General features: G+C 35.3%; 3 protein-coding genes and 1 pseudogene across 4 annotated transcripts; 1 reads left to right on the top strand and 3 right to left on the bottom strand.

The window, feature by feature from the left end:
* Window positions 1–12,520: 12,520 nt before the first annotated feature.
* On the bottom strand, window positions 12,521–14,932 carry LOC143627921 (putative F-box protein At2g36090). Its single transcript, XM_077097636.1, has 2 exons — window positions 14,577–14,932; window positions 12,521–13,248 (listed from the first exon to the last, which is right to left on the bottom strand). Exons 1-2 carry the CDS (start codon window positions 14,908–14,910, stop codon window positions 12,566–12,568), a joined length of 1,017 nt encoding a protein of 338 aa, XP_076953751.1. The 5' UTR covers window positions 14,911–14,932; the 3' UTR covers window positions 12,521–12,565.
* An 8,245-nt stretch (window positions 14,933–23,177) lies between these two features.
* LOC143627982 (uncharacterized) lies at window positions 23,178–33,419 on the top strand. Its single transcript, XM_077097683.1, has 14 exons — window positions 23,178–23,359; window positions 25,906–26,383; window positions 27,665–27,756; window positions 28,183–28,347; window positions 28,753–29,146; window positions 29,830–29,948; window positions 30,024–30,096; window positions 30,176–30,393; window positions 30,477–30,521; window positions 30,760–30,856; window positions 31,362–31,478; window positions 32,541–32,711; window positions 32,809–32,868; window positions 32,961–33,419. The coding sequence occupies exons 1-14, from the start codon at window positions 23,283–23,285 to the stop codon at window positions 33,066–33,068; spliced, it is 2,214 nt and encodes a 737-aa protein (XP_076953798.1). The 5' UTR covers window positions 23,178–23,282; the 3' UTR covers window positions 33,069–33,419.
* Window positions 33,420–40,141: 6,722 nt separating this feature from the next.
* LOC143627920 (B3 domain-containing protein At2g36080-like) lies at window positions 40,142–42,035 on the bottom strand. Its single transcript, XM_077097635.1, has 2 exons — window positions 41,256–42,035; window positions 40,142–40,404 (listed from the first exon to the last, which is right to left on the bottom strand). The coding sequence occupies exons 1-2, from the start codon at window positions 41,863–41,865 to the stop codon at window positions 40,178–40,180; spliced, it is 837 nt and encodes a 278-aa protein (XP_076953750.1). The 5' UTR covers window positions 41,866–42,035; the 3' UTR covers window positions 40,142–40,177.
* An 11,614-nt stretch (window positions 42,036–53,649) lies between these two features.
* Window positions 53,650–58,049, bottom strand: LOC143627950 (uncharacterized; annotated as a pseudogene). The gene is made up of 11 exons (XR_013152671.1): window positions 58,023–58,049; window positions 57,203–57,598; window positions 56,941–57,130; window positions 56,689–56,822; window positions 56,076–56,188; window positions 55,850–55,973; window positions 54,596–54,751; window positions 54,356–54,511; window positions 54,134–54,213; window positions 53,985–54,034; window positions 53,650–53,911 (listed from the first exon to the last, which is right to left on the bottom strand). The product of XR_013152671.1 is annotated as an uncharacterized LOC143627950 (transcript).
* Between the last annotated feature and the right edge of the window lie 14,040 nt (window positions 58,050–72,089).

Here is a 72,089-nt window from a genome sequence, read left to right as displayed (position 1 = left end):
AAAGCCACGCTAAATGATTCAGTGTGGAAGAATCAGTTCTTCTTCGTAAAATGTGATTCAATACCAGGGGGACTGATCTTCCTTCAACGTGGGTCATGAAGGGTAGGATCCCGGATCCTTAAGAAGTAGCAGGATCCATTATTCTTCAATCTTTACTCTTATGCTGTTTTTGTTGTCTGCGGTTGAGAACTTCGCCTCATTGAGCAAATTACCTGGAACAGAAGAGAAAGCAAAACGGTTCCTGGAGCTGGATACCGCGGTTAGAACTTTTCAAGCTTGATTTTTCGAAGGTTTTTGTGATATCTCCTCAAGTTCAAGCATGTCAAGTAAGTTAATAAATTTTAAAAGTATTTAGAATAAAGTAGAAGACTTATCTGTCAATTTTTCTTCCATAGGCACCAAGAAATCAGGAAAGTATGCTCTCAAGTTCTCCCTGGATGATATCGACTGTATGGTCACCTCTCCTGCTGTCAAGAAGGAAGCTTCCAAGGCTGAAACTAGCTCTGAACCCAAGACTGCCACGACCAGGGCCAAATCAGCAGCTTCCAAGAGGAAAAGATCCTCTGATCCTGAGACCCATTGTGACATTGCCTGCTCTGTAAGTATACTGTATTTTTCCAACATTTTAGGATCCAATATTGTTCCGATTCTGATATGAAACTTGATGATAGGCTGTGACCGCTATGAGATATTATTATGAAAAGATTATCCATCAGAGAGCGAGAAAATGTCAGGCTTAGGAAAAGCTATGGTTTCTAAGGATAAAGCTATGACCCAGCTTTCCAAGGAGAAGAAGCAATTGGAGGATCAGCTATCCTTAGCCGAAGCCCAACGTCAAGAGGCAGTGGAGCAGGCAACTGATGAAGCCAAGGTGTGGGCTGCTAGGTCGATATTCCAGGCACGGATCAAGATGGTGACTGAGGCCGGTGATCCTGCTTTTGACAAGTCGGCCTGGGATGTGGAGAAATGGAAGGCTGCTCTTGGTGACCTTGGTGGTGAGGATGACGAGGAAATGGTTGAGAACACCGAGGCTGGGACCAGTGGCGTTAAGGATGCGGTTGAAGCTGGCAAGGAAGGAGGTGATGCTGCGGTTGGAGATGCACCTTAAGTGGGCATTGAAGGATATTAAAGACAAGTTCCGAGCCCACTTTTTTATTTTGATTTCATGGTGTTTTTAGAGACAATTTCCATGGTTTGTAACAAAAAATAGTATCTAGGATAAAGGATCCATGATCCTTAAGACAATTAGCGGGGGTGACAAAGGTGGAAGGATCATCTGTTTGTGGGGATGAAGCCTTTGTTGCCCCTGTTTTTTAATTCCCCTGCACTTTATGAATAATTAGTAACTTTCACTTAACCCGGATGGATGGTCCATCTTTCCGTATGGTGAAGTCCGGGTTAGGAATTTTGAATAAGTCCTAGGGGCTTATTTTAATTAATATATAAATTTTTTGACTTTTTACTTGTTATTTATTTTCAAAATTTTTATTAGATATAATCTTAACATTGTTGATAGTTTTGCAAAATAATCTTAAGTAAAAGATTTTTAGGATAAAAGATCCTTATTACGATTGCTTAGGATAGAATATCCTTAAAAGTTGATAAAAGTTTTTAGGATAGAGTATCCTTAAAATAAGGTAAAAGTTTTTAGGATATAGTATCCTTAAAATAGGGTAAAATATCTTTAGTAGTAAAACAGGTTTAAGGGAATAACCTTCTTAATTGAAATATTCAAAATTATTGCAACAAATATGATACATAAATTAATAGAGATCATACCAGAGGGTCTAGATAGACCTAAGTTACCTGAAGATCCTTGAAGGAATAGCTTTAGGATCCGGGATCCTTAGATTCTTGATCTTCACAAAGAACTTAGTAAGTCTGTTGCAAATAATTCATAAGATTAACTGGGATCAAACCCATTAAGCTGGGGACAAGCCCAAATAATATACTGGGGACAAGCCCGTGCAACTGGGGACAAGCCCGTGTAATCTGGTGTTAAACTGGGGACAAGCCCAAATACTGGGGACAAGCCCAAACTGGGGACTGGCCCAAAGATACGGATGTTAACTGGCGACATGGCCCTTGAGAAGAGGTGAAAACCCCTTAAACCTTAGGAAATGGTACGTCTACCATTATTCGTAGGATCCTCCATATAGCCGGAGACAACGAAATTGTCAGCCACTAAGCGTGTACTGGTCCCGCTGCCCCGAACTATACGTTGGATAGCGTGCGCAACTGGTGATCGTGAGAAAGGTGAAAACCTTTAAACCTTAGGGGATATGACCATCGGGGGTCATACCGGCCAAAGGAAATAGTAAAGTACCTTATATGTAAAGGAGAGGTGGCCAACCTCTTAGACATTGAACATCTTATTGAAATCTGCATTGTTACTTAAAAACTTGGGAAAGATAAATGTTAAGAATATATTATCCTTAGAATAACAAGAATATAAAATGGATAAGTAATTAGATAGATATTACCGATTTTAGGATCCTTGATCCTTTAAGGATAATATATCCTCTCAGAATACTGGATCCTGATTAGAAAAAGTATTTCTTTAGGTGGATAGCATTCCATGCTCTTGGTAGTCTATTTCCTTCCATTGTGAGCAAATGATATGCCCCCCTCACCTGCTTCCGACTCAATCTGATAAGGTCCTTCCCATTTGGGCGCTAGCTTCCCATCAGCTGGATTTGTTGTGTTTTGGAAGGCTTTCCTTAACACCAAATCTCTTTCTTGAAATCTTCTGATTCTGATATTTTTGTTGTATGCCCTAGCTACCCTTTGTTGATAAGATGTCATTCTGATCTTTGCTAGGTCTCTGAGTTCTTCTATAGTATCCAAGTCTTCAAGAAGGATTTCCTCATTGGCTTGAGGATCACGGATGCTCGTTCTCGCAGTAGGAACCACCATTTCTGTGGGAATTACTGCTTCGGATCCAAACACCAATGAAAAGGGTGTTTGACCTGTTGCATTCTTTGGAGTTGTTATGTCTGCCCAAAAAACATAAGGAAGTTCTTCAGCCCATTGTCCCTTCTTGGATCTTAGCTTCTTCTTCAGATTGTTGATGATGATTTTATTGCTAGACTCTGCTTGACCATTGGCTTGAGGATGAACCAGAGTGGAAGTAATCATTTTGATGCCCCAACTGTCACAAAAGTTAGTGGTTCTATTCCCGATAAATTGGGAACCATTGTCACAAACAATTTCAGCAGGAATTCCAAATCTAGTTATAATATTTCGTTTAATAAAAGATATTACTTCCCTTTCTCGGACTTGTACAAATGCTTCTGCCTCAATCCATTTGGAGAAGTAGTCAGTCATAGAAAGCATAAAGACTTTTCCACCGGGTGCTTTTGGTAGCTTGCCTACAATATCCATACCCCATTTTATGAAAGGCCATGAGGAGGATATAAGATATAAAGGCTCCGCTGGCTGATGAAGGATGTTTGCATGTCTTTGACAAGCATCACATTTCCTTGAATACTCCACTGGATCCTTCTTCATTGTTGGCCAGAAGTATCCAGTTCTAAGTATCCTAGAAAATAGTGCTCTTCCACCTGTGTGGTTGCCGCAGTCTCCTTCATGAAAATCCTTGAGTACTTCTTTGATCTCAGGATCCTCGATGCACCTCAAGTATGGACCTGCAAGAGATTTTCTATATAGCATATCATCTAATAAAATGTACTGTGATACCTTGAGTTTGAAGGATCTGGGATTCTCTGTTGTTGGAATTTCTCCTGTTTGTATGTACTTTTTGATCGGGAAGATCCAGGATCCTTGATTGTCCAAGGATAATGGATCCCAAAGCACAATCTGCTTATCATTTGTTATTTCCCCAACTTCTTGCTCTCCTATTGCTGGCGAGAGTATGTGAATAATTGGGATCTTGGTATTTTCTGGTATTTTTAGGGATGAGGCTAAATTTGCCAAAGCGTCTGCCCCGGTATTTTTCTTCTCTTGGTACCTGTACTATACTAAACACTTCGAAGGATTTTGCTAATTCATTCACAATTTCTAAATATTTGATCATATTTTCACCTTTTACGGTATAAGAACCGTTAAAGTGGTTAGTAATGAGTAAAGAATCCATATAAACTTGAAGATACCTGATCCTCATATTTTTGGCTAAGAGTAAACCTGCTATAAGTGCTTCGTATTCTGCTTCATTGTTGGTAGCTTGGAATGCACATGCAATGGACTGGGGTATTATGTCCCCCTGTGGCAATTTCAGTAGTATGTCCAATCCCGTTCCTCTTACGTTGGATGCTCCATCTGTGAAGAGGATCCAAGGATCCTTGATCTTTTCCAGTTGTTGGACCTCTAAGTCAGCTTCTTTTTGTAGATCACTAGTGAAATCAGCCACAAAGTCCGCCAGTGCTTGAGACTTGATTGCTGTTCTCGGCTCGTACTGGATATCGTATGCACTTAACTTCACTGCCCATTTGGCCATTCTTCCTGATAACTCTGGTTTTCTAAGAACATTCTTCACAGGATAATTAGTTCTCAAAATAATATGATGAGTTTCAAAATAATGTCTCAATTTAGTAGAAGCCATAATTAAAACAAGAATTAATTTTTCAAGATGAGAGTACCTGGCTTCTGCATCTAACAGACTCTTACTTACATAATATACGAGGTGTTGTTCGCCTTCATGATCCTTAACGAGAACATCACTTACTGCATTACCTGAAACTGCTAAGTATAAATACAATGATTCTCCATCCACAGGTTTCATTAAGGATGGTGCTGAGGATAAGTAGTCCTTCAACGACTTGAGTGCTGCCTCATGTTTTTCTGTCCATTCAAACTTCTTATTCTTTCTAAGAATATCGTAGAAGTCTTTACATTTCTCGAAGGATCTTGAGATGAATCGGTTGAGAGCGGCTATTCTTCCTGTGAGCCTTTGGACATCCTTTGTATTTGTAGGAGATTTCAAATTGAGGATAGCTTCAATCTGCTCGGAGCTTGCTTCAATTCCTCTCTTAGTCACCATATATCCCAGAAACTTTCCAGCCTTAACACCAAAGTGGCATTTTGACGGATTCGGTTTCATGTTATATTGGTCGAGGATGTTGAATGCTTCCTCGAGATCTCTAAGGTGATCCTCAGCTTTCTTTGATTTTACCACCATATCATCTATGTAGACCTCCATAGTCTTACCCAACTGATCCTTGAACATCACGTTGACTAATCTTTGGTATGTTGCCCCTGCATTTCTTAGTCCAAACGGCATAGCAGTATAACAGTATATGCCAGTAGGAGTCATGAATGTTGTATCCTCTTAATCAGATGGTTCCATCTGAATTTGTTGAAATCCAGAGGAAGCATCCATAAAGGTAAGCATTTCATGTCCTGCCGTTGCATCCACCATGGAATCTATATGTGGTAATGGGAAAGGATCCTTGGGGCATACCTTGTTTAAATCAGTAAAATCGACACACACCCTCCACTTTCCATTCTTTTTTGAAACAACGACCACATTAGCTAGCCATCGAGGATACTGAACCTCTCTGATCATACCGGCCTTAAGAAGTTTTTCAACTTCTTCTTGTATGATCTTGTTCCTCTCAGGAGCGAATTTCCTTCGCTTCTGATGGACGGGTTTAACAGATAAATCAAGGCCGAGTTTATGAGTGATTACCTCTTTTGAAATACCTGTCATGTCCGAGTGCTTGAAGGCAAAGGTAGATCTTCTTCGCCCTAAGAAGGATATTATATCCTCCTCAATCTTACTTGGGATACTGGATTCTAGGAACACCTTTATATTCAGAATCCTCGGGGTCCAATGATACTTCTTTAAGGTCTTTCTCCTGAGCTTCCATCACGTCCCTAGGATGTTGCTGTAGTTGCTATGCTATGGTCGGCTTGGCTGTTGGCTTCATTGATGATGAATAATAATTCTTGGCCTGCGCTTGGTCACCTACTATCTTTACAACTCCCCAAGGAGTAGGTAACTTGATGCACTGGTGGTAAGTTGAGGCTACAGCCTTCATTCCATGGAGCCACGGCCTACCTAAAATAACATTGCAACAGGAAAGGTTATCTATAACACAAAATTTCTGGTATGAATTTAACCCTTCGATATAAATTGGGAGGTTGATGTCCCCTAGTGTCTTCTTGGTTTCGCCACTAAAACCAACTAGCATCGATGTTATAGGGATGATTTCTGAATCCGGGTTGTTCATTTTCTTACGGACATCATGTTGGATAATGTTGACCGAGCTGCCGTCGTCTACTAGGATCATGCGTACATAATGGTTAGAGATAAATAAAGTAATAATCAAACCGTCATGATGAGGATCTTGAATGTTCATTTTGTCTTCCTCATCGAAGAAGATTCTCTTGTCTGTTGTTAGGGTGGTTGACACCATTGGTTGATCTCCGTTATCCATCTTTATCTCTTTAGCGAGTCTTTTTGTTGCAGAGAAAGAAGTTCCACATATGTCTGAACCTCCTGAAATGAAATTGACCGTTCGCACATCCAGCTTGTCCTGGTGAGGATCCTGGATCCTTGAATTGAAGAAGATTCTCTGATCAGTCATTAGAGTAGTGGGGATTAACGGTCTTCTCTCGTCGTCCAGTTCGAATTCTACTACGTGATCTTCTATTATGGCACAAGAATCTTGAAATAATTCGTAGTCTCTGGAGACAAAGTTGATCACATGAGCATCTGTTAGTGGCGGTGTTGCTTTCTGTGGAAGGTCTTCAGGATCTTGGATCTTGGATTTCATCCTTCCCAAGAGTTCTTTAAAGTGACCCTTGCTCAGGAGGTAACCAATTTCCCTTCTTAAGCCGATGCATTCGTCTGTTGTGTGGCCAAAATCTTCGTGGAAAACGCACCACTTAGACTTGTCCTTGAAGCCGACAACCTTCACATTTTTTCTGGGCCACCTTGATTTTTCTCCCAGATCCTTCATGGCACAGATCAAGCCATGAGTATCCAGGATCCTTTTTCAACTGCCCGCACGTTGTGATTATTGGGCTTGGCGAACGGCTTTGAATTGTTGTTTCTATTCCAGGATCCTTTATTCTTCTCGGAAGTTTCTTGTTTCGTTTGTCCTCCAAGACGATCCTGGATCCTTTTGTCTTCTTCCAATCGGATGTATCTTAACGCCCTGTTTCTGACTTCGTCTAATGTCCTGCATGGAGTCATCACTAAATCATCATAAAATGGGGAGCTCTTTTGAATTCCCATCTTGAATGCTTCAACAGCAATAGTCATGTAAAGATTTGGGATTTCTAGAGCTTCCTTGCCAAATCTGGTGAAGAAGTCCCTAAGGGATTCATCACTAGGTTGGACAACACGATATAAATCACTGGTTAACCTCTCAAATTTCCGACTACAGGAAAATTGAGTGTTAAACAAGTTAACTAAGTGAGAGAAAGAACTAATTGAAAAGGGAGGAAGAATTAGCAGCCATTTTAGAGCGGCTCCCGTTAGTGTGGATCCAAAGCCCTTGCATAGGCAAGCTTCTTTGAGTCTCTCCGGAATAGGATTGATCTACATCCTTTCCCTATACTGTGCTACATGTTCTTCAGGATCAGTGGTCCTGTCGTAAGTCTTCATATTCGGAGTCTGGAACCGCTTCGGGATTTCAGCATCACAGATAGGCGGAGCGAATCTGGATACTCTGTGACTTCCCTCAGGTATCTCGGGAATTGGTCTTATGACCCCGGGAACACTGGATATCATATCTTTGAGCTTCTGCAGCTCCTTGGCCATAGCTTGGTTGATACCTGCATCCTGCATGGAACCACGGTTAGCATCTAAGGATAAAGGATCGTACAAGTTACCTCTTTGATGAGTGAAGGTTGGCATCTCGGATGAGTAGATGGGATAGGAGGAGTCTGCGATAAGAGTTGGTCCTCCAGAGGCTATAGTCTGCATGGGGATTATGTCTCCTTCATGGACTTCGGAGGATCGTTGATGTTGGACGCCTGAGGATCCTTGATTCGGAAAGAAGGATCCTTGATTCGGGATGAAGGATCATTGAGGTTGGGTACCATAGGATCCTTGTGGAAGGATGACTGATCCTTGCTGATAATATAAGGATCCTTGATTCTGCTGACCCATGGATCCCTGTTGAAGGATATATGATCCTGGCTGAAATAGCGAGGATACTTGAGTCTGTTGGCCCATGGACCCTTGTTGAAGGATAGATGATCCTGGCTGAATTAGCGAGGATCCTCGAGTCTGTTGACCCATGGACCCCTGTTGAAGGATGGATGATCCTGGCTGAAATAGCGAGGATCCTTGAGTCTGTTGACCCATGGACCCCTGTTGAAGGATGGATGATCCTTGAGAGAACTAAGCCATGGATTCTGGACTGGTGAAATCCAGCATCCTTGGCATCAGGGGGGTGAGATCCTCTGCTGGCCTCTTGTTCTTCTTGAGATCCTCTATCTCACGGAGGATCCTCTGATTAGTCTTGTTATGCTGCTCCATGTATGCTTTAACCTGCGAAAACATAGATGAAACATCACTGTTAGTATTAACCACCGGGGCAGCTGCAGCGGTCCTTGAGCTCTGGAAGACTGGTAGTTGCGTCTTGCTCCCAGCAGCAGGGCTTGCGTTCCCGTGATTGGCGGAGGAATTGTTGGAAAATTCCTCGATTAGAGAGGAGCCGTGGCCAGCTTGGTTGATAAAACAGAGGTTGATTGAGAGGTCATTGATAGTGATATGGGTATGAAAAAGTTGAGAATGATAAAAATAATATGGATTACAGCACCAATTGCCCCACGGTGGGCCAAATTGTTTTGGATAAAAATATGTTAAGGATCAAGTATCCAAATCTGTTAAGTGAGGTAAGGTGTTAACTTGATAATGACAAATGTGTAATCGGAATATTAGTGAACACAAAGGTTTGATCACGAGGGAAAAAGCCCTTAACCAAGATAGTCTTACTTCGGTCAAAACTTATCAAGGTAATCTTTGGTAAAATAACTCCAGTCAAGGATTAATAAGATAATCTTTGGTCGGAGTACTTTAGTCAATGATCAACAAGGTAACCTTTGGTCGACAAGTATATGATTATCGTGATCTCCGGCACAAAAAAACCCCGGATGGTGAGAACTATCACCGTCGATTATATTAATAAACAAAAGGTGGTTACAAATGTGGTGGAGTGTATGATTGAGATTACAAAGTATGCTAGTGTAGAGAGAATGCTTGTTTCAGCTATAGTGTGTGCAATATTACATGTGTTATTTCTACTCGATCATAGCTCGTTTAAATAAGAAAATAACATTAACAATATCTCCTAATTAACCGGAAGTCCTCCACTTAGCCGCTCCGCGATCTTTGACAATGTGCCAATAGTCATCCAGCGGCGATATAAGCGGTAGACCAAGTCTAAATATCGTTGTTGTTATTAAACTTCAATCTTTTAGAGAATTCGTCCATAATCAGCTGTGTTGAAGTAGTATCTTGGATCCATGCTCCAGCTAGAAGTTGCTATATGAAGATAGTTGATACAAACCTGTCTAACACATCACCACACTAAACACAATCATTAGTAAACAAATAATACCGAGGATCGTCAGTCATTTATATCCTTATACATATTTCAAGGATAACCTATCCATAAGACAGTTAAGGATAAGGGATCCTCAGTATAAAATTCATGACCTAACAGCTTGCATGTGAAGAGAGAAAGTCAACAAATGTGATATCTCTATTATGCCCTTACCCTTGTTTTACACTTGATGGTCTCTCTAATCTAATCTCAACCATTCAATTTTAAAATGAATGGACAAGATTATTTCATATCCTTCTTAGGAAAACTAATCTTCTTATTATAACTCAACCCTTAATCATATATATATATATATATATATATATATATAGGGGAAAGTTATTCTAAAAATAAGTAGTTTTCTAGGAAGACTAGGAATAAATCATAGTCATTGGATCATGTTAATTAATGATTGAGATTTAAATTATCAATAACCGACATAGTTTCCTAGAATTGTTCTTTCACCATTATTTGTAATGCCAAATGTCAAAAATTTGTTGGTTCTTACCATTCCTATAAAATTCTTTATTTTTGTTGAACTATTTTCTATATATATACTGAGTCTTCGAGATAAGGCAATAACCCATTGCAACAAGTTTTTATTGATTAGACCATACATCTGTCGCAACATCACACAAACTCATGCATGAGCAATTAATACACTGCAACCTCATGAGTCATGATCCCTGCAAATATTGTGCATGGGCTGTTTATTTTAATATTGCTTTTAACTGTCACCATTTAATAAGTAAGGTAATGTTTCAATTTATGACAAATATAATTAAAATAATAATTATAATTAATTTTAAAATAATAGTAATAGGTAGAAAGTCAGAACATATCGCTAATGGCAAGTCTTAACTATTGTGTATTTTCTTTTATTAACGTGATTAGGTTTTATCCTCCGTATTACGGGGGTTGTTTTATATTGTTTATTCTAATATTTATTTATTTTTTGAATTTATATTTTTTATTGTATGAAAGTTAATAATATACTTATGGTTTGATAATAAATTGTTTCACAAATAAATGAGATATTATAACCCGGTTTAAAAGCTATATGGTTTTGATGAGACCCAAGACCCGTTTATGTTTTTACTATAAAATTGGTTTTTTAATTATAAATAATATTTATGAAAGTTAATAATATACTTATGGTTTGATGAGACCCAAAACCCGTTTATTTTTTTTACTATCAAATTGGTTTTTTAATTTAAATAATATATATATCTTTTTTAAAATAAATAAGATATTAATTTTTATTATATCATATTTTATAAGATTTTTACATTAATAAATTGGTGAGAATAATTTTTAATTTAATGAGATGTTATAACCCGTTTAAAGAATATCTGGGTTTGGTAAGACCCATACCCATGAATTCGGATCAAATGCATGAGAAGCCTCCATTTAAAAATCAAGCAAATCTGGTGACTCCAAAAAAGGGGGAGCGACCACATCGCGACACATATGATTTTTGAATATTCGTTTATATATATTATATATAGATAGATATGGATATATAAGCTTCACGAATCACGATACGAGTTTTCTTTCTTGCATGATGCTATTTATCACTAAATTTAATATATTTTGTTTAAGTTTTGGGTCGACTCATATCACATTGATAAAAAATAATAATAATACTAAATTCATTAGAAAATATATAGTAGAAATTTATAAAATAGAAGATAGTACAATTCTCTACGGGCTTTCATTTATGCAAGCATCCGAAACAACTTTCTTCCGATGTAACAAAACCCCGTATGTATTAAAACTAAAGCTACATGTCCAAAGTGTAATATATGGTTCTTGTAGTCTCGGCATTATTCTGATCTTGAAAAAAAAATGTTTGCTCTATATATACATAATTAATTTTATCTAAAACACATGTAATTTCAGTAAGTATAGTAGAAACACCTTTGGTTTTAATTAACTTACCTATATTTATTTTACCTTTAAAATTAAAACACTCACATTAATTGTGTCGTTATCTTACGTGGATAAAGTTCGATACAACTTCATTTATTGCAAAATTACTTTACATTCTTAGAAAAAGGGATTCGGTATGTTTCCGTATATATAATGTGACGAGTAAATAATATAACTCTATAAAAACTTAAATTAATTTTCTTTCAAATGGCAGTCACATGAATTCAACTAGTTATGAAAAGCCTTACTCCTCTTAATCATATGTGATTTTAAGGTATTATTAGACTAAGTTTAACGGCTTTAACCGAAATACAAAACAATTTTAAGCATGTCTAGATTAGAATCGACGTCTTTAGCACAAAAAGTTCATGATTGATTGGTTTCTATTTGACTTATTTGTTCAATCCATCAACCCATAAACAAAAAAACCTTTTCATTGACGATATTTTTATAAGAGTGTAGGGTTGTCATCGTAAATAACTAATATACACACACACACATATATATGGTAGAGATACTGTATGCTAATGCTTAACGTACGAGAGGTACGCGAGACGCCTAAAGGCAAAAACTTAAAACGCTCAGAAAACGGTCTTTGTGAAAAAAGTAAAAAATTGATCGATTAACGATCCAAAACTGTTTTTTTCGGTTAACCAATGATTAATTGGATATGTATTGACGATTCCGAGATGTTGGGATGTGATTTCATGGATCGATTCGTGAAAAACGGGATTCGCGTACGTTAATGTACGACGTACGTTAAGGATTAGTGTATTGGATCTTTTTAATATATATATACACACACGCGCGTGTGTGTATTTTTTGAAATAAGTCATAACAAAAGTTTTAAAATAAGAAAATCGTTCTCAATATTAATTACATAAAAGTAGGAAATGGTTATTTGATGACGTCTACTAATTTCAACATAATGTTAAAAGGGACACAAAACCAACTCTGATGTATATGTATTCTGTTTTATGGTTTATTAAATTTAATAAAAAAATTAGTTATATGACATTTAAATAAATAAAAATATACTCACTTTATATAACATAAGTTATATAAATTAATTACCTTTGACATTGTTTTTAGTTATAATTAATAATATATATTCAACAAAAAATAAAAAACAAAGCTGCAAAAACTGATAACCCAAAAACCACAGATAAAGTGTCTAATGTCTCTTCTACCCTCAACTTTCTCTCTCTTCTCATTCTCTTCATTTCCTCAAACTTCTTGTATCTATTCTTTGCTTCTTTCTCTTTATTCACACCATTTCCTCTTTTACCCTCCATAACCCTTTGTAAAATTACCAAACTGTCCCTCCCATTTAAATGTTTCCCATCCATGTCCTCTATTTGCATACTCAACTCCCGCACTTGCATCTCCCCTCCCTCGGACCGGCCGCAGTTGACAACCACCGCGCCCTGCACCAACTCCGAGTGCGGGTGGTTGTCATCTGCGAGTACGGATGCGAAACGCATCTGTACGTCGCCAGTCAACCAGTGGCGTTGGACTGAGACCGGTCTGTGGGAGGAGAGGTTGACAACGCGTTTGGAGTTGGGGTCGATTAATATCCAACTTAGTGCCATGTCGTTGGTTAGAGATGTACACGTGGCGTCTTGGTCCGGGTGTGGTATCTCGGTTGGAACCATGTCTTTTGGGTCTAGCAAGTCGATTCGGAATGGTGAGCATTGGAACCAACCCGAGACGGTTTCGGTTTCTTCGGTTTTTGTGAAAATTAGTTTGTTACGGTGGTAAATGTCCACAGCGGATATTAATCGTGTCGACGTCACTGCAACACATAAATACCAAAGATTAGTTATATAATTATCATATCTAGGGCAGGGCCGGCCTTGGGCCATGGCAAGATGGTCGACCGCCATAGGCCCGACACCCGATAGGCCCGAATTTTTTTTATTTTTTTTTAATTATTATTTTTTTTATTAAATACAATATGTGTATTTATTGTTTAAACTCAATTACATAACCAATAATTTGGTCTAGTGGCAAATGATATTACTCCCAACCAAAAGGTTGTGTGTTCTAATCTCATTTGATGCATATTTAATCATATTTTTAAATAAAAGTTTTTTTGAACCCAACCAAAAACTTTTTTTACTTGAGGCCCAAAAAAATCAAAAAAATTTTCGCCTTCGGCCCAATTTTTTTTTTTTGCTTTCTCGGAGCCGGGCCTGATCTAGGGATTCAAGTATAATATTATTCCCTATATACATTTGCTACAAATATTAAAATATTAAAGTTTTTAACTAGTTACATAATTGTCATATCTAAAAAGGGATCCAAGTGTGCTTCAACGTACATATATCAAGATTAGAAACTTTTTTTAAACGACCAACAAAGTAACGTCAGGTACTTTTTACGTGGTCCTTATTGGCTAAAGGTAGTCCGAACCGGTCACGAGTCCGGACACACGGAGCCCCTGGCGGTCCACCTATTGAGGGATTTTCCGGATAAAACCTGACCCCCACGCCCGACAAATGGCACGACAGCGAGGGTCCTATAAAACCGGGTGAGATCAGGACTCGGACAAACCATGATCATCGATCTCTCATATCTTCTATTTAAAATGGTGATAGTGAAGTTTGAACCCCGTACCCCTCACTAGTTATATCATTATCATATTTGAAAGTTATACAACTTTAGTGTTATTTATTACTATATAGAAATGGGTGCTACTATGTACCCCAGGGTTTTAATAGTTGCACTAATTGATTTCACTTTCATTAATATATATTTTTATTTTTCTTTTATAACCTATAACGTATAATATTATATAAAAATACTTAATATGACATTGTGTGGTCTTAATTTTTAATCTACCTTTCAATATAATAATAAACTTTATAAAAACAGAGTTATATCAACATATTGATATATAATACTTCATACGAAACTGCATGTTTTCAATAAAAATTATATCGAAAGGTAGATAAAAAACAAAAACATTGTAACGTCATGTTTGCCCTTTTTTTATATATTAGCAAAAGTTAATTAATAAAAATAGTAAAAGGGAGCTGATATATAAACACCTGATCAAAATACAATATAATATAATTCTCTATATTTAAGCGTGATTAGTTATGTCATAAAACTGCTTACGATTGATTAATTTATCGCCTCTTGGTGGTGACGATGTCGGGATTATGATGGTGGGGTCCGGTGAGGGTAAAGGAAACGCCTGAGAGTAAAACTCCCGGTGTCCGTTACCGGAGAAACCAGAAATGATTCCGGTCACAATCTCACCGGAAGTTGACGGCCACGTGGAGTGGCATACATCCGACCACAGCCGGTGGTTAGTTTCCGACATGGAGTGTACGGCGGCGGAGGCACAGCTGACGGCGGCTAACGTTTGTCCGTCGAGTCTAGTAAGAACATGGGACTCGATTATGTCGGCCGGTAAAGAAGTGATTCCGGTGGTTTTAGAGTTAGACATGTTGGTTGTGATGTTTTTTCCGGTGGTTTAATTTAAGGTTTCGTGTAGCTTGAGGTTTTGCAGTTTCGAGTATAAATAGTTGGTTTGGATGGTGAAATGACGAAATTGCCCTTTGGAGTTTGAGAAGAGTGAAAGTTGACTGATGACCAAAGGTATTGACAACAATATTATTAAAATCGACTGGGACATTACACAAGTCATTAGATTAGACTGACTAATGTCTCATGGTACATATCATTGGTCAAAAGTCAACAGGATTTGTTTATTGGATAATTGAGATTTATCCTATTTGGTCGTGTTTATATTTGACAAGCTTAAGACAAAAACATCTTTATACCATTATACACCATTGCTCATAAAAAGAATTTACTAGTTAATTTAGAAAATTAGTTTAAAAGCTTAACAACCATAACCAACAAAATTTCACATGTAACAAATGTATTGATGTTTGGGGTAATGAAAAAAAGAAGAAAAGAGTCACTTGAGTTAAGCAAAACCTTCTATTTCTATATAATATTAATTTTTGATCTATTTTTGAAAGTTTAACAAGATATACTGTCAATAGTTTTTTATTTTATGCTCTCCATTAATGGTGTTTTATAGCGACTCACAAAGTTTTATTTTTGAAATACCCAAAGAGTCACATTTATAGTTTTGAATTTTTGATCTCTCAGACTGATATATCACATTTTGGCCCATCGATGGATGCATTTCAGTTTATATGAACACTTTTAAAACTGAAACCAAATGAAGTGTTACATTTATTTATAACTAGGTGACTTACCCGGCGCGTTGCGTCGGGCCGGTGATGTTTGGCTGTTTATATGCCAACACAAATTCGGTCGGCATCGGGTTATGTAACTGGAACTAAGCATAATAAAATTAATTCGTCGACACCCAGATACATCAAATTAACATATTTAAAGGAAAAAAACACACGTTGAGGTGGACAACCGACTTGTATGGTATATTAGCGGCCCTCGTATAGCTTATGATACGAAAAATAACATATTTAAAATGACGTTTATGTGATCGGTAAAACATAACGATGCGACATCGAATCCCGATGTAGTAAAACGACAAAATCAAGGGCAAACATCAACTTCCAATCCAGCTAGGGGACGCGCATTCGTTAACGTATAGGGCGAAGCGCGACAAGACCCATATGTAGTAACAGGTACATGCTTAGTTTCTGATCGTTGAGCAAGTCTCCACATGACAACAAAAAATATAAAACCTTCTGGAGATGGGACTTGAACTTGCACACTCATTTTCTCAATTTCCTTTGGTAAGCTCTAACAAAAATATCAACAACCAACACACCAAGTTATCACAATTTTTAAAGTTTTAAAATGATTTACATAAAAATAAAACTAAACTAATAAAAAATCTTTTGTGTTACCAAACTTTTTAAATATACTAATTAGATAATGTATTATTAATACATTTAAAACCAAGATGTTCTTATTTCTTGGGATGCATTTCAGTTTATATGAACACTTTTAAAATGAAACCAAATGATGTGTAGACTTATTTATAATGTGTTGTTAATACATTTAAAACCGAGATGTTCTTATTTCTTGATAAACTATATCTAGGCGTCACATCATCCACTTTAGCTCTTTTTACTCCGTCTTACAAAAAGGAAATGGTTTAACCCGGCTTAACTCTTTTAATTTAATTTAAAAACAATTATTAAATTATTGTGTGTGAGTATAGAAGATTTTAAAGTCCTTAACACTTTAACCCAATTTACTTTTAACACCTCTTAATCCATGAAGGAAGTGAAACCCAACTCATTAACCTTTGCAAAATCAGCTTTAACGCCCAGGGCGTTAAAATATACCCCAGAAACTTACTAATATATAAGATAATAAAGAGCATGATATGGTAAATAATTGTAAATAGATAAGGGAGCATTTATTTATCATGGAAATTGGAACTTGGAAGTCATCTTGCAATTAGCCCATTAGCCCAATTTCTAAGGAAGACGTTACCCTTGTTGTCCAGAGCCCACTTCCACTTATTTTGAGACTCATTTGCTTCTGGACTAATATATTGTTACTGCCAAGGTTTATATAGTTATCAAAATAATTAAAGAATTACTTGAAGACCCTATCATGGAGACAAAAACAGGTGGTAACAATCTTGATGGGATTAATGAAATCCGAGATAACTGGAATTTGGGAAGCAGTCAAAAGGTTGAGAATGCGGATTAGTTATTCTCGGTCTTGTGTAGAAGTGAAGGTCCTCAGTCTACTAGTGAAGGATGCTGAAGATTACAGTTGTTATTTAAAATTCTTGGTTAGAAGGCTGAATTGGGTTTGGTGATATTATAATTGGATTAGTGTAAATGGTACCATCTTTGTTGAAACTTGAGATTTGATTTATAAACATAATAATAAATTTCTTATGCAATAGTGCTGATGCTGATACTAGCTAATAGAGAAGCCATTTGTGTGTTTTCATCCTTAACTAGCCAGCCAGTCCCTTTGCATAGATTGCAGACTATAAATAAATAAATGCATTTTGCTTCAAGTATCATATTGAATGAGTATGGTCAAAGTGAATGTAAAGTTAGCAGAAAAAAGCTAGAAACATAAATGTGTCAAAAGATGATGGTTTAAAGTTTAAACTAAAGGGTCATGATCGACCATCCGGTTGGTGGCTACCAAGCAAGTTGTTGTAGGTCAGCACGTTCGGGCTGCACCTATAATCACTTGCACATTTGTGTTTTGAAATCATATAACTTCCAAGCTAGTATTAAGCTGAAGTATGATTAGGAGTTTAATTAACATTAGTTTCATAATATAATAATATCTTGTTGTTAATATATACTCAGTAGATAACTAACTACTCATTTAGACATACATTCCTTTTTATTTTCTTCATCAATGTTAATGTTGTTGATCCGGAAGCAGCGGTGGGGGAAATTAAGTCTAGCTTCAAGCCCGTAAACCTCCAACACTGCTTTGTCGTGTTGGAGAAATCGATCCTAACCGGCATCCGGTATTTTTGCACGTGAAGTTAAGTTAGCTCACAACTATATTAAGATCAACCTACCTCTATTCTATTCCATCCCAACAAAAGGAAAGAAACCCCAGGTAGGTAAATGGAACGAGCGATTGATCTTATAATGTCTGATGAAATCTGTGAGCTATTTCCAGCAATGATGAACTTGGATGATCATGATCATGATGAGAATAAGAAGAAGTTGTTGGGTGTAAACAAGTGATCATCGGTTGCCAAAAAGAAGAAGAACTCGAAAGCATTGAAGAGTCGTGAGCAAAAGCAGCGGCCTTGGCTGACTTATAATGCCTTCCTCGGGAAAATCCAGACCCCATAAATTCCTCTTCAATGCTTTTGATTTGTTTTTCTTTTTGGCAGTCGATGACTTGTTCACTCCCAACAACAACTTCTTCTTCTTCTTCTTCTTCTTCTTCTTCTTCTTCATGATCATGATCATGATCACCCAAGTTCATCATCGATGGTAATAGCTCACAGATTTCATCAGACATTATCGTATCGATCGCTCGCTCCATCTGCCTACCTAGGGTTTCTTTTTTTCTTTTCAGTTGTTTGAGAGAGAATGGAATTACAATGGAATAGAATAGATATTAATATATTCTTTTTAAATTTAAAATAGTAATTAACAAAAGCCGTTTAAAAAAAACAAATTCATTAATTAATAATATCCATAGTTTAAAAGTGGGTTTATCAACTAGGCGAGGCTAGACTATTTTGGGGCTTAGACCAAGGTAATGGTTTTTCGGTTAAAACTGGATTTATCAACTAGGTCGGGTGATATAGAGGCTTATTTGTTTGAGTGGAATAATAAAGATTGGGATCTTGGCTTTGACGCTACGTTCCCGAGTTTCACTTAAGAGAAGAAAGGAAAGGAAATGGATGGAAAGATAGATATGAGAATGTTCCCAAGTTTAATTTTTTTTAAGGAAAGAAAGGAATGGAAAGTTCAAAACTTGTTGTCACACCCCGACCAAAGGCGGCAGAACATGCCGGGGTGCAACGTGATTTGACAAATACACAAAACACTATTTAAAGTGACAATATTTAATCAGCTCATTTATTTCATAAATCAATAATCAACACATCTCGTTCACACAAACAATTTGAATACAAGTAACAATTATATTGTTCGTTTTACTAATACCTTAATGGTCTCGGTAACGTTTTTTGTTAAGTCCTCGAGTCAACAGAAGTCAAACCTGTAACATTTCATAAAATAAAGTTTGTCAACACAAAGGTTGGTGAGCAATTCATAAGTTTGATCAACAATAGTATATAGTAAGAAAAGCCACAAAATTTGTATACAAAACAATATATAAAAGCACTAGATTTGGATAAATTGACAATCGCTAAACACATTAGTGCCACCTAGTTACAAGGGGTTGCCAAGTAGTCTAGGATTTTATAGTTATCGTTAATTGCATTACGTTAACGACACATTGCCATGAGGGGTTGCCAAATGGACTAGGATTTATAGTTCCACCATCCAAAAGCGATAAACACATAAGCATGTAAGCATAGAACACCAAATCGAGCAATTATTTAAGTAAGGTATACAATCACGTTTGTGGGTTTAAGATTCAAGTAAATAAAGCATTTAGTTTGATAAGTATGAAATGTCACCCCAAAATGTAAGATAGAAAACGGGGTATGAAGTTACTCACCTCGATTGACGAATTGAGAACTAATAAATGATCGACATATAGAAAGCTTGTGAACGAAACGAATGAGTCCGACTTGAAAGCTAATTGAAAACGAATAAATAAGATATATTAATGAACTTGAACTTTAGTTGAAATTACATTTGAAACATTGGACAAGAAGGTTCGGTTGTTAATCGGATTACCGGTTAATTTGCTAATGATTGGGACTTATACTTAATTGATAATTTAAAATAAAATAATATTATTTTATTGGGCTTTTAAATAACTTAACTAATATTAAATAGAAACAAGACGGGTTTAAATCAAAAATTCGGTTTTATAAAAATGAATTGATAATAAAGCTTGTAACAATATTATTAATGATAAAGATAGTAATGATAATAATAATTTTAAAATATGTATATATATATATATATATATATATATATATATATATAAGATAATGATGGTAATATTAATAACAATAATTATTATTAATAATACTAATACTAATAATAATAATAGTTAAAGAATAAAAATCTTAGTATTAATTAAAGTGTTGTTGATAAAAATAATAATAATAATAAATAATATTGGTAGTAAATATTGATATCATACTCGATGTTGGTTCGATTTATAAACGAGTTCACAAAAATAAATATAATAATATTATTGCTAATAATTTATGATAAAAATATGATTTTAATAGATAATATTAATATGATCATTAATAATAATAATAACAACTTTAATATTTATAATAATAATGATAATACTATTGATAATAAATAAATATAATAGTATGTTATACACAATAATACTAATAATAATTTTTATGTATTGATATTAGTACTAATAGTAGCAATAAATTTGTTAAGTATAAAAATAATACTAAAACCGGTCTAGGATGAGACTCGAACCCGTGACCTCTAGTTCAACAACCAACATACCAACCAACCGAACCAAGATAACAATTTGTTAATTAAACTCATAATTAAACCCACAATTGTTAATTTACCAATTAGTTGTAAATATGGTCGTCGGAGATGAAGGCTGCCGGAGAGGTGGAAACTAGGGTCGTCGGAGCCCATTATAGCCACCGGAGGCGCGAGGGAAAAACGCATCAGAGAGAGAGAGAGAGATACGTAGAGAGTGAGAGACGGAGAGAGCCGAGGGAGAGAGAGCGGAGGGCTGCTCGCTGGAAACGCGGCCGGAAGAGGGAAAGGGCTCGCCGGGGATAGGGGGCTCGCCGGAAAAACGAGGGGTGGTGGTGTCGGGTTGAGGGGGTGGCTGAGATGGTGGTGATGCAGTGGGAGGTGGTGGCCGGAGGTGGCGCCGGCAGGGGTCGGGGTGTGTCAGATTGGTATCAGAGCCATAAGACTATAGGATAAGCGGTTAGACGTAACGACCTAGTATAATCTTTACTTTAGGGTCCTTATACGTGTTGCCTATACGTGTTTGCCCTACTTGATTGTTCAATACACTTGTTTATTTACATAGTTATTTATTTTATCAAATCATAAATATACACATACACACACACACTTTCATAGTACTCAAAGGTATCCTTACCTTAAAACGCAAAAACATTAGTTTTTATTGTGTTTTATGGATCACGAGCTTAACTTTGATCCCGTTGTTTCAAATCTCCTTAAAGATTGTCTCATATGAGATGACCACTTTAAGTAGTCGAATGCGAGCGTTCCGCTCGCCATCCTAATTTTTGGTGTTGAAACAATAGGACCGCGGTGTTTCGTGGACTAGTGTTTTGACATGACGTTGTATTCCGATTTATTATTTTTGTTACAATCGTTATTTGAGTCGAAAACATGAAAAAGACGCGGCGGTACATGCACATGTTTAGACCCCAACACAGTAGTTTTGTAAAAATGTTTTTAGTGTCGGAATATTAAGTCATAATGGTTCATGCGCGATTTTTCCACCTTTAAATCTTAAAACATTATTATTACGTTTCAAGAATTTAAACCATTTTTCCTTCATTTTGTTATAAATTCTTTTCACAAGTCTTCATTTATAAATGTTACTTGTATTCAATTTATTTGTGTGAACGAGATGTGTTGATTATTGATTTATGAAATAAATGAGCTGATTAAATATTGTTACTATAAATAGTGTCTTGTGTTTTTGGGCAATCTGTTGCACCCCGACATGTTCCGCCGCCTTTGGTCGGGGTGTGACACCTGTGTTCCCAAATTTCATTTAAGGGGAGAAAGGAAAGGAAAAGTGGAGGAAATATAAGGTTTTAATGGGTGAAAGTTTTCTTTCCAAAATGGAAAGGAAAGGAAAAGAAAGTTTTCCTTTCCTTTCTTTTCTTTCGTTAAGTTAACTCGGGAACACAACGTTGAGGGTGGAAGGGTGGAAATGTAAAGAATATTAGCGCTAGTTGCTTTGGTCATGTGGAATGTTCCAGTTGAGTCACTTTGGTGTCTGGTACATGGGGAAGACGAGGAAACAACGAAACACCTAATAATTTCATGCTCAATCGATGTAGAACGAGATCACTAGTTGGTGTGAGGTACATATTATTTTCGAGTTTTCTATTGATGATTTATACAAAAGTTTTATCATCTTCCTACCCGGAAAATAAAGATGTTCCATGCAAGTTGTTTTAACGATGTGGTGTATTTGGAACAGCCGATAGCTTTTGAGGGGAAGTCGGCCCATGTGCAAAATGTAATAGCGGTAATTAAATCGACAAGCTTCTTATGGATCTGTGATAGGTTGAAAAGCTTTGGATTAACGTGAGAAAGGTGGAGAGAGTTTGATATTGACAATCTGTGAGGGTGGATCGATAGGATGGGTGATGTTTTTGTTATTTGTATTTGACACTGTTTTTGTTTTTGCTTGGCGTAGCATTTTGCTAAGTCAGTTTTGATCCTTAATAAAATTCTTGATTGATAGTTAAAAAACAAAAAAAATCTATAGTTTGACCGTAAAAATATGTATTGTTTTTCCCACCACATCCGGCTAAAAAGCTCAATATCCAAACAACCCATATAGTATGATTTGACGAGTTAAGAATTGAGCATTGCCGGAAACTTTGCTTAAGCACGATTAATTGATGGGTGCCGTCCTTTTAGGGTTATAAACAGTCAAGAAAAAATCTCCTGAATAATGAAAACACGAGAATATACTAATGAAGAAAATAATCAATGCAATGGTTGTTGTAACTTGTGTGTACATCAATCAAGCAACTGTAATAAAAGTAGACAATGCTTGCGACTATATGTATTGAGTAATCGATACTTGACAGGTATGAGACACAAATTATATAAGTGTGTATGAGGGGTTGTTTATTTACATCTTAATGAACCATTAGGATGGAAACATATTATTAATTCAGACTTCAGCATGTTTCCAGACAGAAAAAACATCACACGTTACCATACCTAGTTATCCACCAAACCGAAGGGGCAAAATTTTAATATAGTCTCTCCACCACCACGGACGACCCACCGGCTAAACCGAACCGGAAAGTATCCATAACCCAACCCGACCCGACCCGACATTTTGGTCTTATCAGTTATCAATCACTCAGTCACATCTTGTTGTAAATAAATCGTTAATAATATACACGACGTGGCTATTCCGCGTATCACTCCGTTCTCCTTATCCTGTTACCTCCTTCTGCCGTCGTAATATCACCGGCGAGTGATTTCTACATTCTTCTTATATGATCAAATGACCACTTCTCAACCACCTCCTCCTCCTCACCTTCTTCCCACCGTTTGCCGCCAACGTTCTATTGCTAGAACTAAGTATTCATTCTCTCTTTCTCTCTTTTTCATTTCAATTCTTAGATTATTATACGCTTATTATTATTATTATTATTAATTATGCAACTGTTTTTGCTTTACTTGTTTTTATCTTCTTATTCCGTTGATTAGTAACTGCTTTAACTGAAATTAGACGCAATTCGATAGTTTATACTTGTCATACACTTATACTAGTTGATTGCGATGTTACTTACCGTCGATATGGTTGAATTGTGAATATCTAAGTCTTAACACATTATTCGTTGGATAAGCTTGTGAAGAGGTATGCACCCGCCTTAACATCGAGCGGGGCGGGTCAACCCACAAGATATAGACAAGAGGCTTGGAATCAGGATGTCATGAAGACACAAAGCCAAAGCCTATGCGCGTGGCGCATATCACATATGCTCACTCATATCACATATGTTCACGCATCACATATGCTCACGCGTATCACATATGCTCACGAATCATATATGCTCACGCATATCACATCTGCGGGTGGCGCATCTGCGTGTGGCGCGTATCACATATGCTCACGCATCATATATGCTCACGCATATCACATCTGCGCGTGGCGCATCTGCGTGTGGCGCGTATCACATATGCTCACGCATCATATGCTCACGCATATCACATCTGCGCGTGGCGCATATCACATATGCTCACGCATATTACATATGCTTGCGCATATCACATCTGCGCATGAAACATCCGCGCGTGAGAATAAAGAGAAGACCTCGCGCATCCCCAGGATAGGCGCATATCACACATGCACATAATCAACCACGTCCTTATCCAAATCAGGATAAGGACAACCATGATTGTGCTCATCAGACAACCTTCCAGAAGGTATCCTTTAAGGAATAAAGAATATGCTGATGTTGACAGCTGCCAATGAAAGGTGGACAACTCAGCAAAACCCATGTGCTACCACGTGATTGCACATGGGTCAGGTGAAATACCTTGGTCAGAGAATAATCAATGAAAAAGCACCAGGTGTCCTAAGGACACGTGGCGCGAAGCAATAGGAGGAGGCCAAAAAGGCCCTAATTGTGTCTGAGCCCAATCATTGGAAACCCTAACACTATAAATACCACACCACCTCCACAAGGGGAGGTAAGCAAGAAAATATATTCTAAGTCCTTACTCACTTTCAGATTATTATTATCTTCTCCTACAATATCTTATTCTCACACCGGAGGGTTACCCCAAAGAGGACCCCTCTGTCCCTTTCTGAGGGGTAAGTTCAAGGTGCTGCTCGTTTTGTAGGTGGAAGAATTCATACTCCGGAAAACCATCGGTGATATAGCACACTCATACCCGAGGAAAGTTGATCGTCTACTAGTAAGTCGATCCACGTTTCTTCAGCTTGAATCGTGAATATCATAAGATATCATGGATTGCAATTACATCAATGGAGTTTGTTATTAGGTCTTCTTATTTAACCACTTCGATAGTTATTTGAATCAAACCCTACCCTAGCTTATTGTCTGAGAAACACATAGTTAATGAAGTAATGAGGGCTGTAAATCAACCGAATCGAACAAGGCCTCGTTGATCATGTTAAGCTTTTAACGGACAAGAGAATGGTTCACGAACAACTAACCGCACGCACGAAATTTCTTGTTTGTATAACAAACGAACAGGCATGAACACGCTTTATTTGATTTGGCTAACTGAGAACAGTCCGTGTCAATGGTTCCGTCCGGCTACCAAGTTTGTGTTGGTGTTTTTCATTTTAACATTCATATTCATATGCTAGTTTTACATATAAAGTAATCACATAATACTCATATATACGCCCTGCTTGCGGTGCGCGCATATAATGTATATATGTGTGAACCCTCGGGTGGGCAAAAGTAAAATTGCACTAATTTTGACGTTATTTTACTAATCTCGTGAAAATAACGTTAAAAGTGGCGGAAGGTTAATCAGGCATCATGTGGTGGCGTTGATAGCCGAAAGACAAGGGCACATGCACCGATCAGCCGGTGTCCCGATGATTGAGTGCTATGTGCCTTATGTCCAAGGCTTGATGCAAAACTACTATCGAGCCGGGGGTCTCACCGGAAGCAGCCTCTCTATCCCTATGGGATAGAGGTAAGGCTGTCTACATCTTACCCTCCTCAGACCCTACCATAGCATTGCTATTGGTGGGATATACTGAGTACGATGATGATGATGATGACATAATACTCATATATATTTTTGTTATTATATAGTTAATAGTTTTGCTTAAATCTATATACATATAAGATTAGAAAAGTCATTAAAAAGTATTGGAAACCTTAAATGAACACATTATCGAACATTCACAAACACAATTGAACAAACATGCCCTCGGTCCGTGCTCGTTCATTTAGTTAATTGAATGAAATTCATTGTTCATGTTCGTTCATTTATTGAATGAACAAAAAATTGAACATAAGCGAACTTTCCGCCGAATGTTTGGTTCTTTTATGCCCTAGAAGCATTCATAAGGCTACTGAATCATACTATTTCTACCTGTCAAACTTTAGCTTTCTAACTTAGCATACATGATGCAGATATCTGAATCCATGGAACTCATGTAAACATTTCAAAACATGTTTATTCCACAAGAAGTTAGCTGATGTGGATTGCCGGGTGTTTCGTAAGGTTTATTCTAGAAAACGGTTTCGGATAAATCTTTGTTTATTTGAAGACAGGACTCCCGGTCATTGTTTCTCACCAGTAGATCCTCAGTTATCCTGCTTGACCTATAACAAGTCAAGAAGAACGCGATACCTGTTTCCATTTGCTTCTGCTGATGATGGGGCAACAGTAAACGGTAGTTCTCAAGCAAGTACTAGTGGGAATGTAAAGGGAATGAGAGTGGTGGAAAATGAAGAATATAATGGTGCCCTTGTCCGAACATTGCATGATGCTGCAAGGGGATATGAGCTGGCAATTAAAGAGCGGAGCTCTAAGTCCAGTTTATCATGGTTTCCAACTGCCTGGCTTGGTATAGACCAAAACGCTTTTGTGAAGGATTTATCTTATCAGGTTTGTTCCAAATATGTGTGTGATCTTTGTACATTATCTTCATGGTAGACATATAAATATAGGCCTACATGAGTGGATGTGTATACATATACCCCAGTAAGCATAGTTTGTGTTTTCAGATCTGCATATGTTACCTGTATCAGTTTTTTCTTATGCTGACTCTCTTTTTCCCATTATACGTAATTGATGTTGATGAAGTACTGATTTGTTGATTTAAGTTTAGGTGTCATGTTGAAATAGAATATTTAAAATGGATCCTGTTTTTGAATAGAACCTATTAGGTATCAGTGGATAATCTATATTTCTTTGTACTATATAAAAAATATAGATATCGTAGTTGAAATCAATGGTGATGACTAATGAATGGCTAATTGGAGTCAGCATTGCCAATTTAATATGAAACTGAAATTCTACAGCTTCAGTCCGTTGTTCTTTCAGATTGCTCAACCTATTACGTAACAACATTGTCTCTAAGAACCAATCTTACCTTTTGAACATTTCTTGTTAAAATCTTAAAACTCATTCTTGAACCATCATTACAATTACTAGCTCTTCATTTTTCCAGCTTTATTTCCTCTTTCGATGATATATGCCTCAAATACATGCCTTATTTTAAAAAATTATCTTTAGGGTTGCGTGTTATGCTTTCAAGTTGGAAGAAAACCAATGTGGATCTATATTTGTATCAGCTGACAGATAGAACTTTGGCGACTTTTGTCAGTTTGTGTAGTGAACCAACTAGTCAATTACCAAGATTAGTTTTAGATACTAGTATTTTAGTTCAAGCCACTTTTAACCTTAAGTGGCTATAACCAAATATTTGGCACTGTTTGCTCATTAATTGCATGGAAATGGTGCTGAATGACAGTGTTTTATAAATTTGGACCTGTTGACCTTTTCGGGGTTAACATGGATTGTGTAAGCTACTAGACCCGAGGTTGAAATTCTTGTTCTCAAAGACTTCATCCAAACCCTTAGGAGCAATGGTGTATGGGGCCACTCTTTATTGTTGATTTTGAGTTAGAAGTATTCCATATGTTTTATACATTGAGTTTCATTGTTTCTGTAAACACGTGTTTATCAAGTTCATCAGAAAATCTACTATATGCATCTTAATGGACACATCACCGCCACTACAATCAATATCCATGATAATGAAAACCTGCTTTGAACTTCTACAGTGGAGATTATATATCTTCTAAATACACAGTTGTGCTCTTTTGACTGTACTGCTTGATTCTGACATAAAGCTAATAACTGATTAACTTCTAATGACTTCAGGCCTCAGTGTATTCGTTACTGTCAGCAGCATGTGAATTATCATCTCGTGGAGACAGAAGAGACCAAGACGTCAATATTTTTGTTCACAGGAGGTAAGGATTTTGAGTAATTTTCTACTAATCCATTAGATATCTCAAGTCTGCATGAGGAAACACAAGATATAACCATTTATATATTGTTGTGTTTAAAGTCAATACATATGTCTGTGTGTACATCAGTTTAGTTTTAGAGTCTGCATTAATCAAACAATGGAAGTTACAAAATACAGGCAATACATCAAAACTCTTTTGTCAATGAATATCTCAATTTAATAAAAATTGTGTTTCGACAGTTTGACTTAGGTTGGTTTTGTTTTGTTGCACTTTAAGCTCCAACTATATTCATCATATTTTTCCTTTTTTACTGTTCATCATTAATGTTTCCAAGCAAATGACTTGAGTATAGAGCTATAGATCGATCATTTCATAATGTAATCTCTCACATTACCTTTACTTAATCTGAATTTAACTTTTATGCAGTTTATTGCAGCTTTCTGCTCCCTTGGAAAGTATAATACGGGATACACTATCTGACAAGCAACCCGAACTCTATAACTGGCTTTGGTCTGAGCAAGTGCCTTCGGTGGTGTCCAGTTTTGTCAGCTATTTTGAAAAAGATCAACGATTTGCTGCTGCTACTGGAGTGTAAGTAGTTACCTTTTATATGCAGTTCAACAGACTTTTTGCTTGTTCAGTCAGATGTGGCAAAATAGACAGGGTGGGCAACGGCCGAAACGAGTACTTTCTCATTATTGGTCCAAACAGACCGGTTAGGGATCAACACGCATCAGAGCGACACACCCGCTTTTTTTTGTGCGTGTCAAGGTTACAGAATCTATACTATTGTGATATAAAACTGTTTTAAGAAATTATACGCGTTATATAATAAACTTTTTGTCAATATTCAACCCGTTCGGCCCCATTCCCTTTTGACATAAAACTTTTGATTTGACCCATAACCCATCCAACTCGTCCATGATAAAACATAGACATTATAAGCAAACATGACAAAGTTGCCACCTCATCATGCTAACTTGCTTCTTTATCCAGTCTTAAGACAGGCACTTCCTTGTATTCAGGGGATGCATGTGACAGATCTTTGCTCTTGTTAGCCTTGAGTTGCATTGCTGCAATAACAAAACTGGGCCCCACAAAAGTTGCTTGCACACATTTTTTCTCTGTTCTTCCTGAGTTAACTGGTAGACTGATGGGCATGCTGGTTGAAGTAGTTGTTCCTATACGCAAAGCTTATAGTTTCATTAAAGAAATTGGTTTACACAGAGAATTTTTGGTCCACTTTGGACCTCGAGCTGCAGCATGTAGAGTGAAAGATGATCAAGGCACTGAAGTTCTCTTTTGGGTGGGTCTTGTACAGAAGCAGTTACAATGGGCGGTTGATAGAGAGAGAATATGGTCAAGACTCACAACCTCTGAAAGTATTGAGGTAGGGAAATAAAATTATATAAGCTTTTATCTTTAGAAAATGACTATTGGAACTAGAGGTGAGCATTAAATCCAGATAATGGAACCAATTGAAAAACAGATAATTTAGTTATGATTTTCTTATAACCTACTTTATGGTTATATGTGTTTAAAAACCAATTAAATCTAACCGATGCTAACCAACCTTTATAATTTTGTTTTTCTATATATAATATGTCGGAAAAGTTCTGTTATAGTTTCTTTTAGGAATAATTTATTAGTTATCGCTTACTTTACTTTCTAAGTTAAAAAATTTGGTAATATTATATTTGACCCTAGGTATAACTGGATATAATAATTGAAATTGAGCTTAATCTACCCAGGTCCAAAGCTGTTGGTTAACTGAACCATTGTTTCCAACAACTAAATTAACCGAACCGTTTATAACCGAAACCAATTGGTTACAAAAATCCCAAAACTGAAGGTTTTAGCTCATAACCGAAATGAACCGATCTATGCTTTCCCCTAATTGGGATCGCTCTTTCAGTGTCATCTTATAATTTGTGGTAATAATGTGTAAATTGGGTCTTTCTTCTATTTTGTATGTCACAGTTTCACATGCTATCCTTTTGTTTCAAGCAATCTTCCAGAATCATATCAAGATTAGTCATGTTGCATAGTTTAACTTAATTATTGCACCTGCAGGTTTTAGATAAAGATTTGGCTATTTTTGGATTCTTCATTGCTTTGGGAAGGAGAATTCAGTCATTCTTATCTGCAAACAACTTCGAAGAGCTACCTAAACCCATAGAAGGATTAATCAGGTAAAGTTTTCAGATTACAAATCTAAGTTTGCAAATTCATAATTTAAATCTGATTATTATCTTTCTTCAAAGCAGGTATCTTATTAGTGGCAGTGTGCTATACTATCCTCAGCTTTCATCAATAAGCTCTTATCAACTGTATGTGGAGGTTAGCATATTTGGATTAATATATCATATTATCATGTACACTGTACAGAGTAAGATTTGCAATTTTCATTATTTTATAGGTTGTATGTGAAGAATTGGACTGGCTTCCATTCTATCCAGGAGACATTGATACTCACAAAAGTTTACATGGCCATAAAACTAATAAAGGTCCTCCAAATGAGGAAGCTATCTCTACTGTTTTAGATGTTTGTTCACACTGGATCCAGAGCTTTATAAGATACAGTAAATGGATTGAGAATCCTTCTAATGTAAAGGCTGCAAGATTCCTTTCTAAAGGGTAGGCCTTATTTTTTATTTATTACGATATTAAATTAAAGTGGGTCTTTATGGGATGAAATAATGCACATTTTTCTTTTATAGGTACAAGATCTTACAGGAGTCTATGGAAGAATTAGGTATATCCGAGTAAGTTGAATGATATTGTGTCCAACTACTGTTCTGATCTACGAATCTACGATTATCTCAAGCTAATAGTTTAATCGTAAAACATTACTAGTACACATTTAGACGATAAATACTTGACTAATGATTGTCTAAGAACCAAGAAAATGATAGAACTCTAATGACTTGGAAAGTGAACACAAAAACAGAAAATACATTTTACATTAAAGACTCATTTATAGGATATGAAATGTTAATGCAGGCGGCTGGTGGTTGAAAGTAGTACCAAAAATGTTTTTGATCTTACTAGCTCAGGAGGATATGCTTTATTAAAGAAAGAACCAGATTCTTTTGACAAGGTATCTTCATCTTCACTGAATCAAGTTTAAAGTTTTCATTTTTCAATATTCTTTGTCTTCAGTGTGATTATTTATTGTATATTCTTTGCCATTACGTTTTGGTCCTTTTGTATTTGTAAAAGTTGTGTGTTGAATATTATTACAAAACTATATAATTACAGTAATAATAATAATGATATAAGTTCTTTTAAATAAGACAGTTTGGGATGTTTATGCTTAGCACTTTTGACTGACTTTTCTGTGGGCCAATTTCATTTTGAACTAACTTCTTAAACATTTAACCTGTTTGACATGTTTTCAATAAAAATGGGTAAACATGGCACCTCTTATATTATAAAGACTCATTACTAAGAAGTTGATATGCCGAATCATGATATTTGTCTTTTTTTCTCTTTTTCCTAATGATTTTATTGATAACCCCGAAATTATGAAGTTTATGTTTTTGTCTACATTTGTTATGAAACTGATGTTCATAACTATTTTTAATTTCTGTATACGTGTAAAGGATGATATCAAAATGGCTAATTATTCTAAAGATGCTGAAGGGGTTCAATTGGTTAAGGTGCGGGAGGAAGATGATATAATTGGAAGGTCCATAACCAAATTTAAAGAAACTGCCACGGTAAATACTTCCCTTTCACTCTCATAAACTTATTATGATTTATTAAAAAGTTGGAATTTGACCCAAAAGTAAACGGGTCGATCGGATCGTGTTTTATTGAAAACGTGTGAAATCAAAATATTCAGTTAAAACTTAAAAGGGTCAAATGGTTTGAAAGTTGCCCAAAATCTATATATACACACCCTCTAAAATCGTTTTATCGAAAGATTTGGACTATTTTTTTAACGATAATTAACATGTTGACTTCTTATATAAGAAAAGGTAAAAATAGACATTAGACAAAGTGTCAGCAGGTCAACCCACTCCTGCCCATACAGTATTACATGTTTTGATGCGTTTCCAACCCCATCCATATTTCTAGGGGTGTGCCAGCATAGGTGGTCATCGGTTAGGATCGCTTTTGAGCTCAAACCGAATTTGAAAATTGTTTGGTTTCAGCATTTTAGGTTTTCAGTTTTCACAGCGGGTTCAGTTTTTTGGTTATGCCTTTTGGTCCTGAAATTTGGGTCGAGAAAAGGCCCAAAATAATTAATTTGGACCTGAAACTTTGGGCTTAAACTTTTTTGGTAGTTAATGATTAAATGATTGTTACACATATAGGCTAAAACTTTTGCAGATTACTTAACACTCCAAAAGTAAAAAAAATCAGAATCCATTTATTTAATGACAAAAGCTGTTTTTTCCGGGTTCGGTATGGTTCAGTTATAAAAGCTGTTTCCGTTTTTACGGCTCGGTTTGGTTTTTTGGTTTTCGGTACATGCAAAACCAAAACTGAACCGGATTTTTTTTTTTGAAAAAAACATAAAAACGAACTGTTTATTTTGGGTTGTTTTTGGGTATTTCGGTTTCATACACACCCCCTACGTATTTCCACCTCTAATATGTAAATATTTGTTTCATCGATTCCACAAACATCTTCTTTTGCAAATAAAACAAGCGTTATATGGTTCAAAAATGCAGAATCTTGTCTCAGTCGATCATTTATCTTTCTTAATTACCTTTCATATATCTTCAAACACCCCTGAAAACAATGGTGACTGATCATATTATATCTATAATCAGGATGTGTTGCAGGGTACTCAACTTCTTGCCATAGATGTTGCTGCAGCTATAGGGTTACTTAGAAGGGTTCTTATAGGGGATGATTTAACTGAAAAAGAAAAACAAGCTCTTAAAAGAACTTTAACCGATTTGACATCAGTTATTCCAATCGGTATCCTCATGCTACTACCCGTGAGTTCTGTAATCTTTGTGATAACAAATGGGTCAATTTGTGTTATGTATTCTCTCTAACATGCTAATTGGGTGATATGATGAATCGATGATGCAGGTCACTGCAGTTGGGCATGCAGCAATGTTGGCTGCTATACAAAGATATGTACCGTCACTGGTGAGCGGTTTGTATTGTTTCTTACATTAAAAAAATCAGTTTTTTTAAAGTTTTTTTTAATTTAAATGATGAATTTCATTTGTTTTGTGAAGATTCCATCTACATATGGACCTGAAAGGCTAGACCTTTTAAGGCAGCTTGAAAAGGTTAAGGAAATGGAGACCACAGAGATGAATCTCATCGAACCTGCTGCTGATTAAAACACAAGTTGAAGTAATTTCTAACCATCGTATGATTGATTAAATTCAAATATGAAAATTTTATCAAGTATTTATTTTTATAATCTTGATCCTGTTCAGTTTCTCTAAACTAACCCATTTTTAATGGGGGTCTGAATTTGTGAAATTCAGACATGATAGGAACCTAACATGAAACTCGTGGGCTTGAGTTTAGTCTAAACGGATGTGGGCCAGTTTCGGGTTGAACCCGCTAACACATTTCGCTAAACAGGTCTTGTTCGGGTCAACCATATGACCCTTGTATGTTTATAAATTTCCAAGTCGTAATTTAAATGGATTGAGTATTTCATGCTAAAAACTTAGAAGATAAAAGAAAAATGAGTGTTACGTTTATAGTTGAAACGCAATCATTGTATGTGCGTAGTTTAAAGTATTAATATGAAAAAATTAAAATAAAACAAAATTTTCTAGTTAAACAGCCAGTGTTTGTGTAAACCCTTGAAAATTTGTGTCGTGTTTAGGCTCACGGATCTGACTTGCTTTTCAGATTCGTGTTGGGTTCACCCGAACAATCCTTGGAGACAAAACACCTCTAGTTTTAGGCACGCCTTTGGAAAATTTCACTTAGGCTTCAGGAATTGGACCAAGGGCGAAGCTTAGCGAGGGCTCGGCCCCCCACTTTTTTTTGTGTAGTAGAGTAAAATTACATGTTTTCGCCCGAAAATTTATATACTTAGTGTATATTTACCCTTTTTCGACTAAAAATTTGAGCCCGGTCCCCCTCGTATATGATTATATATATATATAGGGGATGGATCTTGCGAGAAATGATATTACAGCGAGAAGTGCGAGAAATGAATGTATAACTCCATTAATCCCTAACTTCACTCCCTTTCATATGATGTTATATGCATATATGTAGGTTGGTTGTATTTATGTCTTAATTACGCATTCAAACCAACCTACAAACATATAAATGTGCCGAGCCAGATTCAAACCTATGTACCTACACACATACATACACATATACAAACATACGTACAGATATACAAACATACGTACCTACACACATACATATGCACCTACACAACGCATCTACACATAAGAAAGGAATCGAAATTAGGGATTAATGGAGTTACACCTTCACTTCTCGCACTTCTCGCTGTAAAAAAACTTCTGAAATGATCCAATACCTATATATATATATATATATAGGGGAGGGTTATCCTAAAAATAAGTAGTTTCCTAGGAAGACTAGGAATAAATCATAGTCATTGGATTATGTTAATCAATGGTTGAGATTTAAAATTACCAATAACCGACATGGTTTCCTAGAATTGTTCTTTCACCATCATTTGTAATGTCAAATATCAAAAATTTGTTGGTTTTTACCATTCCTAGGAAACTTCTTATTTTTATTTCAACCCTTCTTATTTTTATTTCTTATTTTTATTTCAACCCTTATTTTTACCATTCCTAGAAAACTTCTTATTTTTATAGACCCCCCCCCCCCCCCGACAAACTCGTCCAAGCTTTGCCACTAATTGGGACAGATCATTTTGGGGATTTTTAAGGAATTGAATTTGATTAAAATAATCTCACCTTTAATGTGTTGGCCAATAATTATCCCATCTGAGTTATTTCCCTGGCAGTCTCACATTTTTCATGTTTTTTGTTTAATGATCCCCCGTTAAAAATAATTAACGGGGTTAGTTTTTGGCTGATGTGGCTTGATGAGTTGGCAATTAAAAATCCTACATGGCTTTTTTTTTTGTCTTTATGGGCAAATTAATTGGAATCTCTCACCCATTTAACCCCCAAATGATCGATTGGAGCCCTAATTCAACATCCGGATATCACAACCACCCGTTCTTCGGAACCCGACCCAAATGAAGGGTGTTGTTTCAACCATTCTTTTCTCTTTTCATCCCAGTTTTTAATCCGGTTGTTGATAGTGTACCCCGACTGTCGGGTCGTCATAGAAATTCGGGTCGGGTGGGTCGTTTTGGGGGTTTTTAAAAGGGATAGTCATTTTTTAAATCTCTCTACTCACCTGGGTTATTTTGGTAATTCTCTCCAAAATGAAATGTACCTGCATAACAACATTAATATTCAGGCAGTAATAAAGAGCACAGATCATAACTGGGTTGCAGGTACTATGTTTTACTATATGTAACTGGTGTACTATGTTTACTATGCATACACATGATGTCTAATCTGTTGAATCATAGCAGTTGCCAACTACACAGCATTGGACCATTCTTTCTATTCTGCTAGCTTTCAATGCTCCAAATTCCTCATAATATTTGTTTTTATATTATTTAGGGCACCGAGGGTGTTCATTATGGGTACTATCAAACTCCACTAATCCTGTATTTTTAATTACCCCAGAACTCCATCTTTAGTGGCACTACTCCTTTCAAATAACTTAAAACCATTTTTTTCTTTAAAAAAATAAAACTCAAATTATACTTTTAAATACAAAAATAAAAATAATCTTTCATTAGAAATTAAAATTAACATATATCACTTTAAATAAAATCTAAAATTTACAAGACTAACAATATTTGCTCGATATTTCACGTTTTCGGATTAGAATTACATCTTGGGGTGTTCAGTATTCGAATCGGACTCGAATAACTCGATATTCGATTCGACTCGCATTCGAATTTAAAAATTCGATTTTCAATCATTTGTATTCGATTTTAGAAATCGAATTTCGAATCAAATACGAATTTATGATTTTAAATTCGATTCGAAATTCAAATTCAAATTACACATTTTATTTTTGTTATATATATACAGGCTTATAAAAAGATAAACTACATAAATCTTTTGAGTTATAGAGATTAAGAATTGAAAGTTCATCATCACTTTGGTCAATAATTAATGTAATTAGACATTAACAATTTGAATATTTAGGATATGATAACTTTAAACGATTTATTTATTTTATGTGCTTGTACTTTTTATTGTTAAAAAAATTGAAACCGAACTAGATTTTTTTAACTGAATTCGATTCGAATTTCATTCTCGAATCGAATCGAATTAGCTTTTCTGAATTCTAATCGAATTTTCAAATCTATTTCGAATTCGAATCCAGCCTCAAAATTTCAAAATTTGAATAATTCGATTCAAATAGATTCGAATATTCGAAATTTGATTCGTTAAACACCCCTAAATTTCCATCCAACGTTGCACTGTCCACATGGTCATTTGATCTTCCAAAGGCTATTAATATTGGCCCGGTCCAACGAGAGTAGGAAGTATTGGCGTTACATGATCATTTGTGGGTGTTGATGTTATGTAAACATTTGTTACAGTTGACACTGATTTGGAGTCGACCGTAAACCACTTCCTCTCGAGCTATAACCATTTCTTTTCAAGCCGGCTTCTCAATATCTCTTGCTTCCACCAACATTTGATTTTTGTGAATTCATGAAGACTATCAGGTTTTGTGTGCATAAAATATTGGATTTTGGTATATCAAACTGGTGAAAAGAGTGAGATATTTAAAAAGTTAAAACAACCTCTTATTTTGTAACTGCAATGGCTTTATAGCCGATGGACAACAGCCTCATGGCCAGCGACTACAACCCGAGATTGCAAGTTTCAGCGGGTGCCCGCATGTTTGGCGACGGTGTACCCGCTCAGCAAACCCTGCCTGCCATGGGGTACCTGAGAACACCCCTACCGCCCTTATAAAAAAACCCATGAATTTAGGAATGGTCGCTTTCCCAAACCTTTTTATTCATCCTAGAGTCAATCCACTCGTGTTTGAACTCATAATATCATTCTCTATATATTAACGATATTTCTATTAGAATCACTTTTTTTTTCTTGTTAGGACTATCTACGATATAATGCAATGATTATCATCATTAAGGATATGGCATTAGGTTTTTTTTACATCTTTTTACCATACAATTTATTCATTATAATAAATTATTTAGTTTTTCGTAAAATATTAAATATATATATATACATGCACTTTCATAGAAATATATACAAATTCTTATAAACTTTATTAAAACGACTAAAAATAACTTAAATAATATTAAAAGTAACAAACAAACTGAAAGGGGCCAACAACTTCTGTGACCTTGTTCGTCCCTATGAACATTTCTCATCCTTCGGTCACAAAGAGACATGCTCATATGGTGTCCATGGACCATGGCTTTGCCATTTGAAGCTTGCAGAAGCTCTAATGGTACTAACAAACTCATTCCCATAATACTTGTAAACTTGATATAGTGTTACATTTACTCCATCCGACACCATATCTTTTTTAGTGTTTTGACCCAATGAACATAAGACTTGGGTCCTTTTGGAGGCACCTAGAGTGGTCATTTTATTAGTGTTATAAAACCGAAAGAAAAAAATATGCCTGAAAATCTGGGATCTCCCTCATTTTGTGCCATCCAATAAAAAATAATTTAGACTCAGAGATCTTATCCTTCATGTTGGTGGTATCTCATCTGTTACATAGCACACAAAGAATTCTGTTAGGGCCCACTCAAGATTCATTATTTTCAAAAGGTTACAAATTTTGTCTTTTAAAAAAAGCCAAATTATGATTCGCGTCTTTTTTTGAGTTTCTTTGCAGGCCGTGTCCTTTAAACATTTTTTTCCTACACGTATTGTCTTTTACGCTAACTGAGTTAGAAAAACTCAGTTAAATACCCCCACGTGAGGTGCATGTGAGGGCATATTGGTCTTTTCAATACAAACTCATATACTCATATTAATAATAATAACGATAAATTCACATACATCCAGTTAACCCAGATCCAATAACAATAAATTCTTTCTTCTTCAACTTTTACCCTCAAAAATCTCAAACCCAGATCCAGTTAACCCCGCCGCCGCCAGAATCCAGTTTTTCGGTCAAACTCCGACGAACGACTACGAACCCACAAACCCAGATCCAATTCACGTGGATCGGATAGGTGGTGCTTGATGCGAAGGCAGATCAAAACAGCAGCTCTGTTAGGGTTAGGGTTTAGCTTTTGATCGCCGGTGAAATCGACTTGAGATACCAAAACGCCTTGCTCGGCGGTTAGATCCGGCGTTGTAGAGGCGGCTTGCATCTGCGCGTGGATCGTCGGAGAATTATGTTCTGTTTTTTTTTTTTGCTTTCTTAAAATTGGGGAAATAAGTGAATCAGTGAATCGGAGGTTGAAGAAGAATTAGCGGGTAGTGAAGGTTCAATGGAACTTCTGATGTTCTTAGTTTAGAAGCAAATCGGAGAGGTGGTGCTTGATGCGACGGTGGCGGACGGTTAGGGATGGTGGTGCTAGATTCGATGGTGGCAGGTGGTTAAGGTTGGGTGATGGTTGAGGAAGGGTGATGGCAGGTGATGGTGTTAGTGAAGGCGGTGGTGGTGGTTGCTGGAGGTTAAATGCTGGTGTGAAGGTGGGTGTTGATGGTGGGTTTGGTGGTGGTGGATGAGTTCTAGAAGAAAGAGATAGTTTTATATAAACTATTTGTAGGTGTAGACGAAAAGACCAATATGCCCTCACATGCGTCTCACGTGAGGGTATTTAACTGAGTTTTTCTAACCCAGTTAGCGTAAAGGACAAAACGTGTAGAAAAAAAATGTTTAAATGACACCGTCTGCAAAGAAACTAAAAAATAGACACGAACCGTAATCTGGCTTTTTTTAAAAGACAAAATTTGTAATTCTGTCTTTTCAAAATCCCAAAATAGAAAAAGGAAAACTACATTCACAATCTTTTAAAGTTAGTTTCGACCAACTTTGGTTTTCAAAATAGAATTTATTAATAAAAAAATTATAATACAAGTTTTCCACATTAGCTTTAGTAACTTTATAAGCTTTTTTTAAGAGAAACTGTAACTACCTACAATATCTAAGTGAGTAAATATGAGACGAGATGACAACTGTTCTTACTAATGTTAATGTTTTAGACCTGATTCATCTAAAAAAATCATCAAAAAAGAAACTCACTTTTTTGAAAAGAACTTATTTGAATCAGGTTTAGAGTTATGATAGATTACGAATTTGACCAAAACTAATACTATATTAATGTAGTAGAGGATTCACGTGGATCATAGATCAAAGATATTATTTTGGTTAAAGGAGCTAGGCAAATCTATCTTGAACATATTTATTCTTAAGGAAATCTAGAAAATATTTTCTTTTTGATATATTAATTAATAGAAATCAAATCAAATCAGACTGAACTGTATTAAGATTTGATCTACTTTGTTATACTAGGATAAGGTTGGATTCGTTGTGTATCAACAATTAAACGTGTAAATCATATTTGTCCAAAAGGAGGCAACAAAATCGTGACTTATATATTAATTATACCAAAAACACATGGACGACGTCACGCCAATTACATAAAATGAAATTCACAAGAATAACTATTTTTGGGTTTATTTGCTCAAGAAACATATACGTAAATTTCACAGGTTTACTTTATGTTCTTCACATATCGTTAGAAATATATTGTAATGCCCAAATCCAAATATACTTGTTTTCTTAAATTAGAGAGAATGTTTATAAAATACGTTAAATTTGACTACGTAAATCAAATTGGTTAATTCCAAAATATATTTCTAATTCAATTCAGTCGTAATTACTCACATAATCTACATACACGTATATACTACTAAAAAAAACCCTAAAACCATATGTTATTTTATTGTGTAAGGTCAATTTTAGTGACTTGCGATATCAAATTACGAAACCCATTATATATTTACGGTCAAATTAATAATTTATGTCGGCGAGAAAACCGGACACGAAACGAGAGCTTCGTTGCACGCGTTTAGCTTCATCGGTAAGGAGATTCTCTAGTTTATTTGTATTGTTTAGCTATAAATAGGGACTTGTATTTCTATTTTAGTGTGTGTTGGATGATGTAAATCACCACCCAAGGGGAGCTCACCTTGGGTGTGTCGGTTCTTGTATAATTTATCAAATCTTTTAACCGACAACGAGATCGTTCACTTATCTATATTATCTTTATATTATCTTTTGTTCGGTCGTTTGATTTACCGCACCCGTCTCGACACGTTTATCGAGAGCAAAACCGTTCGGTGGTCGTTTTGAGACCTAATTGGTCATTCCCATTCTCATTTTCATAATAATAAGTGTATCTTCATTTGTCTAATAAAACTAAAAAAGCATGAAATATAACTAACCATATGTTGTGATGCATATTGTTGGAATTGAAGTTATATTGATGGACTGATTGGCCACCGTGGCCCGAACCATAGGTATCTAATGACTCAGAAGTGTCTTGGCACTCTAGGTTAACTCCAAACAGCCTCAATCGTCTTGTTGCTACTGATCCTCTTTGGTAAGTGTCCACGTTTTCATAAATCTCTAAACATTTTCAAGTTATACAAAAACTGAATTTATGGCCTTCAAAAACTAGCTAGTGGTGTTTGATAAAATCAATCATATAAACACACATATCAATTATTTAACCGACATATACACTATCATAATGTAACTACTTACTATAAATATCTCTCTCCCTCTCCCGTGACATTACTTAGAAGTACATTATGTAATTTTTAATGCTTTTAGCTTTAATTTGTTATTTATGTATAACTGAAGGCGTCCAAAAAAATATTGTTTATATAATTTAATACAAGTCGACTGATGTAAAATATATCTTGAAATGGTGATCCAAGCGACGAAACAGTGTTTCAAATCGGGTGTTTGAATTTTCAATTAACAAAAATCAAGTTATTTGAATCACCGTTTCAATATAAGTTTTCCATCAGTCGACTCGTATATTTCTTCTGATCAAAAGCTCTAAAACATCGATTTAAAATTTAGAAAACACTTAACGACTTTAATTGTTTTTTAACAGAGGTCAATTGAGAGAAAAATAGTTGAAAAGTTAGACTATTGACAAAGATTTTTAAATGTGAGATTATTATCGTTTAATACATAAAAGATGTATTATTTATTTTCAATTTGCCTTTTAATTTAATAAATATACATATATTTGGTTTTGTTTTGGTAACTCCACACGTTTTCAACAAAAAGAAAAAGTAACTACATGCACGCTATAGCAACAAATCACAACCATCCATCATACATATAAAAATCTAGTGGTTATAATTGTATCCAATAATTACTCTATTGAGTCATGTGAGTTGTGGCATAAACTTTTATAACACATGTAAAAATGTTACCCTAAAGTTAAATAACAGTAATATTACCTGCATGAAGGCAGTCAGGTTGGTGGTGCAAAGGATAACTAGACTGAGCACCACCACCACCTGGCTGACCAACCGCCGCAGCCACAGCCACCACCATCCTATGATCTTGCTCAAACCGTCGTCTCCACCCGATAAACATACGGTCACAATCCAACACATGTCTTTGAAACAACACAATATCACCAGCATCCAAACGTTTTTCCTTAACATACCGACTCCATCCCTTGGTCAACACGTAGCTTTGACTACTGTTCCAATAAGAATACCGAAACCGCCACACCTTACCCGACTCGTCCTCAAAACTCAGCAGCAACCCGTTCTGGCATTCGGCAAGTGGGAAGTATTTTTCGGCGTGTTGTTTAGGAATAACTAGACGGTTTAGTTTTCCAACATCACTAGGAGTCAATGGTTTTTCAAACATGTACTCTTTAGTTGTGATATTATTATTATTATTATTATTATTATTGTTTGTGTTTATGAAATGTTGTAATTGTGGTTGTTGTTCTTGTTGTTGTGGTTGATCATCATCATGGTGGTGGTTGTGGATTATGTTGAGGTTGAAACCGGTGGTGGAGTGGGAGTAGAATGTGGTGTTATTTTGGGTTTCCATAATGGGAAAGGTGTGGAGGATGAAGTGAGTGAAGGTTAGTTTTGTAGCATGGGAAATGAATAGTGAAAAGGGAAATAATGACTAAACATGGAATACTGTGTGTGGGTCTATATTGGGTAGGTGTTTGCAAGTACAAAAGGTGGTGATTGGTGAACCCTATTTTAATTTCAAAAAATATCTAGGTAAAGTAGTAGTGTTTTTTTTTTTATTTCTTTTTTGAAAATTACACCTAGTTTATTTACAGCCATCACCAAAAACAACTGCATGCTGGTAGGTTTTTCTCGAAATTAGAGACAACTTAGAGACGATTAATGGCTCCTTAGAGCATCCATAACAACTCATACAAACCGACACATCATCGTCATATCATATTCCAAACTTTTTTTAAAAACCTCAATTTTCTTCCACAACAACAAGCCTTCACAAAACTTATTAAAAATATTAAATATGTATGCATATGTATATTTATATACAGTATGTGTGTATAAGAGGGGATGGATCCACTATGCAAGTTTGAAGCATATTTGCAGCCATAGACTTTGTTTCCTTGGACTTGGCACCACAATGGTGTTTTCTTGCCACATCACCCAAACTTTGGGGGTGTGACTTGTTGTAGATGTTCTTATGGCTGGGTTGGGCCAGCTGACGATGCTCTTTTGCCATTGGGTCACCCCGTATGATGTACCTAAGCATTTTATGTTTGTTGGCCGTTCAAAAAAAACTACCATCGTGGCAATTTCTAACTAAGTCTTGATATCTAAGGCAGGTAAGTTGACGTACAAAGCATAAGTTATATATGGATTTCCTAATATATGTGGGTTTAGAATGTTAGGTTTATTTAATTATTTTAATTAAATTACTTATTGTTTAGGAATCCTAATTAGATACAAACATGGTTAGGTTTTGCCTATATAAACCGGGTAGAGTATCCTTTTTGTAATTAAGTTTTGAGCAACTTTCTTAATATAATAATACATTTGGTATTTGCCAACGACTTGCGTATACCAATTCAGCTCTTGAACTATAAACTGGCAGGAAGACAAATTAAACCGAAAGGACTACAACAAATCAAATAATTTATATCATTTAGACCACTCTAGTAACTTTAAAATTGATATGTTCTTAGAGCCAAAAACAGCCCAAGGCTTGGATATCTCTTGAGATATGCTGATCTATCTCTCTTTATCTTCGAACCTCTTTTTTATTTTTTTTTCTTTTCAAATTCTTCGCATAGCTAAGATTAAGATGCTATGGAAGACCTCCTTCACCCTTCCACCCAATCCCGCATGCTCGGGCAACTCCAGCAAATCCTAAACCGTGAATGCAAAAATCGAGGGCACTGTACGCACACCAAGCATTCACCTGTTGCCAAACCATCGAGGCAACTAAACAAGTTGTAAATATGTGCCTTATTGTGTCTGGACCCGAGTCGCAAAGTAAACATTCTTGGGTCGGCACTTAAATTTTAGGACGGCCCTCCAAGCAGAAATGTTACATTTAGCCTGTCCCAATTACTCCAATTCATAACATAAAGCCTGTTATCATCTCTGCTTGAAATTAATAACTTCTTCATCGAACTAACCGAAAAGAACCGATGGATCACCCGACCAAAACCACGAGTCTGACGATCCTTTTCAGGCGGCTGAGGAGATAGCCTTAAAACCCTCCACCTTGCTTTGCCACCTCACTCGATCTCTAATTTTATATAGCTTCTGAACTACTAGTGTTAGAACCTTCAGATTTTAGGTTTAATAAATTATAGCAATACCTGCTTGTTTTGGTTACAATATAGAGAACTCGATCGTTTATCAAATTAAGTTCAGTTTGATTAGTTTGACTCATCTCTAATTTTAAACACACTTGCAAACCGATACAACTAGTTTATGATCGGCTTGTAACAATTACATTCCTATCAAGTTAAAGCGTTACAGTTGTAATAAGAAGAATATGGCAAATTATAAGACGGACCAAACTAATGAAAATTACACCATGAATCTAGACAAGCATGCTTATTATAGTCATCAAAAGATGAAAAGAAAATTAAAATTTGATAAGAAGATACCTATAATTGAACCAGAAGACAAACGAGCCAAATAGACGACTGTTGCAAAATGCAAATACATGCATCTACTAAAAAAGTTTGCAATAATTTAAATGTATATTCATGATTTGATAATTATTTGGTTTATAATTATAGCATATGAATGGTGACAAATTCCGATTTTTCATAAATGTAGGAAGTTTTCAATGTTCGGGCATCTATTTGTTCATGATTTATTTTAAATGTATATATTCATGATTTGATCATTATTTGTTCAAATTTTTTCATGCTACATACATAAATATGTTGAGGGCCACATACGAGAGTAGGGGTGTTCTTCAGGTTCGTTTTTTGGGTTTCGGGTTTTTTGGGTCAGGTTATTTAGGTTTCAAAGTTTTAAATCTTGACCCGAAACCCAACTCAAATCTTGCACGGGTTTTTCGGGTTCGGGTAATTGGGGTTCGGGTTTTTTTGGGTTGGGTTAATCGGGTTTCGAGTATCCGAGAAAACAAAACAAACAACAAAAAAAAATTAAAAAAACTATAACGCTAAAATTAAAACGACAATTATTCTTTCCTCGTAAGCAAATAATCAAATAAAAAACCAACATAACTTGATAAAACAATCCAAAAGAAGAATAAAGTTAACGCGAGTCATAATCGTCTTCAATCGGGCGTGATTTGGTTTTTCGATTACGGTTGCTATCAGTAATAAACGGAAAACATAAATTAACAATAAACAATCGATCTTTAATAGTTGTAATGACAACAATCGATTAGGACCAGATTCTGATAATGTTAGTAGCTAAGACTAAGCCAATTATACCTAAGAATATATATAATTTCAAAACTAAAAGTTAATCGGGTTGACCCGAAACTTATAAATCAAACCCAAGAACCAACCCGAATTACTTCGGTTCGGGTTCGGGTTAGCCTTTTCTCGGATTCGGGTTTTTCGGGTCGGGTTAGTTCGGGTTCGAGCACGTGTTTTCTCAGGTTTGGTTTCGAGTTTCGGGTAAAAGTGACAACCCTATGCGAGAGGGAAGGGGTTTACTTTTCACAAATTCTCAATCGGGGTAACATTTCAAAATTGACGTTTGATTTTTTTTTGTGTGGTTATGGTAAATTCTTTTTAGCCTACGATATAGTGTCAATATTGTCGAGACCGAATTCTATGTTTACGCTTTAGTGTTAATGTCGTTGATACCGACCGTATTCGTGTCGGTTCGCCGCCGCAAAACACGGGTTTTTATTATCGTCGATACCGTCCAATGATTCCGGCCGAATTCATGTTAACTCACAGCCACAACACGTGGTTTTTTTGTTCGCCACGAGTTTTTATTGCCCGTCGATTTCTGACAAATTCACGTCAATTCTTGGACGCAACATGCGTGTGTGTGTTTTTGTTCGCCGCATCTTTTTATTCAAACTTGTTAATATGTTGTATTTTGTGTGGTCAATTGTTTTTGCTTTACTTTCGGTTCTGTAACCTGATATCTACCAAATTCGTGTCGAGTAGCCACCGCAACACGTAGTTTTTTTGTACAATATTTAGTGCAGACATCGTCAATTCTTAATATTCAAAAGCTAAAACAACAGCCCAATGCAACACGCCGGTTAGGGCACCTAGGTCTTGCTCTAAATATAAAAGTAGAATCTGACTATTGGCCGAGGGAATAAGTTAACTTGAAAGTGGAATTGTTGTGCAAACAGTACGTACATTATGACCCAATGTACTAGCATACACCAATCAATTAGTAACATACCAAAATCGCAAAAAATGCCCACAATTGTGGTTCCACTTACATCAATGTCTTAGCCAAGACAAATGATACCCTATGTCACTATATACGATTAGTTAAAAGAAACAGTAAGAAGTTACAGGTTAAATCAAAATCAGTGACAAATAGGTGTGGCCCGCAATTAATTACATGACTTGTGACTATGATAATTTGTCGTTCTGACCTAAACAAATGTGTTGTCCTTTCATCGTTGCTCCCACGTATGTAAAATTGTAAATTACAAAATTAATTTTTAAATATTTGTACAATTGTTATAAAAATAAAATGTCGACTCCTTTAAATTACGGGAATATTATCAAAATAAGCCATTTGTGAAGAGGGAGGGTCTTAAAATAGCCCATAAGTTTCAAAACTTCCCAAAAAGAGGTCATCAAAATCAATCTCCGTCGTGACATTTGGTTTCCCGCCGTGACATTTGGTTTCGTGCCAAATTTGTGAGATTTTAAGCCAAATCCGGTTGACCCGTGGGATTTCAAAGGAAATACGTGGGAATGAGGTCGATTCAATTTTTTTCAAAAACTCACTGATGAAACTATTTTTTGTTTGAAATCTCATGGGTTACGTATTTCCTTTGAAATCCCACGGGTCAGCCGGATTTGGCTTAAAATCTCACAAATTTGGCACGAAACCAAATGTCACGGTGGGAAACCAAATGTCACGACGGAGATTGATTTTGATGACCTATTTTTGGAAGTTTTGAAACTTATGGGCTATTTTAAGACCCTCCTTCTTCACAAATGGCTTATTTTGATAATTTTCCCGTAATTTAAAGGAGTCGACATTTTATTTTTATAACAATTGTACAAATATTTAAAAATTAATTTTGTAATTTACAATTTTACATACGTGGGAGCAACGATGAAATCTCACGAGTCAGACGGATTTAGCTTGAAATCTCATGGGTCAGATGGATTTTCTTTGAAATCCCACTGGTCAGACGGATTTGGCTTGAAATCTTACGAATTTGGCACGAAACCAAATGTCACGGTGAAGATGGATTTCGATGGCTCATTTTGGGAAGTTTTGAAACTTATGGCATATTTTGAGACTTTTTCTCCTCAAATGGCCAATTTTAGGAATTTTCCCTTAAGTCATCTTATTATGCAGTTGATATACTTGAAAACTATTAAAATATGTACAAACTAGTTTTTATCCATCGTATTACGGGGATTGTTTTACATTTTCTGTTTCTAATATAATTTTTTAGGTTTTAAATTTATTTATTGTATGAAATTTAATATTATACTTAGAGTTTGATGATTAAAAGGGTTTCACAAATAAATAAAATATTATAACCTGTTTAAAAGTTATCTGAGTTTGATGAGACCACTGACCCACTTATTATTTTAGTATAAAGTTGTTTCTTAATTATATATTATATCCTTTTAAAAAAACTGATGATAATATTTTGTATATCTTTATTATATAGGATTTGTATATCAAATATTTGGTTAAATTAATTTTTAATTTAATAAGATGTTATAACTCGTTTAAGGGCTGTCTGAGTTTGGTTAGACCCATACCCGTGAATTCTAGGTCAAATGCATGAGAAACCTTCATTTACAAATGAATCAATCTGATGGCTTGAGAGAGTGTGGGGAACAACTAGAGATGAGATCGGGACCGTACCGGTACCGACCGGTTCCGGTCCCGGTCCCGAAAATTGCGAATTCTTGGTACCGATACCGGTACCGAAATATTCGGTTCGGTACCGGTGCCGGTACGGGACCGGGACGGTACCGGGACGGTACCGGGATTGAAGGTAAAAATTCGAGAAATACCGGTCCTGTCCCGTACCGTACCGGTACCGAAACTCAAAAAATGGGTACCGATTTGGTTCCGACGGTACCGATACCAGTACCGATTTTGTCCATCCCAAGAAACAACCATAGATATTTTAAATGTTTCGTTTATATATATTTAAGATCTTAGCAAAAACTTTAATATATTAGAATACTTTAACGTATAAGCACCAGACTATTATTATAATATTTGAGTCTAATTCTCAGTGAAATATAATATTTTACCATGTCTAAATAGTTTATGCGTTTATTTTTATTACAAATCGTCGCAAGACGTAAAATTCAAAGGTTCTTCGGGGTCCATCAATTGAATGAGAAAAGATTATAACATTGGACGATGTTTTTCAACGTACCATTTGGTAACGGAGATTCTATATTACCATAGTTGTTAGAATCGGAGTTAATTATTTTGTTGGATCATAAATTAACATAAGTAATCCGGTAGAGTGAGTACTGTCTTTAATTGGTCAGTTATTTCTCGACATAGTTGATTGAATCGACGGTCATAGTGGGTGTGGTTGGATCAGATTTTCAAAAGTCATACATGTGTTATTAGCTTTTCTTCTAACTAATACATTTTTGAAACCGGTGTGACTCGTGCACTAGTATAAGGACTGATTTGATAATGTGTCCGGTTATGAAAACGTTGAATTCCTCTCTATATAAATACTTGCCTTAAATTTGTTTTGAACACCATATATATAAAATTAGTTATAGATTATGACAACATAAAATTGAAACTATAAATCAAAATCTAATAGCAAGATGATTATTGAACAATGAACCACCTTCAACAAAGGCTTTAATTGAATCTTCTTTGGAAATTTTCTTCTGTTTGTATGCTTTTAAATCAACTACTTAGCGTACGAAGCCAGCATTTACTATTCACCTGAGGAAATAGTACTATAGTTCATGTTTAAAAATAGTACAAAGCCAACCTTAGACCATGTGTACTGGCGCGTTATGGTCGCGTTATGGCTCCAAAACGCGGGGGGAACACCGCCCCCCCTGCGTTATGTTGAAGTGAATTTTGGGCGCGTTGTATCTAAAACGCAAGAATGGCACGCGAATCAAAAAATGTTACCGTTAAGAGTCGTTGGATTTAAAAAAAAATTAATTATATTTATACTATATAAACAAACCAAACTCATATTTTTTAACACATTCCTTCCAATCTACCAATTTACACAAATATTTATATCTTTTACACTAATAATTCTACCATCATGTTTCCAAACAACAACCAAAATATTCTCGGTTTCGGTCAATATGCCCGTCAAGCCAACCAAAATCCACAACCGAACCAATCTACCGGGCCGACGCCAACCGTACCCGTCCCGCAAATGTATGACCCGCAAATGGCCGCGTACTTTGCACTTCTACAAAACTCTATGCCAAATGCGGTGCCCGGTTTCCAAAACCCATCGACAAACGTTTTTGCGGGTTCGGGTTCCCAACCCGCCCCGGAGACCCAACCCGAGGTCGAGTTCGTGCCGGAGACACAACCCGAGGGCGGTTCGAGCCAACGCGGACGTTCGAAAAAACACGCAAAGAAGCCCGCCGGCGAACCTCGGGTTAAAAAGGCGGTGATATCGTGGAGTATCGACGAGTGTGTACTATGTGCTCGTGCTTGGTGCCAAATATCGGAAGATGCCAAATGCGGTAGGTTTTTAGAATGCATATATATATTTTTTAAATTTCTTATAACAAACATAAAACTTGTAATGTTTTTATTTTTTTAGCGAACTTTCAAAAAACGGGGGTATTTTGGCACAAAATTATAGAGAGGTTTCACAACCTTGGCGGGGACTCACGTCGAGAAAAAGATTCGTTACTGTCGAAATGGGGCGACATAAACACCAAATGCATGGCTTTCCATACGGTTTTCTCTCGAATGAATCGAACTAGGAGTAGCGGTGTCTCGGACGCGGAAGTCATGGATAACGCGTTGGTTGAGTTTCAACATAAGGTCGGCGGGACCTTCAACTACTTTGGCATTTGGAAAGACCTCTTGAGGTTTCACCCAAAATGGGGCTTGGTGATGGATGCCGAAGCCGAAGCCGAAGGCGAAGGTGGTCCGCGTAAAAAAAAGTCTAAAACATCATCTTCGGTTGATCCAGACACGCCCCGTTCCGACGCTCGAAACTTCAACTTAAGCGATAATGACCCCGTGAATACTACCGACATGCCTCGGCCGGTGGGTAGAAGAACCAAAGGCAAAGGAAAGGGGAAAGGGGCCGGTTCGTCGTCGGCGACGGGTTCGAATCCCGAATTGGAAAGCCAATTCCAATTAATGAACTCTCGACTCCAAGATTTACACCAACTTGGAACCCAACGACTTCAATTAAATTTGGACGCCGTCGACCTACTTCGAAGGAATGAGATGGACAAAGACATCGAGATTTTATCAAACGAGCTATCCGAAGACGACCCGATAGTCCAATCTCTAAAAGCCGCTCAACGAGCGAAAATTTTAGAAAAATATAAATGAGTTTTAGTTTTATTAGTATTATTTATGTTTTTTTATTTTAATTTGATGTATTTTTTTTTTAATTTAGTTTAATGTAATTTTTATTTGGAAGTTTAATGTAATTTATAATTTTATGTTAATTTATTTAAATGAATTATTATTTAAAAAAAACAAACAAAATTATAATGACTGGGCGCCACGTGGCGCATAACCCCTGGATGTGGAGAGTTATGACTACAGCCTGTTTTTGTACAAAACCATAACTCTGACTGGGCGCCACGTGGCGCATAACCCCTGGATGTGGAGTCTTACGACTACACATGGTCTTATACAACATGATTTTATGACTCCTCGCTTTCAATCTCTACACATAAACTCATACACAGTAGTATTTTTTTTAAGGGCTAACTAATTATTCACATGAGTTATTGACTAAATTAACTTATCACATCGAGATATTGACTAATTAAGTACATATATGCTCAAGTAACAAATTTATATTCAATATTTTAATAAAAATTACATTCAAATTTTTAATATATATTTTTATTAAAAACAAAACCCCGACTGCAAAAATTTAGTCGGGGTACTAACACAAAGAAAAAAGCCTCACTCCTAAAAACACATGAAATGACTCCGAATCACGAACCTAGGAGCAATCGACGTCACACAAATAAATAAACCAAAATGAAACCGACTAACCTCACATAATGACACTCTTGAAACACACGAATGTAAACAACACGAAACGAAACAAGAGGGCATAATCGAACTGAACTGTCTTCCACGAAACAACCTGATGACCCATTGCACTATACTGAAAAACCAAGCGATGTAATCATCATATAGAACCTTCACAGTCAAGTGTGATCTCTCGGTAGCAAAACCATGTCTCACATAATGACACTCTTGAAACACACGAATGTAAACAACACGAAACGAAACAGGAGGGCATAATCGAACTGAACTGTCTTCCACGAAACAACCTGATGACCCATTGCACTATACTGAAAAACCAAGCGATGTAATCATCATATAGAACCTTCACAGTCAAGTGTGATCTCTCGGTAGCAAAACCATGTCTCTCATGTTTAACTGTCAACCGACCCTCAAATAATGCATTAGTTAAAAGCAAGGTTGCAAAAGTCGCTAGACAGACCCTAGGCGGTCGACTGGGAAGTTGGGTGTACTCGGAGTACCCGGGGAGTACTAGGAGAGTACTCGGACATGATAAATATAAAGAAAATTAATTTTTGGATATTATATATATGTCAAATATCATAAGTTCGCTAATATTTATAACAAAATAGGTGAATATCAATATAAATAAGAGAAATACATTTTTAAATAATAAAATATTCTAAAAGTTACTAATCATTAATTAATAAAATGATATTTGTTCTTTAATATTATTGAAATACGAATAATGTTTTATTTTTTTGAGTCAAAATCGGTCCAAGTTCACCTTTAAGATGTAGTTCTGGCTGAGGTTGACCACATTTGATCGATTTTAGTATCTAGGCGGATTTACAGAAACTCGCCTCGACAACATACCTTGTAGCGAGTACTCGGCCTTGTAATCCTACTTTTACAACATTGGTTAAAAAGAATGTCACTTTTAATTTTCTTCTCACTTGTTCACCATATTATTAAATCAACAAATTTATTGTAGTGATTATTTACACAACTATCTGAAAGAAAACGAGCCTTGAATTTTCCACGTGGATCTTTGTAATGCCATACTTATTAGAAATTAATCTTTGAAAAGGATCATTAAGAAAGGTAGAAGGTTAATTTTGAAAGAGTCAACAGATATGTTTATTAGTATGTTTGTTCATTTAATTGTTTGATTTAACTGCATGTGTATTTCAGTTATTATAATTACTAGTTATTACATTAGAAGTTTGGTTCATGGTATGTTTAGGAAGTTATTAAATATAAATAGATGGTTAGGCTATGTAATTGGTGTGCACGTGTCAACAATTATAATAAACTGAAAAATTCAATCTTTTTGAGATCAAAATTTCGTATTCGTGTTTTCTGGCCTTATTTCAAACAATATTTTTACTAATTCTGAATCTTTATATTTTGTTGGACCAACATTTAGTTTTCTATTGCCGATGTCTTCTTTCTAGATCAAACTTCAAACCCACCAAATCTATGTAATTAAGCCACGAACCATCTATCTACCGAACATTTCTAACCGGGTATATGTATCAATGATTAAAAGAATCGTTAAATATAATGAATTGTCGTTAGGGAGTTCGATATGCACAATTACATATGTGACACAACGATACACCTTTCGTCAATTACCTACATTTGGTATGTATAGTTGCATCTCATATGTAATTATACACACCGTACCACCCACAATCGTGAAAAAATACCATAAAATAAAACCATGAATAATTTTACACTTAAACGAGCAGATAGTTACATAAGTAGTTATTTAGTTATGACTTACGAGCTTAGAGTTGGGGGTCTTTCTGGAAACAACTAACTTTTCAATCCTTTGGAATAGGGGTATGATCAGTCTACATTCTAACATCCTCAGACACTACTAATAGTCTTGCTATTTTTGGGATTTTTATTGGGTATGGTTGTTATTCGATGACTTACTAACCATTATAAAACTTTGTTGAATATGCAAAATCTTTAACAACAACCCATCTTTTTCGGGCCGTTGTTGCTTACCTATTGACGTTTACAAAAAGTAAAATTCTCCAAGTTTCTTAGTTTCTTTATCTCCGATTTAATTCTTTTAAATATTAATATATTTAAACTATATTTGTAACAACCGAACACGTATACAAATATCCAACAGAAACTTGAACAGCAACCTCGGCATCATGGTTCTTTTATCGACTTATAATATATTTGTACAGCTATATTTATACTTTGGTGTACACGTGAAACTTTGGAGACCAAGTATATAATATCATGGATATTATTTATTAACGTTTTCAACTCCATTATTATATGTATGCCATGTTATCTGGACTACCAACGTTGTATCAGATCTAAGACAGATTTTCGGCTTGGCGTCCTCATGTTGTTCAAATTGTTACATGAAAACGACCAAAACAGCATATGCATCATAGTTAATATTCTTAAAAAAGTTCATATGGTTAAGGTTTTCTGTAGGATTTATTACATTAAAGTTTTGTTTGATTTTTTCAAGTGTGAAGTAGGTGTGTGAATTTATGATACATATGGCTAAAGCACCCAACTCATAATTAATTGGCGAATTCGTAGGTTCAATTCCTACTTGATGCGCGCCAATGGGACCATCCAATAAGTATATTGGAATTAGCTCTGTATCGATGAAGTCTCATTATCCATACATAACGACTTGATGTGGTATATTCATATCATGCTATATGAACAGTAACTCAGTAAGAATTATTAGTCTTATTGAGGCTAGAACTCATAGGGAATCAAATCGATTTATGAATGGAATCAGGTATGCAGTATTTACAGACAAAAGTATTCGGTTATTGGAGAAAAATCAATATACTTCTAATGTCGAATCAGGATCAGCTAGGACAGAAATAAAACATTACATAAGGTAAACATGGGGTTGTTATGCATGTTTTTTAGATGCAAAACCATCAAGACGACGTGGTTCATTTGCACATGCTTTGGTGTATTTTTGTTTAAACTTTGGTGTATCATTATTATTTATTAAAGACAACAACACGTATTTGAAGAAAATCGCAAGTCAAGACGCGATATGAATCTCATATGGCAAATAAAAGAAAATTAAATCATGTGTAGTTGTTGATGTTACTAGTGTGCTTGAGAATCCGCCATATCTTCGTAGTATTCTGCGATCCAACCTTTCATGATACCGATTTCTCTCTTTCTTACATCTCGAAGCCATTGTGGATCTTCACTTGTTGCAAATCTTAGGTCAACATGATGTGCCCCTGCCACAACATGAGTAAACCACTTTATATATAAACATTACTATCATAACAAAAATATTAATATTTTCCGTACCTTCTTTCTCAACTATAGCAATAATGCTTTTCGATATATTCTTTAGCACCCTGTTCATGTTTATAATAAACAAACGAAACATACGACTAGTTATCAGTTCTTGCACAAACAAACGCGATCAAGGTTGTTAAAAAAGGAGAGACACGTACCCGCCACCACTCCAAGGGTCTCGTAAACCATTGAAGAATATGATATTACTACCGAAACGTTTTAATACTCTCTCAATATCCTGTTTCATTTGAAGAAAAAATGATAGTAGATTATTTAATCAATCATTTTTAATTAGCTTACTAAAATGTTAACTAAATTTAATTTTTTAAGTTTAGCATATGAAAAGAAAAAGAAATTAGATTAGAATTATGCATACATACATGACCACCAAATTCTGTAGTAATCCAAGTGGGCCTTGATTGGACATTATAAGTTGCTTTACAGAATTCGTAGTGGGCCGCATAACTATATGTTGAGGCCGGAAATATACTTTCTTCAGTATTTCCTGATGTTGGCATAACCATCTCTGAACAGGCCTGGCCCAAACCAAATTAAAATTTCATTGGAACTCAAAACAATATTTTGGTAAAAAGAATAATGACAGTAAAAATAATATTTACCTGCCATTGCCATCCTCCAAGGTCATGAGGGTCGGAATCGTCAAGAAAATCAAAGCACGATACATCCCCGGTGTAGTTGTAGTAGATGTTAGCAGCATGATACAACTTTGCAAATGTGTCATTTCCAAACTTAGGGTTGTCAATCGCCTTGCACATCTATTATTTCACTATAATTAGTCAAGTTCATTCAGTTGATCTAAAAATGTATCATGTAGATTATCATTTGAGAAAAAAGCCCGAATGCATGCCTAATTGTTTGGTGTTTTATAACCATGCCGCTAACCCATAACTCAGTTTCATATGACATTTTATAGAGTATTTTTTTACTTCAGTTTTACTTTAAAAAAATTGTTTTAAAAAAATAACTATTACTTAACTAGGATTTAAAAAGGCAATTCACATCTTAACCGGTCTGGTCTGGATTCCTTTTGACTTACTTCTTTTATAACTTCAATAGAAATTATATTGATATAGCTATTTCTCTATTCAATCTCTCACAAAGGTATTCTACTTATAAAGACTAAAAAGTGAATATATATGTATTCATTACTTTCTATTTTGTACACAATTTATTTCGTGATAAATATTAATATGTTATTTTTTTTAAACGACCAACGAATCCTCCAAATAAGTTACTGGCTAAATTCACAACATCGGGATACACTCGTCTTTCGATTAAGGAGAAACCTAACCTAAGGCCAACATCCGTGAACACTCGCCCAAAGGCATGACAATGTGGTAAGATAAAACTCGTTCAGTTCAATGATTCAACTAGTGAAAGCCACATACTCGTCTAGTCTCCTATCATCACCATTCACCATAGTGTCTCTGAAACTAAATGATGGGGGGGGGGGGGGGGGGGGCATGAATCGAACCTTAGTCACATAGGACATCAAGTCTCTCTCTTACCACTTCACGACTAGTTCATTGGCAATATTAATATTTTTATAATTGAAAGAACAACATTGTATCAATTAGTGGGACAGAAAGCATGACGTTTACATAATTATTTTATCTATCACTTTCAAATCACTTCATACAAGTTTATTATACAGTTCTCGTAATTGCTTGCATGTTATTTGGTTATGAAATAAACATCTCCCTATACATACATATACAATTATTATTCCAAGTCTTACGCCCCCTTAACCAACTGAGCTACACGACGGTTGACGGGGACATATATACATATACAATTATGTACTTGCAACAACATGCTTTTATCTAAAGTCAAGAGTGAATAAAAGAAAATACCTGTTTGATGGGATAAGCCGGCATTGGAGCAAGAAAATTGGACGGAGTTGGAAAATCCGTCATTGCAGTATAAACAAATGCCTCTGAAAGCCAACCTTCAAGATAACCACCGCTAATATAATTTCTGCAACACATATTTATTTATTTTTTTATTATGATATTAAAAGTTTCAAAATTATTTTCTTCATAACTAAGTTAAATATTGTAAGCGAGTTTAATAACATACTTGCATACATGAAATGACTTGCGGAGTAACTCGAGTCCTTGTTGTGTACTAGCCGTCTCGTCAATCTCGTCCCATGACCCTTTTATTACTTTGTAACAGTTCTCGCTCTCACTCTGATATTTTATATCATCAAAGTTTCATCATTTTTTTGTTGCTCTTTTGTATAACAAAAAAGTTAAGGGGAAATAATTATGCATATTGGGTGCATGATAGAGCTATGGGGGTCCGAGTCGATTGACTTTTTGCCGTCCATTTTTCATAATAATTTGGATGTTTAACGTCAAAGTTCTTCTGTAATTGGTATAGGGGGGAAGTTACGTACAAATGAAATTAACATACTAATTGTGAGAATCAAGTAGAATAATTATGTAATTACATCACAGAGTACTATTTGATGTAATTACATAATTACTCTACTTGTTTATATAATTACTCTACATGATTCTCACAATTAACACGTTAATTTCATTTGTATTTGATCCATACACTTTGGTATAGTAACTAACACGTTAATACCCAAGAGTGTTTTATCTTTTAAAAGAGTAAGGCATATAAATAGGAAAAACGAATAAGGAAAGATAAGGTATTTAAAGTAAAAAAAAAAAAAGAATACCCTAAAGTCTTGTGTTATTATATTGTTGAAGCTATATTGAGATGTGATATTCTCAAATTGAAGGATAGGGGAAGAAGATGCCAATGCACCTATAGCTACATGTGGATATTTTAGTCTGAACCATGCTGCCAACACTACATAACAACAAAAAACCAGTTTACACTTTATTTTATGCAATTTTAAATTCATAATAATACAAAAGGTACAAATAATAATTTAAAGAAATTAAATAAAGTAATAAAGAAATCATACTTCCACCATAGGAACCTCCAAAGACAATAACAGGAGAATCTATGGCTGTCAAGTTGTTCTTGAGATTAACAATGAGTGTTACATAATCAGTCAATGCTTGTGTTGAACTCAAGTATCCAAGAGTGTTAGAACTATTGTATGCTTTCTTTTTATCACCTCCATATGGTATTTATTTACCATAGTACCTATGCTATATAATCATACTTTCCATATTTAGAAATACATAAAACATTTATCAAATGAGAATTCAAAGTCAAACTACCTCTATGAACACGAGAAGGGCTTTGAACTCCGGCGCAATATCATACATGAATCCGGTGTTTTAAGCAAACCATTCAATATCGCCTTCATTCCCAGTGTATACGAATATCGGAGCATTGGCCTTGGGGCCGCCCCAGAAGCTGTCGTTGACTAGATATCGTTGTTGGAACGTTTGGTAACTTTTAGGATTGTAATTGAAGTGGTCAAGAATTTGTGTGAAGTATTTTGTTTTGTAAAGATTGTTATTGCTAGGTGGAGATAATGATTTGGGATGGGTGATTGAAGAAGGAAAGTACGTAGGTTGAAACTTAGCAAAAGATGAAGGACTATAATGCAAAAATACTAGTGAAAAGAAGAAGAGTAGCATCCATGGTGCTATTCTTGTTTCAAAATCTCTCTAAGAGAAGAAATTATAAGGTTGTATAAATTTAGAGTAGTTGGGAAGTTTTTGATTAGGACAAAACCCTAAAGGGTGCAAGTTTTGAAGCATGATTTACAATTATTAGTTATGATAATAATGTTGTTTTGGACTTTGGTACCATCACTTTGAAAGTAACATTTGGACTTTGGACTTTGTTTAGGTATTTGGGTGACCCTTGTGGGAAGAAAACAAAAGAGGGTTGAGAGTGGACCTTGTGACTGGTCCATGTTGGATCAATATTTAAAGATTCTATTTATATGGACATGATGAATTTCTAGAAAACATGTTAAGGTGTATATTAATTTCGTTTTAAATACTTTGCCGATAATAGTATTAACTATTAAGGATTAGACTAATTGATAACATTTTGGTCGGCAAAGGGCTAATGAACCTTGTGTACCCGTGTAGTTATGTCGATGTCCTCCATTAATAAGTGTTTAGTCTTTTGTTGATAGTTTTCCTTCGGCTTGTTTTATTTCTAGTGTGTTAGGTAACTGTCACACCCTGCCAATAGGGGGCTGGGAGTTTCAAAGACAAATTGATACCAAGTGTAAGCAGCGGAATATTATTGATAAAAATAGGTTAAAATGTTTGCACTAAGTATTTATGACAAGGTGTAACTACACAACTATCTCTTCCCTGACACTGCTACAATCCTGAGGTTGGTTCTACTAATCTTCTTGGCATCTAATCTTCATAATTCATGTTCGGCATACGCCTCTATCCTTAAGCATTCTCATTACAAAGCTAATCCAAATTGCTAATCCCCATAGTACCTGAATACATGCTAAAAAGTGTCAACTAAAAAGTTGGTGAGTTCGTGAGTTTAGCTCACATACACATAAAACAGATCATTTATAAAAACGCGCAAGTTTGCGTGTATGTAAGTATAAAGCATGGTGCACATCAATCAAGTCCACAATCAAACCTGCAACTGGCATAAGTATCCCCAACTCATACTAGAAGTTAAACCGTCCCGGATTATCACCCTGCTAAAAGCAATAATCAAACACGTAGGTTATATGCCGCAACGATCCGCAGATCTCAGTGTGGTTTACCCAACATAGGGTCACTGTGCGTGGGGGTCTCCCAAATAGTACTACCCATACAAGCCTCCGGCCCATTTTCTCGGGCTAATGATTGTGTAAAAGTTGGGACAAAATTTAGCAGTAAAACGCCTCTTGATAAATATCACACCATAAGTAAAACCAGCATGTATCCAGCCCAAAAAGTTTAAGTAAAAAGGGCAGCACGAAACTCACCTCAGTCCGTATGCAATGCGTATATGAAAGATAATCAATGAGCTTGCACTATGCTAGAAATCACCAAGTACACCTAGTGTATATATTAATCACAATAAGTTATCGAAGAACAATGTAAAATTCACTATTGGTATTGTGTACTAGATAAGTGTTTTCCAACACATTTGGTTCTCGATGAGTAAGTTTCCTTTTATGGAGAGTTTGTACTTAAATAACTTAATAAGATTGATGTTTTGTGTTTAGGTATATAATTCAACTTCCGGGAGTTTTAGTTACTTTGTTTCATTTGTCAGATTTCCATAAAGTTTCCATTTTTGGAAAGTTCGGGTTTTCAGTTGGATTTCGGGTTACCATATGACCATCAAAGCTATACAACTTAAGTATATCAGTAGCAAAATGATTTTTGTTTGAAAATCAGGTCATGGGATTTTGAAAAGTTAACAATATCGGTTATCACCAGCATTGTCGGGTTTAATGATATGTCTCGAAAGAATAGTTTTTATAAACGAACACTTATATAAGTGAAACTTCTTATTTTACAGAAATATATATATATATATATATATTATAAAATTATTTATATCCTGATATTTCAGAAATTTTTGGGTTGTACGGTTTTAGTCCTTGTACCTTCGTTTAACGTTTATTTTGGCAAAAACCGAGTTAAAGACTTAGATAGGTTTTGGTAAATAAGTGAACACTCAAATTATGATTTTATTGTCTTAAAGATACTGCTAAATTTAAAAACTTCATCATTTTGAAATTTTCAAGATGCTTGTTCGGTTTATTTCGGCTTTACCGTAACTCGCGTTTAAATGTCAATTCTTGAAAAAAAGGGAGGTGCTGTATATAATTGATAATGGTTTATAATATTGAAATGAAGTATTTTAAATATAAATTTTGTAAAAATATCAATATTATATTTTTGAAGCATTTTAGTCTTTAAAAGTCAGCCCGTCGTCAGTTTTAAACGAAACAATAAGTTTAAGCTTGCTAACGGGCCATTTTTCTAAAACCAATTATTCTTAAATATTTTAAAACTTATATTCAGACAATTTAACTCATAAGTTGTTTCATATTCATACTTTTATATTTTCAGTTTTCGAGAAATAACTCGTTTCCAAAAATGCCCTTTCGTTATGTTTTTAATAAAAACTCAGTTTTGGTCATCTAACATATTAGGACCCTTTATAATAAATAAAATAAGGTTGTTTGTACATCTCATGGGTTTTAAAAGATGCTCATAGCTGCATTTTGGCTAACGGGCCCGGTTTTGGGTCTTTTGAGTCTTAGTTCGGTTTTAAGAACGATGATTCATGTAAAACAGTTCCGGGGCAGGTTATAACTCATCATAATTTTATGTTTAGGGCTGTAATAATATGCTAAAGTATCAATTAGGTTGTTGGGCTTATTTCTTAGTTAAGCGAGTTACAAAAGTGTCGGTTTAAACGGTTTTTATAACCCGATTTCAATATTATCCCTTGGGGCTGATTTATACAATTTCAAGGAATTAAATATTTATGTTTAACTTCTGGAAATTTTGTTAGATGTACAGAGTTAACAAGGTCACATGTCGGGTTTTTTTTTCGAGCTAGTTTTCACTTAAACAAGTCACCGAATGACTATAAATTGGCTACGGTTTTAGGGCTGAACTTTCTGTAGCTTATAGGGGTTCATGGTTAAAGTTTCTGTTATAAGTTTATACTTTTCTGTTTTCAACTTATAAGTTTATACCCAGCTCACTTTATTACCAAAAATGCCCTTTCGCTCTTATATTTATTTATAACTTGTTTTTAGTTAGCGAAACATGTCGAGACTTGTTTTAATACACAAGAGTGACTTGCTTAAAGTTTCATATCGATATTGGGATGCTCGGAACCCAAATATGACTTCGGTTCGGTTTAGGCTCGTTAGCACCTTTATGGTACATTGCTAACCAAAACTCATTCGTTGGTTATCAAGTATGTTAGGACCTGTTATAGTTCATTGAAATAAGTTGTTTTAACAATTCATGGGTTTTAAAAAGATGATTTTAGGCTGCTGTTACAAGTGCGAGCCCGGCTTGGCCCGTTCGGGTTATAGTTCAATTTTAAAACGATGATTCGCATAAAATGGTTCCGGGTCAGATTATAAATCATCAGAATATTGTTTTTAGGGCTGCAAAAGAAAGATATCATATTATTGCGTTGGTTGCAGGGCTTGTTTCTCATGGGTTAAGGGTCGAGTTATACACCGGTTCAAAGCTTAGAATATAACCTAACACGAACAAGTATGGGCTGCAGTACCTTGAAGACGTTAGGGCTTCACAGGTTGGTTGATCTTGGTTCCTCCACTGATCCGCGAGCAACAAAACAGAAGGTTAGATTGTTGTTCTAGTGTCATGTTTTATAAAAACAAGGAATTAGTTGTAGCTTGAATGAAACATAAACAGAACAAGTATTTAACCAGATTTTTCCTTTGGTTTGCCGGTCTGGTTCATCAAGAAACAAGGAAGAGAACTCCAAGGATTGAAAGGGAAATTGAAGGTGCACAAGTGTAGGTCCTTCGGTTTTCAGGTTGCTTGCTCTTGATTTGCAGGATTCAGTTTCTTCAAGAGAGAGAAGAGCATGGAGTTTGAATGTTTACAAAGATGAAGAATACAATTAAAAGATGAAGGAGATGATTTCTTGTAGCAGAGGATTTTTGCATGAAGATGGATTGGTGAAGAGCTGTCATTGATGAGGATTGGAGCAGAGGGGCGGTCGACGTATCTATTGGGGCAGGGGGATTGGATTTGAGTTTGGGAATTTTGATAATATCCTATAGTATCTTTATAATTTTTATAAACTTCTATTATAACTAATCTACGTAAATTACATGGGGGCTGATTTTATGTATAAGAACATAGGTTTATAAAAAAATAATAATAATAATTAATATCTGGTGTGTCACAAATCTTGTTTATCGGTTTTCGTTTCATTTGGTTGAGTCGTCGGATGGTAGTATAACTGGTCGTTGACATTTGGATTATATATTTTGGATACCCGGTACTTTTAAGCATCTACGAAAAGATTCTTGTAATTTTTGGAATTACTGGTTCGGGTTCCTTTCGGTTAAACGAGTCTCGGTTTTGTTTGATTAATTTGGGCTGAGCCCATTAATGGACGATCGCTTCAGTTATACGACTGACATTTCACTCGGTATCTTTTAATAAGTTTTCTCTTTTTATTTAAAAAAAAAGTAGCCTCATTTTTTGTTGTTACAATAACGGTTAAATATAAGGCTGGATTTTCATAGGGTTGTTGACTTATGATAAATAAGAAATAAATGGATTTAAGATATTCTATAATGCAAAAAATACATAACCTATTTATTAAACTGATTAAAAACGATAATCAATAATTTTATTATTTTTATGTCACGACACTAATAATACGCAACAAATAGTTTAAATGCCATATACTACCCGCAACAAGGGTCCTTGGCTCCCACGGACGCCTACAAGTGTAGTGGATGCGCTCGTCTCGCTATAGGTGGTTTGTAGGGGGGATGTGCTCGTTTGAATGGCGACTACGAGCGATGTTGTGAGCCCATTTCAACCTTTTTGTTATTGAGATTTGTAACACATGTCCGGTTACTATTCACAACCAATTTGGGCTTTTTGATATCCTCAAATTTGGGTTGCATGAGAGAACCCATATATCATTATGCATATTATTGTAATTTATGAGTGAATTATCTATATTATATAAAGTAGTTGTAAATGGTTGTGAGTGGAGAAGAATAAGAAATTTTGTTTATGAGTAAATTTGGAGAAACATTATTCAATTTCTATAGATTTTTAATATTTTCTGAAAGTGGTTGAAAACGAAATGATAAGTATAAAAAAATTATTATTAATTAAAAAGAAGAGAGAAAATATAATATTTTTAGTGTAATTATAGAGATAAAGACATAGAAGCCCGAAAACCTTTAAAATCTTCAAAACAACTACCATTATGAATATAAAAAGAGTTAGCCTAAACGTACCCCCCTTCTCTATTTGTCATACCCCTTCCCCTGAACTTTCATTTCCTTTAAGAATTTTAGGTGCTGTTTGTTTTTTAAGACAAAAACTGTCTGCAATCTGGTTTCATATGATTTTATGTCTGCAACGGAAGATGTGGTCTGAAGGTCTACGATATGAAAATATAATACTGTTTGTTTTATAAACTGAATATCGTCTACATAAGCTGAAAATTAGTAACCTATCATATATATCACAATAGATATAAGTCATTTAACGTTTGTAAACTGCTAAAATAATTGGTAGCGGTGTACGGACTATGAAAGTGGGTGGTGGTTGACGATTGGTGGTAGACGATTGTGGTAAACGGTGAACGGCGGTGATGGATGGTTGTGGTGGGTGGTGGACGGTGATGGTGGCCGATGGTGGGTAGTGGTGGTGATGGACGGTAGTGGACGGAGGTTGTGGCCGACGATGGTGATGACCGGTGGTGGTGTGGGTGGTAGAAGGTGGTGGTGGTTGATGGAGGGTGGTGGTGGTGGATGGTGGTGGCGGGTGGTGGTGGTGGTTGCAGACAGTGGGTGGTGGTAGTGGGTTGTGGTCGACGGTGGGTGGTGGTGGTTGTGGGTGGTTGACGGTGGTGGTGGCGGAAGGTGGGTGGTGGTGGGTGGTTGACGGTGGTGTTGGCGGAAGGTGGGTGGTGGTGGGTGGTTGACGGTGGTGGCGTTGGACGGTGGGTGGTGGTGGCAGCGGTGGACAGTATGTGGTGACGTCAGCGGTGGACGGTAGGTGGTGGTGGCAGCGGACGGTGGGTGGTGGTGGTGGGTGGTGGCGCACGGTGGGTGGTGGTGGACATTGGATGTTGGTAGAATGATAAGAAGTGTGAAGAAGTGTGAAGATGTTGGATTTTAGCTTCTTATTTAATACCATATAAGTAGTTTTTAGATCTTTTTTTTAAACAAACTGTCTTCAAGAACTTATGTCTGCGCGCCTGCAGACATAACTTATGTCTGCGCGCCTGCAGACATAACCTTCCTGCAGACATTTGAAGCAAAAACAAACACAACCTTATTTGACATATTACTCTCATGGGTCAAGTTATTCTACATATGGAAACAAAATGAGAAGTGTGAGAAGCCATAAATAGTTGACATGTGTCAAGTGATGACAAAAAAGAAAAGGGTATAGAGGTAATTGAACACATTTTCTCTCTCTCCACATGCAAGACACATGTTAATACCACCATCATTTTAGAACGTCTATAACTTTTTCGTATGATATTTTTTTATAAAAAAATTTCATCATAATAACAAGCGTTTTTTTATATTTAATATGAGTATGATTTTTGTTATATAAAATTTAAAACAAAAAATACGTCATTATGTCTTTTCGCACACCACTGTGTCTTTTCGCCCCCCCCCCATTGTGTCTTTTCGCTTGCCATTGTGTCTTTTTTTGTCATTGTGTCTTTTCGCACACCATTGTGTCTTTTCGCTTATCATTGTGTCTTTTTACGTCATTGTGTCTTTTCGCACGCCATTGTGTCTTTTCGCTTATCATTGTGTATTTTTTTCGTCAATGTGTCTTTTCACACACCATTGTGTCTTTTTTCGTCATTGTGTCTTTTCGCACCCCATTATGTCTTTTTTCGTCATTTTGTCTTTTCGCACACCATTTTGTCTTTTCGCACCCCATTGTGTCTTTTCGCTTATCATTGTGTTTTTTCGTCATTGTGTCTTTTAACTCATCATTATGTTTTTTTAAATACTAATAACACCATTGTGTAATAATAATATGTAAAAATAATGATAAAATAACAACAAATTATCTAATACGTAAAACACAATGATTAATACATGTTACACAATAACTTGAAACGTAAAACACAATGGTGAATACGTATAACACAATGACCTAAAACGTAAGACACAATAGTGAATACGTATAACACAATGATTTGAAAGGTAAAACACAATGGAAACAACATATTACACAATGAACAACAAAAAACACAATTAAAAAAACCCATTAATTTTTTTTAATTTTATATAACAATATGATACTCGTATTAAAGATAAAAAAACGCTTATTATTATGGTGAATTTTTTTAAAAAAATAATGTCGTATGAAAAGGTTATAGATATTTTAAGATGATGGGGGAATTGACATGTGTCTTACATGTGGAAAGAGAAAGTTAACAAAGGTGGATTATTACCTTCATGTCATTTCTATCAATTTTTATTTATTAAATTAATCTCAGTCATTCAAATCTAAAATCAATGAACTAGATTTCTTCTCACTGTTCTTATTTTTGTTGTCCTTTGTATTTTAACTTTATCCTTACTCTCATATAACATTTTATTGTATTTTGTGGTATCCATTGAAAAAATAAAGTTTCAAACTATAAAGTTTTTTTATTTTATTTTTTTTATCTCCTCTTAACTTTCAACCAAACTTGACAATATCCTAACAAATTAAAATAGTATAAATATATTTCAAATATGGTTTTATTAGTTAGGGGAGGGATATTTTGAGAAGTTGATGAGTTGTAAGAACTTTAAGAACGCAATTTTGGACCACACATTTAATTAAATGATATGATATATGTGGCTAAGATTAAATTTAATTAAAAAATGAATCAGAAGAGAGAATAAATATTTTTGATGATTACAAAAGTTTAAATGTTACACATGTGTAATAAATCAATTCGGTGTGTAAAAAAATACTGTAAGTGTTTGTGCATTACTTACACTTACGTATTACACATATGTAAAAAAAATTGTTACGTTGAGTTCTTTCGAGTTCTTAAAACTCAAAGCGGTTCTCAAAATAAATCAATCCTTGTTAGTTATATATACATCCTTAAATATTGATAGACTAAGGGGCTGTTTGTTTTAAGTTTGAATGGCATCATTCAGAGACAAAGGTCTGAATCGGTTAGATTCAGATTGTTTGTTTTATCACAAGTTCACATCTGAATTGCTGAATGGAGCTCTTAATGGTTCAGCTTTGGAGGAAATCTGAATGAAAAAGAGGACCCTTTTACCCTCAACACAAGGCATTCCTTCTACAGCTCTACCACATATCAGCAACGCATTCACCCTAATAACCACAACCTCTCACCGTCGCAGGTCCCCACCACCTCTCACCGCCGGCCTTCTATCTCCGGCGAGTCACTGCCGCTGGCTCTCGTTCGTACACCGGAGAATTTGAGTAATTGAGTCATTGTAAGTTTCCACCAATCACAAAAATAGGATCTGCATACAAATCCTTTGTTGTAATGGTTCTATTGTTTGGATCTACTGTTGTAATAATCAATATGGATTTTAGAGTTATTATGTCCACTTATTATTACCTGGATTCATAATAGTCAAGCACTGTGTCATTTTTGTGGTTTATAGTTATCAATTAGTCAAGTGGTTAGAAGATTAATACAATGTTGATTATTGAGGATTTGAGTCGTCGCTAGATTGAATCGATAGCATAACTATGATTTGTAGAGTGTTGTAGGGATGAGCAAACGATACTTGGTAATGTAACGAAACGGGTACTGATGTTACCAATTCGGTACCAACTTTTTGAGGTTTTGGTATCGGTACGGTGTCGGCATTTTACCAAATTATTGCTTCCGGTACCGAGCTCATCACAGGATGTTGTAATTCAATATGTGATCTTGATTTAAATAGGCATATTGGATCTGTAACGGGCGCCTGATTCAATATGTGTGGTTCTTGTTAGTTTTTTAGAATTAACGGGCGCTTGGATCTGTAATTAATAATCAAAATGGGATCTTGATTTAAATAGGCATATTGTTATTGATTTATAGGTAAAGCTAGTGTGGTGGTTTTATTAACTTGACCGAGTCAAGTGGACTAACAAGGCGGCTTTACGTAAAGTTATGGTACACGAGGTTGGAGATGATCAAGTCTTCGGAGCGAGTCAACGAAGTTGAGAATTGTGATATTATTTTTTTTCATAGAAAGTGTTATGTCTATTTGGTCAAGTTTAAGATATAAACATGCTATGAAGTATAATTCGTAGTCTCTTCAAGTAATTAGTTATGGGCCTCATGTGTTATTAAATCAGCCGTATTTTGTGAACTACTGGTTATTAAACAGGTTTCGTTCTTCGTAAGGATTACCTTTTATACAAACGAGTCATGTCAAAATTTTCTAAAATATGTTGTTAGGAGCTCTGACTAGACATATATATTTCATTCAGCACAAAATAGTTCAGATGGGTAAAATAGTTATTCTACACATTCATTCAAATGTCTAGCCATACAACAAAATCATTCTTATTTTGGTTTGTTATAATGAAAGTTTGTTTAAAGATGTATTTGGTTGGTTATAATGAAAGTTCGGTCATTCTGTAAAGTTATTAAGATCATGACTAAACGAATGTATGTCATTCAGCACGAAATAGCTTAGAGGGATAAATTACTCATTTTGCATAGTCATTCAGATGTTGAACTAAACAATACTTGCTGGTTCAGCACTTGCTGGTTCAGAGTCTCTTAATCAATCAGACCTCTTAATAATTCAGTACTTAATGGTTCAGCACTTGCCAAACAGCCCCTAACTTAGAAATCACATATTTTGATTTGCTATATCAACAGCCACTTTAACCGGGTAATCAGTTTTGGTCCGTGACATAAAAAGGTGGAATTGGGAGTTAATTTAATAAAACAAGAATAATAAAATACATTTATAGCATAATGATTTTCCTACACTGTTGCTCTATAAGGCTTGAAACAATCAAATGTTGCACAAGACAAAACTACTGACTGCGCAGCACCATACATCCAAACCGATGTTGAATGATTTAACAATAATCCACTTTTTTAGTGTTGCTCTATAAGGCTTTTAAGAATTTTATTTTACATAATACTTACAGGTAATTTCAACTAATTAACGAATGATTTAACGAATTTTATCATGCAATTTCAACTAATTAATTTTCATTACTTAAAATATAGTGTTAGTGTCAACTAAAAATAGTTTGTAAGAACATAGATTTTATGATAAAAAAACAATGACTATATCTTTGAAAAGTTCCATACAAGTAAATTAAATTGAATACATATAATGAAATTCACAACCAACCCTATGACACATCTAATCCCAGTACACAAGAGATTAAAGCAGGTGCCGGATATCTTGATGGTCCAACACGTAACTCCAAGTCCACGTGTCTTGATGGTCTAACACATAGCTCCAAATCCACGTGTCTTGATGGTTCAACACGTAGCTCCAACCCATGTGTCTTGATGGTCCAAAACGTAGCTCCAATCAACGTGTCTTTATGGTCCAACACGTGTCTCCAATCCACGTGTCTTGATGGTCCAACACGTGTCTCCAAATCCACGTGTCTTGATGGTCTAACACGTAGCTCCAAATCCACGTGTCTTGATGGTCCAACACGTAGCTCCAAATTTACGTCTCTTCATGGTCCAACACGTAGCTCCAAATCCGTAAGATCCATTAGAAATGAAGGCTCGTGAATGTTCTTAGCTTTGCCCATGCGTGGTCATGCCTGCTTAACAATGTAAGAGACCCTAGCTAACCACCCAAAAACAAGTAATCAGAATTAAGAAACTTTAAAATAATAATGATGTATAACTTCATTATACAACTTTAATATACAAAAGGGAACAATCTACAATATAACAGTGAAGATTCTATCTAGTAATAAAAAAAAGTGATAAAATAGAAAGCCCTCTTGTCATCATAAAAAAAACAATGTATGATAAAGGTATCCTTAAATTTTAAATTGCCAAATAAAACATTAGCTCATCAAGAAGAAAACTGTATGTTTATAGAAGTGAACAATTAGCATCGACAACAAATTATTCATTATCAAATAAAACCTTTGTGTACTTCTAATATGCATAGCCATTACAAAGGCAAATAAATGTTTACATATGCAATACAAGGATTTAAACAAACTATTAGGTCGAAGGATACAAGAATTTTATTTGATAGTATACGAACTAACAACCAACCTTAAGTAAGGGTGTTCATCGGATCAGATAACATATTATTCGATATATTTGGTTCGGATTGTTTGGATTTGAAATTTTTAGGGTCATATCTAAAATCCGATCTAATCCGAATTAGGGGTATTCCTATCTGATCCGAACTGATTTCGGATGGATTCAGATCGAATTCGTATAATCCGAATAACCCAAAATAAACCATATTACAAACAATCAAGCAAACGTCTAATTAAATAAAAATACAAAAAAAATTAAAATAAAACATGCAAAGAAAATGTCAAACTTCAAACAAAATTCGAAACATATCCATGATCCATCATAATTTTAAAAATAAAAACATGTACAAATAAAGCCAAAATTCAAAGTAATTAAATCAAATGTTATTTATTCAGATTATTCAGATATCTGAATAATCCGAACTATCCGATTTTTTTTTTTTTGAAATCCCGATCCAAATCCGAATTAGCTATTCAGATATTCGGATTAATCCGATCTGCATATCTGAATATGAATCCAAATCAGGTTATTCGGGTTTCGGTTCAGATTCCGCTTTTTTTCGGATTTCAGATTTCGCGAACACCGCTAACCCTAAGTTGTAACATAGTGCAACAAATCTTAATAGGTAGTTGAATTGAAATTTCATAACTATGAAGTTTAACATTACCATGTGAATTTTTCATGGATGAGTTGCTATGAACAATCAACATGTTATAATGATTGATACATACGATCTCCAGTTCCTTAGTTCCCTACATGATGAAACCGATTAGAAAGCATGCCCATTCGTAACAAAATCGAAAGTTAATTATAAAATGAAAACAAAATTCTCATTACATAAATAACTCAAAACAAGATAGAATAATTAATAACTAGCAACACAAATATAATTACTAACCTCATATGATGGTGGTTGTCTTTATCTAGCAATGGTAACTAAAAGTTTACCAATTAGAGTTGTCGGTTGCGGCGCCGCCCCACTGAATAGATGTCTCTGATGAGATAACAATAGGAAAAGTAGGTATTGTGATTTTGTATGATGTAGGCGTGATATTTTCGGATTTATATTATTAAAGCACTAAAGAAAATTAGATGTGTAATGGGCCTAGGAAAGAATAGATGGGCCGACTATTCCAATAAATTATACAATATAATAATTACCAATTACATCTACAATGATGTAAAAGTTAAAATGAATAGAAAACTGCTCTTAATTTTATAAATATCTTTCTACTATCTTATTTATAATTCAATGAATAGTTTGAGCTGGTGGCGAAGTGGTAATGGAGAGATTTTATGTCCTTTGTGACTCATGTTCGATTCATGCCCCCGTCATTTAGTTTCGATGACAAGTAGGCGGGTTTTACTAGTTGGATTCTTTAACTGAACATGTTTTCACCGCACTGTCGTGCATTCAGACAAATGTTCATGGGCGTTGGCTTTTAAAATATAATGTTTTGTAGAATTCTTGTCACTCTCTGACCGAAGATGAAAACCTTGTGACGGGCCAAGATTGAAACACAACGCGAGGTATTAAATATAGAAACTTTTATTAAAATAAAACAACTTGTTTATAGAAAGCAAAAACATCATAATCCAACTTAACATAGTATCAAAAACTTGATTAATGATCCTCTAAATCATTATTCCTTAAATGGTCATCATGCATCTTCAACTTATTAATTTTCAATACATAAAAAACATACTAGTGTATCACCTAAAAATAGTTGTTGAGAACATATAGGTTTTATAATAAAATAATCAGTGACTATATCTTTGAAAATTTCCAGATGAGTAAATTAAATTGTACACATATCATGAAATTCACAACCAACCCTATGAGACATCTAATACCGGTACACATGAGATTAAACTTATGATTAATGGCGAACAAGTAATGATTAATGTCGGTCTCTAATCACACATGACCTGAATGGGCTGGTCGGGCCAATAGATCTATCATCGTACTATCATGGGCTTCGCAAAGTTAATGGTTGTGTAGATTAATGACTATGTACTCACATTCTATTACACAAGTATAAAAGATTTCATGAACGGATTTAAACACGTTTGCATGTATAACATAACATAAATAAGTTATTGCATGTTTTCCACACCATGATCAAAAGCATTAAAAGGGCTATGAACTCACCTTGATCTTTTAATGAACTTGAATTAAGATTCAAAATGCTTGTATCGTTTGTGAGATGCCATAAATAGTGGAGAGGTTACAACTTGGTACTCATTTAAGATATTTATGAATAAATTAAAAAAAAAAAACAGAGAATAAATTGTGTCAAACCCATAACTTTTGATCTTTAAAAAGTTTCTTTTAAACTTGAAAAATAGATTAACCTATTTTCTTTTTAAATTTACATAGTTAGATACTATTGCGTCAAATACCTTTTTAGTAAATTAAACTAATTCATTTATTGAAAACACATATATGGAAACTAGAAGCATCACTGCAATTAAGCATCGTATCTTTGACATAAGCATGGTTGTAAGGGACAGAAGCTTGATTATACGACACTAGTTTGAGGCCCGTGTATTACATGAGTAGTTCTTGAAAATACAATATTTAATAAACAAGAAATGACCATTTTTGTCCCTGTGGTTTGCTGTTTTCGCCACTTCAGTCCAAAGTTTGAAATTTCGTCCTCACGGTTATAAAAATTGGCCAATTACGTCCCACCGTCTAACGGCATCCAAATATGTCGTCAGTTTAAGGGGTATTTTCGTCTATTACACATTTTAATAATTAAAACTTAATAAATATACCTGTGGCTCTGAGGATGTTTCTTTCTCCTTGCCACTTCACTTTTTCTTCCATGATAGCTCTCTGTGTTTTAACTTTTGGTGAGATGGTCAAGTAGAAGAAGAGAGTATTGTCAGAGGCTACTTTTAAATCGCCACCTACAAGTAAGCCTTATTTTTCAAATTAAGTTTTTACACATTTGGATTTTGGAACCGTGCCCTGTTTTCTCCCGAAACCCAGGAACGTATGTCATCCCAACCATGGAAGCTGCTTTAAAAACCATCAACAACTTCCTTTTTCCGAACTGCTGGCCGCCAATCAGAGGTATTAATCGATCTGTTTTGCTTTCAATACCCGTTTTGACTTTTGAAGATCCGTTATCATACCATGTATTGGAATTGAAATCCCCGTCTATTGTTTTTTCTCCTTTCACGCACTAATTTTTCTATTGCATTATCCTATTGTGT

Source organism: Bidens hawaiensis, unplaced genomic scaffold (genome assembly GCF_021521415.1).
Source record: "Bidens hawaiensis isolate Kalapana, Puna unplaced genomic scaffold, B.hawaiensis_p1.1 tig00004748_1, whole genome shotgun sequence".
Taxonomy (NCBI): Eukaryota; Viridiplantae; Streptophyta; class Magnoliopsida; order Asterales; family Asteraceae; genus Bidens; species Bidens hawaiensis.
The sequence above is the reverse complement of the archived record's forward strand: the minus strand, read 5'-3'. Positions and strand labels throughout refer to the sequence as shown.

What these genes read in the sequence shown, in the direction of transcription:
- LOC143627920 (XM_077097635.1), bottom strand. Translation starts at nt 41,865, where the DNA reads ATGGAAACCCAAAATAACACCACATTCTACTCCCACTCCACCACCGGT. An exon ending in ACCTGACTGCCTTCATGCAG is followed by an intron (nt 40,405 to 41,255) that starts GTAATATTACTG and finishes GAAAATGTTTAG; the next exon opens with AGATTTATGAAAACGTGGAC.
- LOC143627921 (XM_077097636.1), bottom strand. Translation starts at nt 14,910, where the DNA reads ATGTCTAACTCTAAAACCACCGGAATCACTTCTTTACCGGCCGACATA. An exon ending in AGGCGATAAATTAATCAATC is followed by an intron (nt 13,249 to 14,576) that starts GTAAGCAGTTTT and finishes TATGTGTTGCAG; the next exon opens with TGACGTCGACACGATTAATA.
- LOC143627982 (XM_077097683.1), top strand. Translation starts at nt 23,283, where the DNA reads ATGACCACTTCTCAACCACCTCCTCCTCCTCACCTTCTTCCCACCGTT. An exon ending in CAACCTCTGAAAGTATTGAG is followed by an intron (nt 29,147 to 29,829) that starts GTAGGGAAATAA and finishes TTGCACCTGCAG; the next exon opens with GTTTTAGATAAAGATTTGGC. An exon ending in CTTATCAACTGTATGTGGAG is followed by an intron (nt 30,097 to 30,175) that starts GTTAGCATATTT and finishes ATTATTTTATAG; the next exon opens with GTTGTATGTGAAGAATTGGA.